A 72089-nucleotide genomic window follows, 5' to 3' on the forward strand; every position below is an offset into this window, starting at 1 on the left:
GTTTATAACCCGCTTGAAATTTCGAAAAATTGTCGACCAAAACATTAAACATTAGGTCTATAACCGGTACGCTTTGTTTTAACAGACTTAACTATTCATCTATACACACTTTAATTTCATTTAAAGCTAGCACTTGCGCTCTACTAAGTGATAGACTGGCTGATAAGTTTATTTCGTATTCCAAATATTTTTGAGTAAACGGCATTAAATTCCATGAAAATCTTCCTCCCGAACAAGAAACTTCAAAATTGTGTTCAAAAGTACAATCGGAATAAGGTTCGGCGGTCGGAATTGGTAGATAAATCTTTTTTATTGTTGTTGAGTTTAGATTTTCAATGACTGAAGACCATTCTTTTGTAAGGGCCTCCCATGTTTCCAAGGAATGTCCGTACTTTGGGCTCCATTAGAAATGTAAATTCCCGGCTCTTTGTTAAATATTGATACGGTCACTACCAGTCTGGGGGCGATTGTAACGTCAGAGAAACTAAAATAAAATACGTGTTAAATAAAATTAAAGTTTAAAAAAGTTTTAACGTACCCTTTTTAAAGGACATTGTATGAATAATCCACTTTTTGTTATCGAATCAATTCAACTATAAAATTTTGTCCTTGTATAAAACGTGCAGGAATTTTTTAATAGCTCGCGGCCTAGCTTCCTCGGCAAAAAACTTTCTCTTTCAGCGAAACTCTCTCTCTCTCTCGACGTCGCGCTTTTTGGGGAACCTCGCTTCTTCGGCGAAACACTCTCTCTCTGCGCTTTCGGGGAATCTCGGTGAAACGCTCTCTCTCCACGGCGGTGTGGCGCGCGTTTTTCTCTCACGCCGAGATAACCAGCTGGTGAAACTCCGCCTGAATGAGGGAGGCGTGTAAATTTATACCAAACGCTTTTGGGCCAAGTCCACATTTAAAATTTAGTGATACGTAACAATAAGTTTACCTCTTTTGATCAGTGTGTTGCTTTATTTTAATACAACCTATTATACATTTTTTTATACATTATTTGTACAATTTTTTATACAATTTTTATACAATTTTTTATACAATTTTTATACAATTTTTTACAAAACGTGTTATAAGATAATTTTTAACTCGGAACCTAGAAATGGAAAATGGTATTAGAATTGTAATTATATTTCGGAACCTAATGATTTACCTCCTTCTACGACGATAGTGATTCCCGGAGCTGTAATTAATATTTATAATTAAAAATGAGAAACATGATAGTTTTGTTTTATAATTACCATTTCGAAGATCAAGCTCCCTAGGTTTGTTCGCTGGAGGTTCCGGGTTTTTCGGAGATGTGGCTGGTGGCGATTCGGTCGGGTCGTCCTGTTTCTCGGGATATATTTCTAGGGGATTACCCTCTATACTTTTTACATAAGCGGCCACTTGCCTCGCCTTTTCATAGGCGCACACATTTCTGTAAAATAAGAAATACTATATATTTTCCCCGACAAAAGATGGTGGTCATTGATTCATACCGCGTATGGTCGTTGTTAAAATGGTGAAATTCTCCCGGCTGTAGCTCTAATTCGGGGAAATTAGGACACTCGAATCTCGTGGCCACAATTATTCGATCTAAGTCGATAAAGTTTCCCAGGTACTCTTTGGTTTGCCTTTCTTTGACAATAACGTATTCGGCCAGTCGCGTTATATTTAAGATATGGCGATCGACGGCCTCGATATCGTATTGTCCCTGAGCCCTGGGAAGCTTATAGACATGGTTGCTAATCGCGTTCATTTTGCGGTTTGTATCCCCCGAATAATTTTGAGCAGCCGGTGTTCGAAAAACAATGAGGTCTTCGCGACCATCTGAAGTTTTGTATCCAATCTGTAAGATTTATATGGAACTTTAAATATAAAATAATCAACTAGGCTAATACCCAAGGCACCAACATAGGCCGAAGTCATCAAACGACTTTTGAAGCCATTAATTTAGGTGGCCGGGTTACACGCCCTGCCAAAAGCTCCCTACACTAACTATTACAATAAATACTATATTAATAACTATATAAAACTTTAAAAAATTACCTCTTTTACTAAAAATCGTTTTGATGACGTATATTTATTTTAAGGCCAAATCATGGCAAAAAGAATGTGTACGGCTACAAACGATTCCCCAGAAGAAATAACTAAATATTTGTAACAATAAAAAAACACCTATAGATACTTACATTTTTGTTACTCCGGGAAGGCTCACTAGGGTCAGGATTCCTAGATTCGGGCGACTTAAGGATATATATACTACCTAAAACCCCCTAGGGGGACGCGTTGGAAACTCTAGCAGCTGTTTCTATTTCGTTGCAAACCGTTTTGGTTTAATTTTCGTAACGGGTTTTAAGAATAATGTGCAGGTGGTTAATTTTATTAAGCCAACGTAACTGAAAGTGTAAATGTAACTACTCTGACATTTTATAACCCCTAGCGGGACGCGTTGGAAACTCTAGCAGCTGTTTCTATTTCGTTGCAAACCGTTTTGGTTTAATTTTCGTAACGGGTTTTAAGAATAATGTGCAGGTGGTTAATTTTATTAAGCTAACGTAACTAAAAGTGTAAATGTAACATTCGACCACTTGTTTAAAAATGAAAAAGATGGCGGCGTTATCCAATGATCCTAGCAATTACCAAACTCGGGATCACACTTTGATATAAAAATGGATATTTTACTATCGCCGTCGCTCTGAATGTACCTAATTCGTCGCCTTTAAGTACCCAGTATTTCCAAAAGCATTTCGTGACTCCATTGGAAAATCCATTTCGAGATTTAGTTTCAGTTTTTTCAATTCTGTAGGCTTCCTTCAGCTTTCAACTTTTTTTCAACAGATCACGTGATATAAACTACGTCACAAGTCGTGAAATATATTTTCATAGATGCGTTGTTGTTTTCATAAGCCAGCCGCTATGGGAAAGATAAAGATGTCACCGCTTAGGGTACCAAATAAATGCTGGATATGTGAGGAACGATGCCATGCCGTGAGAGGTTTCAAACAACATTTAATGACTCATTTATCTTGTAATAAAATAAAAGAAGAATCGGATCTGGCGTGTGATTGTGAGGCGAGTGAATCTCTCCATTATACCGAGCAAGAGGAAATGTCAAATGATAAAATTATCGATTATCTTAACGAACTTATTGTGGCATGTAAAAAGCGCGATGAAAGAATTGAATCATTCGAGTCAACAAAAACTACATCTAACGTGGTTTTTCCCGCCGAATTCAAATTGACGACGGAAAAGCAAATGGATGCTCTGATTTATTTTCCAGAATATTGTAAAACTAATCAAATTCCTAATATTAAAACCGTTGTAAAGAAATTGTGAATAAACGTTCTTTCTATTGAATTCATTGTTATTTTTAATAACATTTTAAGGGGACCGTATAAAGTACTTTTTAATTAAAGTAAACTAACAATGATTTTTTAGAACACTTACAGTTTAACACTTAAAATTTAATGTAAAGGCGGTATTAAAAAACTCGGATACATATTTTTTTACATTGATACTTTATTATAATATTTTTCGTTACACTTTGAAATTAAAAATATGTTTACGACTTTTGTAATATTGTTACATTTCCAACTTGGCATCCTCGAATAAATGGACACAATGGAATTGAACGACAATGAACTATTAACGGTATGTCTTCATCTTTCCATTCCTCAACCACTAGTCCGCAAAAAGAACATTTGACACTCGAGTCGTTCTTGAGCGAATAAAATCCCCAGGCGGCCAACTCTTCGGTTCCATATTAAACCCAGTTTTTAAAACTTAATAATCTTTCTTGTTCCGAAAACATTTTTAAAGACTCGTAAGAATGCTCCTTTCGTATCGTAGGAAGGACAATTTCAAGTTCTATTCTCGCTGCTATATATTCCGCTTGAAGTTTTCGTCTTTTTTTTCAATATATTTATACTCTTTAATAGTTCCGTACACGGTTCGTTATTTTCCTTATCACTTATTATCCAACTGTCGTCCAATTTTGTTCCGTAAAATAAGATATGTAATTAATGCTTCGTAGGGTTCACCCTAAACTCGTTACCGAAAACACCTGCTAGTAAGTTATTTTCGCCCGTTATTTATTTCATATGACGCTATAAAATACGTTTAACCATTATTATTACCAAATTAATACGCGGGAGATTATAACAGAAAAACAAGTTATAGCTTTGGTCCGAGTTTTAACGACAACGTATTTGTTCGGCTTAGCTTTTTACTGCATTATTAACCGAAATATCAACATTAAACTAACATACAGGAACATTCGTTGGTCAAGTATTTAAACATTGCTTACATTAATAATGCAGTCGTTACAATCAGGGTAGTGTGTGCTGCCACTAAGTTCTTAATTTACCCCTGGTGGTGAAACTATAATGCTCTTTAATACCCTCGGTCAACGAATTAAGTAACGTTCGTTATTTGTTACGTTTATAAGAGTTCAATTTACCCCTAGTGGTGAGAAATGGCAATACTATAATGTCCTTTAATAAACAACGAACGTTTATAAGAGTTCAATTTACCCCTGGTAGTGAGAAATGGCAATGCCACTCTAAAATCTAAATAGAATCTGTAAATATTACTATAAGCCCATGTCTGCTACCCATTTAATAAAACTATTAGTCATTTTAAAGGTTCACAAATTGATTGAGCGTTCTTTCACGTAGTGGCTCCTCCCATAATTTCGCTACCACTTACGAAAATTAACGGACCGTACATCTTAAAGTCTATTAAACCTCTACGTAAATATTCCTCGTGCCGCTTGGTAAACACGGAATAATATACAGCTAGTTAACGATAGATTAGAGGATCTTTTTACGTTTATTCAATATTAAAGATTTTTACGACATTTATAACGGCTCAATACAAGTATAGTTCTTAATACTATAATTTATATACACGATATTATTGATAAACTAACGCAAAATTAAAAAGAATCGCAGACATGTTCGACTGGTTATATGTTGTCGTAAATGTTTTATGCAATGTACACGTTTAACACGAATAACCGTTTAAAAGTTCATATAGGGGCGACTTGTTTAAGTAACGGTTTTAGGTAACCCGAATCCATAGATACCAGCGTGTTTAACTTTTTATAATCAATCTTTATGGACATATCCTTTAGCGACGAAAATTCAGAGCTGCAAACGTTGTTAATTATACCTAAGATACCACAGTATTAATTCAAACCGTCATTGATATATTAAAATGATGAACGGTTATTGAAATATCCATTACAAAGTCAAGTGATTTACTCTACAAAGTTTACTATTATTTAAATTTCATGAGCGCGAACCGACCTTGTTATGTAAATATTTCTTATAGTGTCAATGTATAAATGCATTATATTTACTAGGATTTATAAGCGGTAATATTAAATTTTATGCGTAAAACTGATATTTTGAGGAAAATGTATACGATGTGCGCAAAGACTGTGAAACATTTATAAGGCCAGAGCTGCAAACGTTGTTAATAATCCCAAGCTTATTCTTAATATAGGGACAACTTGTTTCAAACTGCGAGGTTAACGAATTTAACATTGAACTTAGTTTTCTAAGGCTTATTAAAAATATTATTCACGATGACCACGCTCGACAAGTAATACAAATTTTACCCCGTTATGTAAGATGCCATTAACGCATTGACTACGTTAAAAACTTGAAATATCCAAGATGGCCACTAAAAACTTTAACTCCCTAGTTAATTTCTTCACCCCAAAAATACCCTTGAATACACTGTGTAAGACAAAACGAATTATGTGCTTAAAGACAATGTTAGATTAATAACCTATAAAATCTTTAAAAGGGACCCCTATTAGGGGTGACTTATATTTGAAAACATATACCCGAATCCATATATACCAGCCTAGTGGCGAAAAATGGCAGCATTGCATGATTATTATAATTTAATTTATGGAAGACCCCTTTCATTAACCATAAATCAGATGATCACGTGACGCGGCTTTTTTATCGAACCAAATAGGGAAAACTTGTTACACACGCCGAAACGCGAGTTATTGAAATGTCTTTTGGCCACGCTTGATATGTAATTCACCCTTTTCAACACATGTTTACGTGAGATGACCCCAAACACGCTTCCTAACGGACGACAGGATATACTATCTTTACTGTCATTAACGTATTGACTATGTTAAAAACTTGAAATATCCAAGATGGCCACTAATAAACAAAACTCCCTAGTTAATTTCTTCACCCCAAAAATAACCTTGAATACACAATTTCCAATTTATAAATTTTAGGCTTATTATTTACGATTGCTAGGCATGGACATTTTGACTTTAGGAACAGAGTTCAAACAACAGGCTCCAAGGCCAATAATTTGGAGAAACTTTTTGGCGGGGCCTCGTACCCTGTTTAACCCCCCCGACCTCCCATAAATCTTTCTATCATATACCTTATTTAAATTGATTAATACAATATATATATACGGCCCAAAAACAAAATACTAGTTCAAAATTATAGTTTTTACCTTGTAAAATGGCATTGATGAGTCCGTTACTGTTCGTTGAGCTTTACCAATCGCCGTTAGTAATGGCGTACATCCTAGAACGTTAAAATAATTTAAAAAATGTTCATTTATAAGCCTAAAAGTTTACCTGGAAAGTATGCGGACAATATAATTCCTAGAAATCTAAAAAAATGTTAAAAGTTACGTGGTTAGATACTTAGCACAATTTAGTTCCCATTAGCAATAACTAGAGTGCCCGAAATCCTATTATATATAAAAATTTTAGTAATTTATAAAGTGTTATTAATACTGGTATATAATAAACAAATGAGACTGATATTTAAGTTATATATTTTAAAAAGTTTTTGTTCGAAAATATATTTTTATGCTAATCTTGCAACGTAATACATAGATGGCGCTAGTGCGCTTGGAAAGGAGAGATTTCGGTAATTTTTCGGGACGCGAGTTGCTTAAAATTATCGGTTAGGTTAAATGTTATATTATATTAATTATACTGTGTTATTAATATTAGTATAAATAAGCCTAAAAGTTTACCTGGAAAGTATGCGGCTAATATAATTCCTAGAAATCTAAAAAAATGTTAAAAGTTACGCGGTTAGATACTTAGCACAATTTAGTTCCCATTAGCAATAACTAGAGTGCCCGAAATCCTATTTAAAACGTTCAAAACTTTAAACATTATCTTAACAATACTCCTGGCTTAACTTTCTTTTGGAGAATGGCTATTTCGACCGCGTTGCTTAAGATGCTTAAGATGCTGGGTGAAGATGCTGGGTGAAGAAAGTGGCGCCATCTAACTTAAATATTATATATAAAAAATTTAGTAATTTATAAAGTGTTATTAATACTGGTATATAATAAACAAATGAGACTGATATTTATGTTATATATTTTAAAAAGTTTTTGTTCGAAAATATATTTTTATGCTAATCTTGCAACGTAATACATAAATGGCGCTAGTGCGCTTGGAAAGGAGAGATTTCGGTAATTTTTCGGGACGCGAGTTGCTTAAAATTATCGGTTAGGTTAAATGTTATATTATATTAATTATACTGTGTTATTAATATTAGTATATATTAAACAAATTAGACTGATATTTATTTTATATATTTTAAACAGCCCGAAAATATATTTTTATGGTAGTGATTTAGTACAAAAGATGACGCTAGTGCGCTTGGAAAGTAGGGATTTTCGTGGAGGCGGGGTAAATTCGAAATGTCAATATAAAATGTTAAGTTATTTATCGTAAACTTTATTGTTATGCTTTGTATAATAGGAATAATGGCCATCTGGTATAATGAATTCAATACGAGTTCTATGGGAGTCAAAAGAGTTTCAGCAACTAAGTATTTGGACACTGATAATCCTGGACTATGGACATCTGAAGAAGTCTTAAATTTCGAATTAGAGGATGAAGGTCAAAAAGAGTTTCGGAATCTAAATATTTGGACACTGCTGATCCTGGACTCTGGACATCTGAAGAAGTCTTATATTTAGAGATATATGGTTCGGTGTTGGTCAAACCGAAAATGTTCAATAATTGTACATTAATACACCTTTTCAAAGAGTTTAACCACGCGGCGCTTTGGAATAATGGCCATCTGGTATATTAAGCTCAATAGGCATTCATAACTGATTATAGAGTTTGTGGTGACTAGACATAAAAAAAAGGTCTATGGTTTCTCTTTATAATTCTGAAGTTGTGAACAAAAATTTATATTCATGTCAGACATTAATAAACCTAAAGAGTTTAACCACATGTTAATCGATGCTTACAATTTCCCGCGCTTTTCTAATCGAAACACATGTTAAATTCGCGCCAAAACTTTAACAGTTCAACCATATAGCTACCAGGTCAATTACCCCTAACGGTTAATTATAAAGGTACAAACATGTAATAGACCTATAGAGTACAAACTATACCCGTTTCCCAGCCAAAATCATGTCAAACATAAGTGTATATTAATAAACCTAAAGAGTTTAACCACTTGTTGATTTTTATACGCGCGACGCTTACACTTTCCCGCCAAAAATTAATATTCAAACATATAAAAAACAAGTGTAACTACTTGTTGATCCTAAACACATGTTACTATACTATCCATATAACAGGTCAATGACCCCTAACGGTAATCCACCTAGTTAAACAATACCACGCTCATTAATATTCACACTTTTGACCTTGAACAGGTTGATTGCCAGGTCGACTAACTAGGCTAATTAATTAACACCTGTTAATCTCATTAATTATTCAGGTCACGCGCGCGTGACACGCGCCCGAGGGGGGGGCGGAATCTCGATTCCCCGCTTCATTCCCCCCGTCACGCAGCTGTGGACGCGTGGGGGAAAGCACGGTGCGCCCCCCACGCGTATCCAGAAAGACGGGGGTAAACTACTTAAAACCTTATTAGTCGGATCTTTTCCTAACTTCTTATAATCTTCTAGATGGTGCCTCTCTCTAAAAAATAGTTTGACAAAAAAAAGAGATAAGAATTTATGTACGATCAGCTTTACTGTGACAAAGGTTGAAATAATTTTTGTATAAAATGACGGAGGACTCACCAGGACGGTTTAGTCCCTGAAGATGTTTTGCTAAGCAGAACGGAACTAGTTGGACTCATTGTAAATATCATCATTGTTTTTATTAAATATGCAAATCTAACGAAGTTTTTATCCTTTCATAAATTATCAATCGCATATTGTACGTACAAACAAACTCAGCCATAGTTTAAAGTAACTAATCTTTCGATTTCAGGACAATACCACGATTTGTATGTTCAATCGGACGTCCTTCTATTGGCGGACATTTACGAGAGCTACCGAACCATGTGCATGGAGTATTATAAGTTAGACTCAGCACACGCGTATACAGGTCCCGGTTTCGCTTGGGAGAGTGCGTTATGTAAGACGAAAGTCGAGTTAGATCTTTTAACTGACCCGCACATGCACCATTTCATTGAAAAGGGAATTAGGGGCGGCGTGTCTATGATAGCTCATAGATTAGCGCAAGCAAATAATAAATATTTGCCAGAGACGTATGACCCCTTGAAAACAATTACATATTTGGGTATTTTTTTAATATTTTAATTTAAATATATTTATTTTTAATTAAAGACTGTAATAACCTTTATGGTACAGTAATGTGAGACAATTTACCCATGAGCGGATTCAAGTGGGTGCATCTGTGTCCAGACTTCACGGATGAAATCATCCTTTCCCATCCCGACGACGATCCGGTGGGCTTCATTCTGGAAGTGGATTTGGATTACCCGAAACACCTTCACGATGATCACAACTGCTACCCGTTATCCCCCGACTCTCGAGAAACGTATTATTACAACCTCCGAATTGTCCACGTATTCTAAGAACCAGTTGGGGGAGTTGGGTGTGAAGGAGAAAGATAGTTTTCCGAAACTAGTTCCTTCCCTTTACAAGAAAGAGAGATACGTGATACATTATAGGAATTTGAAATATTACGTTTCAAAGTGGCTGACAATAAGCAGAGTTCATCGGATCATGTCATTCAATCAGGGACCGTGGCTTAAACCCTTTATAGAGTTTAACACTGAGAAAAGGAAGTTGGCAACCACCTCCTATGAACGGGAATATTTTAAGTTACAAAATAACAGCGTCTTCGGTAACTAACTTAAAATTCATCTAATTTACTAAATAAATATTATATTTTACTGTTTTTCTGTTTAGGTAAAACTATGGAGAATTTGCGGAATAGGATACAGTTTCATTCGGTCCAGACTCCGGAACGTGCCATAAAGAAAGCGAGCTCACCAGCGTTCGAACGTTTCACCATCTTCAAGAACGATCTGGTAGTCATTCATTGCCTGAAAAAAACGCTAACTCTTAATAGGCCAATATACACCGGTTTCGCCATCCTGGACCTTTCGAAACTGTTAATGTACCGTTTCCATTACGACGTCGTAAAACCGCAGTACGGAGACGCCGCTAAACTCGTCTTCTCCGACACGGATTCCCTGATATATCACATCGAGACGGACGACCTCTACGAGGACATATCCGCGAAAAGCGACCTGTACGATTTTCCGGTTATACCCGAAACCATGCGCTGTATAGCGAAGCGAACAAAAAGGTGCTTGACAAGTTCAAAAACGAACTTGACGGTATCCTCGTTCAGGAATTTTGCGGTCTGAGACCCAAAATGTATTCGCTGCTTTCCGCCAAATTGGATAAAAAGACGGCTAAAGGAATTTGTCGTCGGGTTGTAACGAAGAAAGTTCGTCACGAACAATACAAAGAATGCCTCCTAAAACGTAAGCTGGCTGTCGAATCGATGAAAAGGATCGTGAGTAATAAACACGAACTTTTCACGGTGAGACAGTCAAAGCTTTGCCTCAACCCATGCAACGATAAGAGATTTATCATCGTAGTGGTTTTCCCAAACACGTTTCGAAATGGCCGACGTAACTTCAACGGGTTTGCACTTGATCGATCGGTGATAGCTATTGTTATACGCCTCGATCATTTCTTTTAAAACATCGATATATTTAAAAGTATTATTTTCCGTAAAGTACCGATAGATCCGGGTCTTTAATGTGCGGTTGAAACGTTCGATTACCGTCGCTTTCAGCTCCGAGTCGGGGGCGAAAAATCCGATTCCTCTTCGTTTTAACTCTCCTTGTATCTCGTTGCAAAACAAACTCATTCCCGTGGTCACTTTGGAAGCATTTTGGGGAACGTCCCGATTCCAAAATAGTTTTAAAAGCTTTTAGCATGGTTGGACCTTTCTTGTCTTTAGTAGCGACCACGAACGCGTACTTGCTAAAAACGTCGATGCAACATAGTAAGTAACGAAACCCTTTATTATGACGAGTGAGACTTTTCAAATCAGCCAAGTCTATCTGCCACTGTTCGTCGATTCCGTAAACTATAGTCTTATTTCTTTAAAAGCGTTCCAGAGCTTTCTTTTGAAGAGTATACGTATCTTCAGATTGTAAGAAATCCCTTATCTCTTTCAGGGTGACCTTCAGACCTTTTTCTTTCGCCGCTCGATATAACCCGTTAACGCTACCGTACGAGCCCGGGTCCGACACTTTATTATAAATGTATTTTAGTTTATTCATTGTACGAACAATTTATTGAACTTTGGTAATACCATAAAACGAAATCACCGACTTCTATAAGTATAATTATGAACACGATTAAAACTGCGGTTAAGATCTTTGGCGATTTTAAGAATGACTCGATTAATATCGCAATTACCCCCATAGAGATAACTTCAACCACCAGCGTCCGTCCACTTAAATTTCCCGGAAAGTTCTATCCATTTGTACAAGCTCAAACACTCATTTATCATATAGGCTGGTACGGCGGAGACAATTTCGGCGCTCCAATTATGTGGCTTAGACGGTTTTTTCACCTTTTTCTTGGCTTTTTTATGATTACTCTCGAAAGCACGTGCTTATATCGATTCAGTTTTTCAGTATTGTTTAAATTGGAATCCTCGATTATGGTTTTAAGTTTATCGTCTTTTTCTAATTCTAGGGTAGTGTCCACTTTTAAATCACTATTTGCATTAAGTCTTTGGTACGTATCCTCGAAAACTAATAAAAAAAAATTGCCATTGTTTTTATTTAATTGCTTTACTAATGGCAGCACCGGCTACGGAACTAATAATCGAGAGTAAGGGTCCAAGTAATATCGGGAGAAAGATACCCTTTTTAATTAGAATTTTTCTTCTTTTTGAAAGCGGAATATTCTGGGCAGCCCGGCGTATCGAATTTCGGTGTTTCTTCAATCGCTTCTTCTGATCGTCTGTGAGGGAAACATTGCCCCGCCAGATATTTATACAACACTCAACTAACGTTTTTGTCGCATCCTTGTTCGCGAATTTAATGGTGGCATTCCGTTGGCAAGCGTTACAAGATCTCAAATATTTCAAAAAGTCTTAAGTGCTCGTGCACTCTCTTCGGCGGAGCCATGTAGCTAACCGGAAGGCCTTCACTAGGGTACAGTTATTCTTGTCTCGATGATAAATACAACCTCTTGTTACTAGACGGGGACAGCCCGAGTCTTCGGCGTTAACAACCTCGGTTTCCAAAAACTTAGATAAAATTATAGATTTTTCCAAACCTTTGGTCACAAAATTGCTTTTTGTTTAATTTCGAGAGCAATTTCTCGCGCCAATTCAAACGTATGATCTCCTTCCTTCCAGCGTAAGTCGCAACTGTTCCTCGTTAACCATCGACACTGCCTTTTATCCTCGTACACTCTTAAAACAAAGGGTGTTTTAATGGTATATTAAGGGTGTAATATCTGTAAAAAAACACTCTTTAATGTTAATTTAAACGATCTAAAGGGATTTTTATTGTCCCAAATTAAAAACTTGAAAAGGTGTATAAAGGATGTTATATTACCCCGTAAATTGAGTGGTTTAACACCTCGTAAGGGTGTAGCTCCCTTAAGGCAGTAGTTTAGTACCCTAAAAGGAGTATTGTAGCACCCTGAAGGTAGTCGTTTGGTACCCTAAAAGGAGTAGTCTTGTACCCTGAAGGGAATAGGTTTATACCACAAACTGTATAAAAAAGTAACCAAAACGGAGGACCTAAGCATCCCAAACAGTGTAAATAAACACCCTAGCAGGAAAACTGCTTTTTAATGTGTAGAATAACATCCTTTATAAACCTGTTAAGGTGTTAAATATGGGACAAGAAAATACACCTTTTGTTTTAAGAGTGTACGATAAGTCCGAGAATGAGCACGGCGCTTTGATGATCCAGGCATTAAAGTCGCCTGTCTCCTCCATGAGAAAACATATCTCCTTTACGATCCACTCCCCTCGAACTCTGAAAAAGTTTGATTCGGCAATCGCTATCATTTTGGTATAAACACGGCGGCTTGCTCTCCTGGTAATATGCCAGTACGTAGTCTTCTATCTATCGTGGTGGAGGCCTTGAGATCCACGAAAAGGTATCCGAAACTCGAGGGGCTAACCAATCTTAGAAAGTCTGTACACCGGATTACGCTTAGATTAGCACTGACAAAGGCATCCATTAGTACAGTCAAAGGTACGGCTCTGTACACCGATTACGCGGAGTGACCAGCCCCTCGCCGAAACTGGTAGCTGTAGCTTGTCTGAAAGCGTCTACAACGTATTTGCTGTTGACTGGTGATATCTGTTTCGCTAAATGAAAAATCGCGGACTGGTCTCTCGGCGTTTTAAAGATTACCAGATAGTGAGCGTTGAGATTCAAGGTTCGAATTTCCTTCCCTGGATAATAGAGGTTCTGCATTAAAATCAACACCGATGTATTTCTGTGGTGAGATCCTCGAATAAACAGGTTCGTAACATCCTTATTATTGGCGATTTCGCGCAACAAATCATCTAATATTACAAAGTTTCTAGTATTGACATTTAAATTGTCCACGTCCAATAATCAGTCGTGAAGTTCAACACTTGGCGTATGACTAAATATGGACTTAAATAATTTATCTTGGTATTCCGTATAACACCAAATTATACGCTCGGGTGGGGGATTAATGCGCATTGCTTTGTGTTCGATTAATTTGCCCACAAAAACGCTATTACCACATCCTGTTATTCCCGCCACTAAGCCATTAAAAGGGTGTTGTAAACTTAAATCCATATTGAGAAATGAGTCAAGTGATAAACAACCACAGTATTTTATAGGGGTAAAACTTAATTTTTTACTTAGTGTTTACGGAGCTCCGAGAAAATATGGCTCTTTTTGGATTTCAGCGGCTTTTATACCGTGAATATATCGACCTTTAATACTTTCAGTTGCAGTTTGACCTTACGACGTATTAGTTTTTTCACCACTCAACGCGTACCTTTCACAATGTTTACTGGGAAATACCAGTAACGTGTCCACCATTGCTTAAGTTATCTGTCTTCTAAGTATAAACACTATCTTATATCAGCCTCGTATAGGTAAGCTACAAAACGTTTGGGCTCCAATGAGCTACAACGGCTCCAAGTGTTCTTCAAATGGCAAAATAATACTACTTATAACTATTCTGTTTTACACGCGCTGCGCCGGGTACGGTTCAAAACACTAATCTACAGAGCTGGAATTTTAAGAAAAACAAATAAAGGATGTGAAAAATTTTCCATATATTTTTTACCCTTATCATAAGATTTTGTTAATACAGTGTAGACTGATTTAAAATTATGTTACAATACTAATCATTTATTCAATACGCTAAATCGTTTTGTTAGTTTTAAACTTTTTAAATAAATAATTATAATATTTCAAACCAATATATAAGATATAAATTTGTGCCCCTCTTCTTTCTTTCTCCCTCTCTATAGCGGCTAGGTAAACAAGTTGGCAAGCCAAAATATACCTCTCCTCGGAAGAATGGTCCCTAGTGGTATTAATTTCTCGACACGACCCCCAAAGATATCTCCGCAATTCAGAGTTATTTACGAAAAACGTATTCTCGGTTCAAACCCTGCCCGGTATAAAATTTTAATTTAAATAATTGTGACGAAACAATCGAGTTTAATTTATTCAGAATATTATAAATGAAGTAGTTACAACAGCGAGTTAGACTTACTAAAACAATGCACAATTGAATTTAACCCTTTTTACAGTACATGTTTATCAGTTGAATATAATACTAAGCAAATTTTAATGAAAGAAATATCTACAGATGGTATTTGTATTTTTCTCGCTTACGAAATACTTGCCGCATCTTTAACGCTCATTTTATTTCAACGCTCGTAGACTTCCAGTTGACGTTGTGACACATACCGCATGAAAAAGACCAATGCCGTCCAATTTCCAATATCATATAATGACTCGCACACCCAGGAAATCATTGACTGCGTTAGAAATCGTAGATATCCAAATATCCACACCAAATATATTTACAAGAAGCAAAAACCTTACCATCAACAAAGCACAGAGAGCCACTTGACTAACCGCCAGCTCTTACAGCAATTAACGTTAAATTATCTCCTTTGAATTAACACAACTATATATAGGTCGTTAATAATACCCGTAAACAAATAACAAAAAAACTAACAAAGTGGACCACCCACAGGGTCTACCCTTTAACCCTCTTATCTCGGCTGACTGCGCTAAAACAAGATTTAACCTTTAAAAAAACCAGATTAGGCCTTCATAAATTCATTAATAAAAAAAGACTTTAAGACACGCATCGTAAGCATAATAGGTAATAATTTCAGTGAACCTAAGGAGCTATCGGAGGTTCTGTGGTAGAGCGCTCGACTGACAAGCCGAATGGTCTGGGTTCGAAACCTGGGTGGCGCATTTGTTTTTAATCAATAGAGAAACGCTAAATTAGAATTTCTTCGATGCAATAATTTCAATTTCAAATCTATTTCAATTAAACCAAAATTTCGTACTCTATTAAATACGCTTCCGATAAAGCTGAAGGTCTAATTTTCAATAAGGCGTAACAAGTGTCGGTGGTTCTGTGGTAGAACGTCCGCCTGTCAAGCAGGAGGTCTCGGGTTCAAATCCCGCCCGATGCGATCGCAAATTGATACTAAGACGAATACCGTGTACAACTGGTGGAAACCCTGCCATTGGACGTTGAGAGGTAGCATTAAACTAAGCACTCGGTCCGTCCCAAAGTCATTAAGAAGAAGTTGGAGAGAAAACGCCCATATAAACACAACAGACTCAACATGCACAACCATCAGAACACAAACACAACAAATTCAACACTCACAACCTACGCATAAATATTACAAAAACGTAAAACACCAAACCGTCACGACGGTGAGCGAAAAAACACCATCCAAACCAAACCGCAAATGAATCCGTTAACGCTCACCGTCACACGATGGTTTTGCCAACCCTTCGAGAAACTGTGAACGCAGAGATCTCGAGAAACTGCGTACGCAGTGATTACACTTTGCACCGAAAATGCGAACGCGTTCGCAGGCCTGACAGACAGACCCACAGACAGACACGGTGGTTGTATAACCCCTCCTAGGGGACTTTGTCCCCTCGGAGAGGTAAAAATGGGCGATGGTGTCATTATGGAAAATATACACAGTCCAAGGCGGGCGATTTGAAAAAAGATTTGTAAAATTCTAATATTTAAAATGACTGTACTCAGGACATTGATAGGAAACTTAGGATTATTATAAATCAAGCGGTGAAATCAAAAGAAATTACGGAAAAGGAGAGATTTAGATTCTATAATGACAATGTTCAGACCCCTCATATTTATGGAAAACCCAAAATTCATAAGCCGAATAACCCACTACGAACTATAGTAGCTTCATATGGAAACCCAACGTACAACACGGGAAAAATTTTATGTAATATAATTTCCCCTTTAATTGGAAACAATATTTCTTGTTTAAAAAACTCTGAAGATTGTATTAAAAAACTAAAATCCCATTGCCCTGTCTTATCCCAGAATGACGTCTTAGGGAGTTTTGATATAACCGATATGTATGGTAGTATCCCTATAAATGAAGCCCTTAAATTATTGGAATCTAAATTGAGAAATGACCCTAATTTATTACAAAGATCTCCTCTTAAAATCAATACAATTCTTAAGCTTTCGGAATTATGTTTAAATAGTACTTATTTTGACTTTAATTCCCAAATTTATAAACAAAAAGACGGCCTAGCAATGGGGAATCCATTATCACCGGTTATAGCAAATCTCTTCGTGGAAAATCTAGAGGATACCATTTTTGGGTCGGACATGGACAAAAATCATTTGGCTTGCTGGCTTCGTTTTATGGAAGAGAGAAGGGTTTCTATCTGGTGATTGAGAATGAAATTCTCAATCACCAAATAGACACAAAGCTGTAGCTTGGCTCCCGCCGTTCATCCGCGCCTCTCCCGTTCCTCCCCCACCCGCGCCTCTCTCTCAATCACCAGAATTTCTAATCACCAGAATTTCTAATCACCAGAATTTCTATTCACCAGATTCTCCCGTTCACGGGTTGCTTTCCCCCCAACCCCCATTCACTGGATACTTTATCTCTCGTTCACCAGCTCCTTTCCCCCATTGCTTTCACCCCTTCTAATCACCAGTTGCTTTCCCCCATCCCCATTCTCCAGAATTTGTTTTCCTCGCGCGGATATCTGGAGATTAGATTTTTTACCCGTTTGCTTATCGCTTCTGAACCCCTTAATTTCTAATCTCTAGGTAATAAAAACAAGTTATTTACATTTAATTTTTTTATTTTAGAACTTTGGTTTACATGTTAGTAGGTACTATCAGATATTCCATTAGATGGTTATCTTGTGCATTACACAATGAAAACAAATTAAAGTAGCTAAGTTTACAGGTTAATTGATTATCTACGAGTAAATTAGTAAAATCTTGTAGTACTTCTGAGGGTGATTTAAAACACCCAAAATAAGATTTTACTTGATGGTACGAATTAAATTGATCTGGGTACAAAAATAAACCCTCGAAAGGTTTTCCATATAATAATTCGTGAATTTTTTTAAGGTTTTTAACAATAGCTAAGTACATGCATTCGATAACATTTTTATGTTCGTTTAAAAGATTTATTTGAAACCGAATAAAATCAATTTTTTTTTGGAACTCACCGATTTCGCGAGCTCCCAGATCCAGAACATGACCGTAGGCAGAGTTCAATTTGATGTTGTTGATCGTGGCGACGACGGATACGTTGTTGTCGTGATAGTCGATGATGTTGTGGGTTAGAGACGATGCTCCGGTTTGCGTAGCGGCGGCGAAAAGCTCTCCCCAAAGAGAGAGTAGATTGGTGAAAGCTTCGGAGGTCAGGAACAGAATATTTTCGTTCGATTTTTTGAAGAAGAGAACTTGTAATTTTGATCCGTCGAAACCAAAAGAAATGTAGACTGATCCTCCTAACGTGATTTTTATGTTGATACGTCTTTCTTTGCCCCGGCGTTTGGATACGGTATGCGTCTCGGCTATAGAAAATGAAAATGTTAAGCCTTTGTCTATTGAAATAGTAATAGTATTAATAAAATAATGCTTACCAATAGATCGTTTTTCCATGTTTACGGTAGATGTCGAGAGCAAAGCGGATGCACTTCTTTTCAGTTCAGCGTCTCAGAGAGAAATGACGCATGGGTGATTAATCAGTTCCTATCTTGTTGAGATTAATTCATCACGTGATCTAAACTTCAAATAACCTTCAAATAACCTTCAAATTCTATCGGCTGTCACTCTGAGATAACAGTTCTAGACACTCGAAATTAAACCGTCCCGTGCTCGAAACTGCCTCTAATTATTCCCATTGACGTCACATATTAATCCACTTGGAAGAAGAAAAAAACCCATTGTAGTTTCCTCTCGAGAGGTTGTGATGCAATCATATCCTAGAAAACAATACAATTAATAGAAATTAACATAAAATTAGTATACTTTTAATACCATTTTGAGAACTACAGTGAAAAAAGTTACAATTTTACGGTAGAAACGTTTTCAAAATACCACAAAATAAACTCAAATAAGAAAATTGTAATTAAAATAATCACTACGGCTATAATTTTAGAAGGTTGTTTCAGGACGGTGATTATGGCAGATGTTTGTACTTCAGTGTCCATATCGGAAATGAAGTTAAATGGAATATTTAGCGTAAATAAGTATAAATTTTAGCATAACCCTAATATTTTCTCGAGAACTGAACAAGTTCTTTGGGAATAAGAGATAAGCTTACTATCTTCCCCTAGGCCCTATATAAGGGGGGTGTCTGAACTGGGGGAACGTCACTCTATTGTTGTTCTTTGTGCGTCTAGTACCAGGATTTTTGAAGCTCTCTCTCTCTCTACGTAAGTTTATTTTGATTTTTTTATCGTAATTTTTTGTATAAGGTTTAAGTAAATTGGCATTAAAATGAAAGGTGTACAATACCCAGAAATTAATTTAGTTGATACCCCGGAAATGATTATAATCGACTCCCCTGAATTGATTGATATAACTGATAACGAGCTCCCGGAAGTACCCATAGTAACTTTACCCGATTCTCCAGAAATGGAAATAATAGATTTAACTGATACCCAAGACCCTACCCTTTCCTTAACTACAGTAACTGATTCGCAATTGGAACGTTTAAAAGAAATGACAATGGTACGAGATTATCTTAGAGAATATCAACTAACCCATCAAATCTGTTCGCCCCCTATCGTTAATTTACCTTCACCCCTTTTAAGACCTAGTTCTATTCCACCTGACGAAGTACGTTTTTCGCCCTCGTATACGCCTATGGATGCTCCCTCACCCTTTCTAGAATCAGATGACACATGCCACTCTTTATCTTTGGAAGATAATTTTATCATGTCGTCCCCCAGTACGGACAGCATTCAGCGCTTAGCTGAGAACGTACAAGTTGCCCGACGGGACGCGGAGGAACTTGCAGCCGCAGCCGCAAGGGCAGCCGAAATGTTCGAGGAAGCTAAAGCGTTGTTAGCTGCTCGTACGGCTAGTAGTAGTAGCAGGCCCCCTCATAATATTTCCTCTCAGCGTAATAATGACCCTATAGCGGTCGCTGGCCCCTCACGAGCTCCGCAGTATTCACCTCCATCGTCTCAGACTGCTGAGAAAAACGCGAACCCCGAGAACGCAAATTTGGCTGCCCCCACTTCGTCTCCTCCTCAAGTTGGAGGTGGGCTGGTTGACGCACCAATAACGCCTCCATCCTTTCTTAATTTACCAGGTTCTGTTAAAATATTGAATAATAATATCCAAAATTTTCAAAATTTTGGACTAATGGGACGGACTTTAAATGTCCGGTTAGAAAATAATATAGAAAATGGTATTTATATATTGATGGAAACCCTATTAGAGGACTGTTTGAAATCAGATATGGTTTCGGTTTCATTAGTGAACGTCACTAACCACGGCTTTCAAATTAACGTCAGTTTCCGGCGTCGGGACCAATTAGACTTGCAATGGTTGATGATGTATATCGAAGAAAAAAGCTATAGATCCGAGAACGATGGTAGTTTTTTTGAAGGAATAGTTACGGTTACGTTTAATCGAGTCAGATTACCGCAAGGCGGAATTAGATCAGTTGGGTTAGGGATTTCCCTTGAAAAAGAGTTTTCTTTTTATAAAAAATGCACCATAACGATAAATAACCCTGATAAAATTTGTTTAGCACGAGCTCTTGTAGTAGCCATAGCTCATAGAGAATACATGGAAAATAAAAATGATGGAGAACTTAAAAGAAAATATACTACTATAAGACAGTGTAGAGGAAAAAATATTGAAATGCTATTACAGACCCGCGAAGCTAGGACCCTTTTGGCTTATTCTGCATTAACAGACGAAGAATGCGCGGGTCCGGACGCTTTAACTCGGTTCCAAGAAATATTGCCCGAATACAGTATTATCGTTTTTCGATTACGCGATCCCGTACCCTTAGTTATTTTCGGCGACGTCAAAGAAGAGAGGGAACTAGAAGGGCCTCTCCGCAAACGTCTTTATCTTCTAAATATTGACACACATTTCAACGTAATTACTAACCCTAAACCCCTTTTCGCGTTTAATTACTTTTGCGAAAAATGTTTAGTAGGTTTTAATCATCTCAGTGAGCATAAATGCATTCTTTTCTGTCACGCTTGTTGTAGAAAACAAGATTGCAGGAAGGAGGTAGATAAAATAACTTGCCAAACATGTTTAAGAGTTTTCCCTAATCAAAATTGTTACGAGTACCATTTATCAGGACCCGAGCCCTTATGTAATAAAATTTACGTTTGTAATCTTTGCGGAAAATTTATCAGTATGTTTAAGCGTAAGGCAGTACACGTTTGTGGAGAGACCTATTGTCTTTCGTGTAGTGAGTTTAACCCCGCAGGTCATCTATGTTACATGCAACCTTTAAAGACCGTCCGTAAAGATTCTGCCGATAAAACTACTCGTTCTCGAATAAATAGCAATAATAAACGGGTCCACGACTCCGACAATGAAGAATCACCACTGACCAAGAGAAGTACTCCAAAAACGGAAGTCTTTGTTTTTTATGACTTGGAATGTAAACAAACAAATCGTACTGACGCCAATGCTTTGATTCACGAACCAATTTTATGCGTTTCGCAAAAAGCGTGTAAATTCTGTTTCGAAGAAAAAGATAGTCAGTACGCATGCGCTAAATGCGGTAGTGGTCCTCGGGAGAAAATATTTCTCTCAAAAGACCCCGTCGGCGACTTTCTAGAGTATCTTCGTACGCTTAACAGAGTGGCTGATAAGATAATATGTATTGCCCATAACGCTAAAGGTTACGACGCGCAATTTATAGTACGTAAAATGGTCGATTTAAAGTGGACCCCTAAAGTCTTGACAGACGGGACCAAATTCATGAATGTACAGTATAAAAAATTAAAATTCTTAGATTCCTTAAATTTTATGCCCTTTGCCCTTTCTCAATTCGTTTCCACATTTGGTTAAGATAATAATTTAAATAAGGGACATTTCCCGCATTTACTGTTTAATACCGTAGACCATGAATTTGATCCAGCCCGTTCGAACGAAACCAATTACGTACTACATAATGACATGCCTCCGATGGAGGCGTACGACCCTAATCGTTTAAGCGGTAAGGCCTACGATGAATTTATCCAGTGGTATAACGATTCCCGGTCCGAAGCTTGCGGAAATTCGGACCCCAACTTTAATTATTTTGATTATAAAAGAGATTTAATCCGGTACTGTCGCCAGGACGTAAACATTCTTTTGCAAGGCTGTTTATCATATCGTTCTATTTTCATGGATAAATTCAAAATAGACCCGTTCTTAACTGCGATAACGATTGCGGGAGTATGCAGTTTTATCTTTAGGAAACACTTTTTACAGCCCGATACGATTGGTGTAGTGCCCCCTTTCGGCTATCGTATGAACTGCAACCAGAGTTTTGGAGCGATCGAATGGCTTGAATGGATGTCTCACTTACGAGGGAAGGAAATTCAGTCTGCTTTTAATGGATTTGAACCTAGAATTCTTAACATTAACGTGGACGGACTTCTCGATAACGAAGTCTTTCAATATCACGGTTGTTATTATCACGGGTGTAAAACGTGTTTTCCTATCAATAGAAACTTAGCGTTATACGGCGACCACACTCAGACCCATAATTCGCGATACGCGTCAACCATTGCTACCACTAACCGTTTGAAACAATTGGGATACACTGTCCATGAAAAATGGGAATGTACCTTCAAAGCTGAGCGGAGTACTAACTCCGTCATCGACGCATATCTTTCTACCGAAAATTTAAAATTTAAAATTAAAGAACCAATCCGCCCCCGCGAAGCCTTTTTCGGAGGACGTACGTCAGCCTTGAAATTACATCACAAGTGTAAAGAGGGGGAGGAAATTAAATACATTGATATTTGTTCACTCTATCCGTGGTGTAACAAGTATTGCAAGTTACCAGTGGGACACCCTAAAATACATGTAAAAGCTCCTTTCCCGGACATTTCTACCGTAAACGGATTAATAAAAGCCACAATGTTACCGCCTCAATCTCTCTACCATCCCGTTTTACCCCAAAGAATAGGATCGAAACTAGTGTTTGCCAACTGCCAAAAATGTAGTGAGTCTCGAAACCAGCAGGATTGTCCCCACGAAGACTCAGAACGACAAATAACTGGTACTTGGGTTGCAGATGAGGTACAGTTGGCAATCGAAATGGGTTACAAGGTCATTTCTATTCACGAAATTTGGGAATACGAGGTAGTAAAATACGACCCGATATCGAAAGAGGGCGGTCTTTTCTCCGAGTACGTCAACGCGTTTCTTAAACTCAAACAGGAATCCAGCGGCTTACCCGCGGGAATAGAGACCGATGAAGAGATTAAGAAATACGTTGACGAATATTACGAAAAGGAAGGAGTAAAACTTGATCCTACCAATATTAAAAAGAGCCCTGGACTTCGTACCATCGCGAAGCTTTGTCTTAACTCTTTTTGGGGTCGTTTTGGTTTAAACCCTCGCAAAGACCAATCGGCTATTATTAGCGATCCCAAAAAGTTTTTCGATTTATTCTTAGACCCCGACATAGAAGTTAAATCGGTTATTCCATTAAGTCAAACGCATTGCGTGATCAAGTGGGCGTTTTTGAAAGATATTGATCTTGTTTACCCAAACACGAACGTAGTAATTGCAGCCTATACGACCGCAATGGCTAGGATCAAGTTATACTCTTATTTAAGGAGATTAGGCCAGCTTACGTATTATTATGATACGGACAGTTGCATTTATCTAAAAGAACGAGATGGAATAGAGATTGAGACTGGAAATTATCTCGGAGACATGACCAATGAGTTGGCAAAGTACGGAAAAGGCTCGTACATCTAAGAATTGGCAACAGGTGGCGCAAAAAATTACGCCTTTAAAGTACTGAACCCTACGACCGGTAAAGTCTCCTACGAAATGAAAGTCAAAGGGTTCCGTATAAATCAAGGCATTAAAGATTTGGTTAATATGGACACGCTTAAAAGATTGATAGGTGTCGACGGAGAAACGAACGAGCCAGTAACCGTACCACAGCCGAGGCAGATTTTGCGTCTACCCGATCATACGGTCGTTTCCGTTGACCGTACTAAAATCTATAGACCCGTCGTAGACAAGGTACGGTTACTGGACGACTTCACTACGGTACCCTACGGCTATAAAGCGAATCTAATTGCTAATTCTCGCTAAAAATTAGTCTCTCCACTCTAAAGTGAATATAGGTTTCAGTCTTACGACTCTAAAGTAAATATAGTCTTGCGACTCTAATGTGAATATCAAACCTATACGGGGTAAGGGATGAAATAGGTTATTCGATTATATTTTTCCTCCGCTGAAGAGTCCCATAAATTTAACCGAATTTTAATTTACATTTTCATTTGTACGCTAGTACTCGAAGAGAGATAACCATGCAATTTATTCATCCGTTTAATTGCGTAACGGCAGGCCCGAGTCAGAGTAGCAAAAGCTATTTAATTGAATCTATAATTAATCACGAAGAGGAAATGTTTGTTCCGGGTTTCAAAGAAATACATTGGTATTACGGAGAATGGCAAGCTCTATACGATAAAATGAAGCACAGGGTAGTTTTTAAAGAAGGATTGCCTGTTTTATCTGATTATGACGGAAAAGATCCTATATTATTAGTTATCGACGACCAGATGAGCGAGAGTAAAGGTCAAATTGGTGATTTATTCGTGAAAGGCACCCATCACCGTTCTCTAAGCGTTATTTTTATTACACAGAACTTATTCCATCAATCAAAAGATAGCAGATCCATATCCCTGAATTCGCATTACATAATTTTATTGAAAAGTCCCCGAGACCGTCAGCAAGTGGCTTATCTCGCTAGACAAATGTTCCCTGATAAGTGGCGTTTTGTAGTTGACGCTTACGAAGACGCGACTTCGAGACCTCACGGTTACCTAGTATTCAATTTAACTCAAACTTGTCCCGAAGATCAAAGAGTCTTGACTAATATTTTACCGGGAGAAACGTGCTACGGTTATCTCCCTAAATAAATAAATAGAACTTACATTTCGTAACTTCAATCAGTTATTAATCATGTCTCGTAGAGTACGTATCGAGAGAGACGCTCTCCGATATCTCGGTAGTTGCAAACCCGTTCAAAGAAAAGCCATTTTAGCTAAAGCCGACAAATCCCTCATAGACGCTATCAGTGAATGTATTCATAACACTTTAATTGGTAACGTAAAACTATCAAATACCCAAAAAACCAGGTTATCTCGTCATAAAAATACCATTCGAAAACTAGCTAGTAAGCGGGTAGCTTGGAAAAGTAAAAAGAAATTGTTAGTTCAGTCTGGGGGCGGATTTTTCTCGTTTCTTCTACCCGTCGTTTCAACCCTTCTTGGTTCTATATTCGGTAGTAAACAATGAAACACGCCAGAAAAATGATTCTCGTCCCTAGCGGCGTTTTAAAGCCAGACCCGTTCCCGCACCCCCTCGCTCTGACAGTCTCTGAATTAGACGTTAAGATGGACCAAATATTAAATATGAAAGATTTAGACGACGCCTCGAAATGGATTTTATACGAATAAGCTTTAATGACACACGGAAATCTACGTAGGCAAGCCTCGGCTCCTAAAGAAATCGAAATTGCCCCCGCATTCGACTCGCTAAGTAGGGACTGGATAGACGATTTGCCTTTGATATATTACCAAAAAGCGCAAAGCATGGTGGATCAGTTGGAAACTGTACCCGAAAGAATACGGTGGGATGAAAACGGGGAGCTCGTAATAAACGGTCGACCTATTAAAGGTTCCAATATTAGCGAAATTACCAAAGCGTATTTAAATCCTAAAACCCACCCAAAACCTATCGGATATTTCGCGTTTATTTCCAATTTAACCCAATTTAACTCTTCACCTGCAATCCAAGGCTTTCCCTCCCCGCTAGCTCCGAGAACCCGACAACGACGTTCTCCCGTTAAGCGCGAGTATCCGGTTCCTCAAAGTGGGCGTGCGCGCAGGACAGATAAGCCCCGCCCCACTCGTAGCCTTAACCGAGATCACTCCTCCTCCACGTCTGACTCTTCTCTTCACTCTTATAAACAAACAAGGAGTCGCGCGCAAAAGTCTAAAGTATGGGCGAAGCTATTTTAGAAAAAATATATTTTAACCCGAAGCATCCGGCTTCTTTCGGAGGCGCTGAAAGGTTATTCCAGTCCGTAAAGTCTCACGGCTTAAGTAACGAAACTGTAGAAAAATGGTTAAGAGGAATCGACGCTTTTACGATGCATAGGCCGAAATATAAAAAGTTTCAACGAAATAAAATAGTAATTAGTAATATAAGGGAACAATACCAGGCTGATATTAACGATATGCGCTCGTTAGAGGCAGATAATGACGGATACAAATACATTTTAACAATTATAGACTGTTTTAGTAGAAAAGCGTGGGGGTTACCTCTTAAAACTAAATCGGGGAAAGAGGTTTTGAAAAATATAAAAATTGTTTTTAAAGACGGAATTCCAGATAAATTTCAATCGGACAAGGGCACGGAATTTAGGAATAAAGAAGTACAAGGATATTTCAAAAAGAATAAAGTTAAATTTTTTAGTACCGAAAATGACGAAATAAAAGCCTCTATCGTAGAAAGGTTTAATAGAACGTTAAAAACAAAAATGTATAGATATTTTACCCATCACTCCACAAATAGATATTTGGAAGTCTTACAGGACTTGGTCGAAGCGTACAATTCCTCTTATCATAGCTCAATTAAAATGGCCCCTAATGACGTTTCGGAAAATAACGTATTACGTGTGTACAATAATATCTACTCTAAATATTATGCCGAGAAACTGAAAATGAAACCGCAATTCCAAGTAGGGGATTTGGTTAGAATAAATACAACTAAAATGATATTTCAAAAGGGTTTCGAAGCTAATTATACCGAAGAAATATTTAAAGTCGTAGCTATAGTTAAAAGACATCCTCCCGTTTATAAAATAAAAGACCTATCAGAAATCGATATAAAAGGGACGTTCTATTCGAGAGAGCTTCAAAAGGTCAGTGCGCCTCGTTCGTTCAAGTTAAACAAGATTTTACGTCAGAGAACTAAAAACGGAGTAAAACAATTGTACGTTAGTTGGCTAGGATATCCTCCATCGTTTAATAGTTGGGTTAATCAAGATGACGTCTGGGATTTACATAACTCTTCCTAGTAATACTAGAGATAAGAATAAGAATAATTCAGAAAATACTCTAGCCTCGTATTCTACAACGTTGGCCAAACCCATTAGTTTACGCGGAGATTGGGAAATTGCTCTGGTAGAAATTATTTATCCTTTATCTTTTTATAACGTAAGTGAGCCAATGGGATGTGGAATAGAAATTAAGGAATTACTATCGAAACCTCCAGCCCACATAGTAGATTACAAATATACCTACGACTTCCGCGAGATACCTCAGGGCTACTACAAAAATCCTCATGAACTTTTGGCCGTACTTAATGAAAGTATTAAAAGTTTGAACCTTGATTTAAAGGAAAGCGCTAATTCAGAGTTCGATAATGATTCATTAGGAAAATTTTAATATAGTTTAGAAAGTGGACACGTACAATACACTTCCTATAGTAAACATTATTATCAACTCGAGTTAACGCCAAAGTTGAGGAAAATTTTAGGATTTAGAGATAATGTTACTGATATTTCACCTAAAGTAGCATTCAGATCAGATTCCCCTATGCAATTAAACTTATTCATCCCCGATCTTATGTTCGTGTATTCCGATTTGGTAGGAAATGAAATGGTTGGGGATACATTAGCCCCCCTTTTGCGAACAATTGTTGTAGACCAAAACGCCCCCAATGGATCAACCGTTTCAAAAACTTTCGATTCTCCGCATTACCTTAAACTGAGTAGAAATTATTTTGACTGTATCGACATTAATATAAGAACTAGTTTAGGTGAATTCGTGCCATTTCAGTTTGGTTCAGTCACGTGTAAAGTACATTTACGACGAGCTCAGTAAAAAAAAAGAATGGCTTATCAGTACGTTGATAGAAATTGTCCCTACATGCAATATTATTTAAATCAGGCGGGGGGCGGAGTAGATTTACCTTATTTCTCTGGGTTTGCGGGACAAAAAGGACACGGAATTGGTAGCTTTTTTTCTGGGCTAGCTAGGTTTGTATTCCCATTCCTAAAACAGTCTGCCAAATACGTGGGAAAAAGGGCTCTTTCTACAGGAAAGAAAGTACTCGGAGACGTCTTGCAAGGTCAGGACTTAAAAACGTCAGCCAATAAACGAATGACAGAAACTGTGGACGAAATGGCAGCGCAAGAAGGTTCGGGTCGTCGCAAGAGAAGAAAAACTACTAAGAAACCATTGAAGAAAAAGAAAAAGAGTTCAGTTAAACGCCGCAAGTTCACGCGTACGGTTCGCGATATTTTTGCTCTCTAAAAAAAAATGGAAGTACTTAAAAGCGAATTAAATATTTTCAACGAACTACCAACTCAACTCAGCGTTGAAAAAGGTCAAACGGTATGGTGTAAGCCAATTTCATCTATCGACAGCAGTTCTATCATCGAATTCGTGGTACCGGGTACGGGAGACTCTTACACAGATTTGGCAATGACAATGATATATTGTAAAGTAAAAATCGTCAAAACCAACGGTGACAACTTGGATGCAGGGTCTAACGTTTCGCTCGTGAACAATTCTCTGCATTCGCTATTCAAACAATGCGAAGTGAAACTCAATGATACGACGGTTTCACCATCAGCCTCAAATTACCCCTGTAGGGCCTATATCGAAACCTTGCTCAACTTTGGGTACGATGCAAAAAACACTCACCTTGCGACATCTGGATGGTACGATGACACGGCTGGAAGTATGGATCTGATAACAAACGCCGGATTCATAAAACGTCAGGTTCTAGCTGCTGAATCAAAAGAAATTGAACTTTACGGGAACATTTTTTGTGACATTTTTAATTTCAACAAATATTTAATTAATGGCGTACAACTTAAGGTTTCACTCACTAGAAATAGCGATAATTTTACCCTTTTTAGCGACACTGTCGACGCGTATAAAGTCGAATTTATAGACGCTGCTCTAATTGTACGTAAAGTTAAAATTATGCCTAAAATTTTATTAGCCCATCAGCAAGGATTATTACGTAGCAATGCCAAATACCCCTTTACTCGTACTGAAATTAAAGTTAAAACATTAGCTAGTTCTATTCAGAACGATAGTTTTGACAATATATTCTTAGGTCCGATGCCCAACAGAGTCATTATTGGTTTAGCCACCAACAAAGCGTATAAGGGCTCCGTTAAGTCTAATCCTTATAATTTTGAAAATTTCGACCTAAATTATCTGGCTCTATACGTTGATAACGAACAAATCCCTTCGAAAGCGTTGACCCCTAATTTTAATAGTAAACAATTTACGCTGGCCTATCATTCGCTATTCTCGGGATCTGGGATACTCTACCAAGACGAGGGAAATCACATTGCGCTGGCTCACTTTCCTCTAGGCTTTGCCCTATATGCTTTTGATTTAACCCCCGACAATTCGGCCAGTGACGTCACGTTTTGGAACGCCGTAAAGAGAGGGCAACTACGTTTAGATTTAGGATTTGGTACCCCTTTAAAAGATTCTACGGTCGTTATCGTGTACGCTGAATTTCAATCTTGTTTACAGATAGATAAAAATAGGAACATTATTCGAGACTATTAAAATGACTACGACAAACGTGGACTTATCTCAGGCACTGTATAAAACACCGAACTTTTTAGGCGTGTTTTCTTCAGATAATTTAAACCCATGGTGAAATATCCGCAATCGCTTATCATTAATTTTGATAAAAGGGGCGAAACAGGTTCTCATTGGATTTGCGTCTACGTCGATGGCCGAAAACGGGGATTCTATTTTGATTCAATAGGGCTTCCCCCATTTTTACCCACAATCAGAAAATATTTAAATTCAATGTGTAAGACGTGGACATTTAGCAAAAGACGATTGCAAGGACTAACTAGTAACGTTTGCGGCGAATATTGCGTAATGTATATTTTGCATAGAACTAAAGGACAGAGTACAAAAACGTACTACCAAAAGTTTTCCAAAAATTGGGAAAAAAACGACAGCAAGATATTTTTATCTTTCGCAAATCATGCTAGAAAAATCATCACATCGAATTTAGCGAATCCATTAGCTAGAGAGAGAGGTATGGTGACTGACTGGAAAAAATCCGGTTCCAGAGGATAAAACAATATATTCCCACGCTATCTGGTATCTTTTAGAGATATGACCCGACCTCTCTCGAAAACATGCGCGCACTTCTATGAGTGCCAAACCATTTACTTTCGAATAAAATAAACCATCCAAAAACAAAAAAATTAAAATAGAATCAGAAAGTATTGGTAAACTAGTTAGGACAACGTGGGTGGTTTACGCAATCTAGCATGAAAACAAAACATTGGTAGAAATATATTATTGCATTATTCCTGTACGTTCTATTTAAAGTACTTTCTAAAAGTCATTGAAATCTGTTACCGTCTTGAACCATTGAAATATGTTTTCTACCCGTCATTAACAAAATATCTTTAGTACACGCAAAATAAAATTGGTGAAAAAAACATTGCCTTAGATAATTTAACAGGGATTTAGTTAGCTTTGGGTCTTGTAATGATAAAAAAAGATTGAAATTTGACTCTGCCATTTTATTTAATAATATAAACTCATGTACGCGAAAAAAACAATTGTAAACAATTTTTCCTATGTAACTTTTTTCACTCTTAATAAATACTTTAAAAAACGTAACAAAAAAAAGACTCTTTATTGAAAATCGCTTACCCTTTTTTTCCAGAATTTCGTTAAGTCAACCAGTCCAATGCAAGAACGTACTACAATGCGGACTCTTATCTGTAAATTTGTTAGACTTTGCACGAACCTAAACCATCTTCTCGTGACGTACGCTAAGAGGAAGATGGTGGAAATTCCCAGTCTCACGAAATTAATTATCTACGAACACTATTTAACCAATGGAAAAATTTACAGACTTTACCCACTTATTTACACACTGAATAGATTCCACACTCAATCACTAACTTAGATTTCATCACGGAAAAGAAGGAGATAGGATATAGGGGCTAGGAATTGGTGGGGATGGAAAATGGTATAAAAAGGGAGTAAATCAATTAGAACAAATTATTCCAACCTTTTTCTTTGCTTGGAGCAAAAACTAAATTGAAATCAAAAATGAGGTAAATATTATTTTAAGATTTAAATAACTTTTAGAACAAAAATTTTAGATTTTAATTTTCTTCATGTAGAATTGAAGAATTGAAGGGAATTGTAATGCAAAGCGCGAGCGATGATACAATTAAATTTGAGATTAGAATAAGGTAATAAATTAAATTTCACGAATTATTTATACTGTACTAAAATTAAAATTTTATGTATTGTTCTGTTAGCTTTGAGGTTGGAGAGCCCAGGAAGCTTCTTCAAGTCTGGGAACATCAATTATATTGGGACGATGAGGGCGAAATACATTCCAGTAGGATACTACTCATCGTCCCAATTATTTTATAATAAAAAAATTAACATTTATCACGATTCTTTTATTTTCCTATCCAACAATAATCATTTCAGTATATATCAAACATTACAATAACAAGGATTATATGCAATTGCAATTGCTAAAATAGTGTATTCTACCGAGTTAATAGTCTCTAAGATTTCCTCCTGGGGGTTCCCCCCGAAACAGGATTAATTTTTATCAAAGTTGTATCAGAAGTAAATTAGTGCGAAGTAAGCGCAATGTATTTTCAGCTATTCTAATTTGCCTAATTTAACACGTGACGAATTTTTTTCGCTAACCGATGAGCAGTAACCTCTATTTTTGGTTACATTTTACATTCTCCCGTGACGTCAATTGGTTTCAGCCAATGAGAAATCAGGATTTACTTGAAGTTTCGAGTGTTATTTGATCTCTAGATATACGACTCAGCGTTCTTTTAGTTCCTGGACCTCATCGAGAAGAGACACGTAGATTTTCGCGCTCCGTACCCCGCCTTCTCGACTCTATTTACTGGCAAAGGCTTAAGGATTTCCGTAAAAGTAAGTGACTTTATTATTTTACTGTAGAGGGAAATTAGGCCTTGTTTAAATTGAAGTAAATAGACTTAGATTCTAGTCAAATAGTCTTAGAGTCTAACCAAAATAAATAGAAAAAACATTTATTGAAATTTAGGCTTAACCAATTAGGCTTAAGAATGTTGACAATAGCTTATAGAAACTATCAGTTTACAGTATGGACATCGAAGCGTATCGACTTGAAACTTTTCGTCACTGGAGAAACCCCCACGTTACTAAGGAACAACTAGCGAAGGCTGGATTCTACTATATTCAGCGGGGCGATGAAGTACGATGTTACAAGTGCCATGGCGTATTAGAAGGATGGGAATCAGGAGACGTACCAGAATGGGAACATGCTAGATTCTTTCCACACTGTCCGTCGAGGGATAATTCACCATCGGAAAAAAAGTACCTTTCGCAAGAATGGGAGATCCCGGCACCACCAAGGGCAGCGGCACTGGAGGATGACGATTTCATATCTATTCCGGTCAGACGTGGTGAGGTAGAACTTTTATTAAAATTATTTATACAATCCGCACTTGCAGAAGGTAGTTCGTTTCAGCCCATTAAATGAAATTGTACATATTCCTTACGAAGATCGAGTTAATTTTTTTTATATTGATAAAATGCGATTTAAAAGCGTTATTTATAATGTCGGTCTAATATTAGAACCTGTTTTACGCAATCATGTAATTAAAAGTAAAATAAAATTGGAAATTAATTAAATTGAAAATAACTTGTTATTATTGCCTAGAGATTAGAAATTAAGGAGTTCAGAAGCGATAAGCAAACGGGTAAAAAATCTAATCTCCAGATATCCGCGCGAGGAAAACAAATTCTGGAGAATGGGGATGGGGGAAAGCAACTGGTGATTAGAAGGGGTGAAAGCAATGGGGGAAAGGAGCTGGTGAACGAGAGATAAAGTATCCAGTGAATGGGGGTTGGGGGGAAAGCAACCCGTGAACGGGAGAATCTGGTGAATAGAAATTCTGGTGATTAGAAATTCTGGTGATTAGAAATTCTGGTGATTGAGAGAGAGGCGCGGGTGGGGGAGGAACGGGAGAGGCGCGGGTGAACGGCGGGAGCCAAGCTACAGCTTTGTGTCTATTTGGTGATTGAGAATGAAATTCTCAATCACCAGATAGACACCCTTCTCTCTTATGGATGATATATTTTTTGTATGGAAGGGAGACTTGGATTCATTAACGACTTTTCACAATGATTTAAATAATTTACATAACTCTATTCACTTCACTCTTGAACTAGAAGTTAACCACGAAATTCCTTTTTTAGACCTATTTATTAAAAATGTTAATGGTAAACTAACCTTTTCATTATTCCAAAAGCCTACTCATTCAAAAACCTTTTTAAACTTTAATTCAAACCACCCCAACCATGTAAAAACATCAGTCGTAAAAGGTTTAAAACACCATATTGAATCCATATCTGATAACCCAATTGCGGATAAATTAAAAATTAAAAATCAGTTAATTGAATCAGATTATCCAAAAACACTTATAGAAACCATATTTGACAGAAACTTAATCAGCATGCCTTCTGATATGAAAAGTAAACCTAAAGAGGAGGTTTTAGTTTTACCCTATATACCTAAAACCACAGAGAAACTTAAACTTATTTTGAAAAATTATAAAATAAACTTAGTATCAAAAACCACTAATATACTAAAAAATCAAATTTCTCATTTAAAACCTAAAATAGAAGATTCCGCCATTCGAGGCGTTATTTATGAAATCCCTTGCTCATGTGGAAAAACGTATATTGGTGAAACAAAACGTTCCATTTTAGACAGGATACGTGAACATAAATCCTGCGTGGCTAAGGGCGATATGAATAACGGAATTTCAAAACATATTTGGTCTACGTTAAACCACTCTATTAAATGGGATGATTACAAAATTTTAAAACGGGAAACCAATTGGTACAAAAGAAAATTCTATGAAGGATTGTATATTCGTAAACTAGGTAATTTAAATTTAGATAAAGGATGTCAAGAAGTAACTAATTGGGGTAATATTGTGATTTAAAATTTTATTTTATTTTATATTTATATTTTAATAATTCACACTGACTTACATATACTTTGGATTTATCGGTTACATTGATTCTATTACACACGTAAATTGTTAAAATCAGTAAAACTTTTGTTTATTTTTAAACACGCTGACCTTCTGCTCGCGTGATATTAGAACTTGAATATGGCGCGTGGTAAAATTTTAAATCAAATTAAAACTAACGAACGACTGAAGAAGAGTCTCGGCTCGAAACGTCTTGTATAAAATAAGTTTTATCTTCTAATACCATGCCGTTTTCTCTGAATTAAACATAATTTCTACTAATATTCACCATGGTAAATAATAAGTTTAATATATATCTAATATTTAAGTTACTTGAATTTTTAAATAGTAAATTCCTTAATAAATTTTCGCCATTAATTTATTTTAAATGATGACTATAGATATAGTTTTATTGTTTGAAGCAAAACTGCTTTTTTCATTTTCTTCGTTTTGGTTTGAATTATAAAATTTTGTCCGATTTAGACCAAAGAATTAGCCATTAAAGAAAACTGAATTTAATTAAACGAAGGTTTTGCATAGGGGTTTTTTTATATTATATAATAAATTTCACTTAGCTTTATGTTAAGTTAATATAAATTTCAGCTATAATTGACCAGTATACATAATATATTTTGAAACTAATTTGATTGCGTATTTTTTAGCTTTCTTTAAACAAACAAATTAGATACTTTTACTTTTGGATCCGGCATGGCTTGGAATAATTTTTCGTATTATTTTAGGTTTCTTTGCCTTGTTCTATTAAACGGAAGAAGAGAAGATAATAGTGGTCAATCTGATGTAATCAGACTTATTAAAAATGGTAAGTTTTTATAATAATAGTTACGAGTGTTTCCTATAGCTTAACCATTTCCGTTTCTGAAAAACTATTTCGAGAAATGGAGAACCTGAAAGCTCAAAATAATGCCACCGCTCGCATAGTTAATGGACTTTTTGTGCAAAAAACTCCTACATACACGAAGTTTCACGTGGACAACTTGAACTTGCCCGTTGTTAATTTACAAGCTTAAAGGGAATAAAACCTCAGGTATTTGGTGTGGAACACCAACGTTTGCAGCTCTGGCCGATCTTGCCTTTGGCTTTAGAAATGTTTGGCGCCACTATACAGGGAAGTTTGGAAAATTGAAGGGGTCTTCGATAAAGGTTGCTTTGCAGGTTATATTCCCTTTAAGAAAAACCAAATCATCTTACATTTGTAAAATTTCATACGTTTATATATTTGATCGGGGCCATATTAATTTTTTTTTAGATTTCATTCTTGGGTGGCCTAGGTGGAAAACGTGTAATAGATGTCACCCGAAGAATTCTCTTGCATGTGCTGAGTGATGTCTTCGCCCAGGCTTTAACTGGGTGAGGAAGAATAAACGTTCTTTTAAATTTCTAAAATAAAAGATGTAGTGGCTGGTGGGTTATTATTTACACAGTATATATGAAAATTATCATTTAAAAATTATCTAATTAGTAATTTAATTATACAATTTTATAAAGGTGCCGTACGAGAAAGCCACCTGTGCCAGACAACGCCAGAAAAAGAGATAGAGGATGCCATAAAAGAGTGGTTAAAACAAGCAAACGGTAGAATGAAGCAAAAGGAAAAAGCCAAAAAAAAGGAAGTCAGATAAGCTATTAAATTCATTACAGGAATCGTCCGATCAGGATTTACAATACAAAAAATTGTACTTTTTAAATATAATAAATGATTTTAATTTAAAATGCTCAGTAGCAAAAATATAAGTAACGAAGAGCAAGTAAATTTATTTACTATATACGAAATTCGATAAAATTAGGTTAAAACCATAAATGGCATAATTTTATTTAAATTATTAATTAATTATTAATCGTAACAAGAAGCTACTTTCATTCTGAAAAACTTACAAATATATCGTATAATACGAAGTACCCTTTTTTATCTAGCCTACGGCTTTCGGTAACCGACGAGACCACAAACATAGAAATAAGTTTTTTTCTCTCAGAGAAGCGCGTAGATATCTGTCTTTACGTTGTCTACCTTCAGTCATCTAGTTAAATGTTTTTATTCTTTTAAATTTGTGTATGGCCAAAAATTTACTTAGTTTCACCGAGCTAATATAAAAATACACTAAAATAGTATATCCGCAGTTTTCGCGGATTAAAGATACAATTTAAAAATTGACGTAAAATTTGTAGAACTCAAAATATATTTTAAATTTCATATTTTAAGGGGATGGAACTTCTGAATTACATCGTTTTGGGGGAAAAAGTATAAATACCCCCTACAGTGATTGATATTACAATTTCCAACGTCTAAAAATTCGGTTTATAAAAATTCGTTCGCGTTGCAAAGGCGGTTAGCTTCGATTAATACTTATTGAAGTAAGATGCCCGGCCGTTAAAGTGAGCGACAACGTTTACGAGTAATTGAGCTGAGAGAGCGAGGGGAAAATTGGACCATAATTGCCAATGTCGTTGGTTGTTCCGTAAGGGTTGCGCAGAGAACTTATCAAAGGTTCCGTACCCATGGCACTGTAAAGGTAATTTATTTTGTATTTAATTTAATCATTACCATAACTAAAAAATATAATGGAGTGGGCGACCTCGTTTAACCAATTACCGAGTGAATAGGACTCTAGCCAGTAGGGATGCAACGGATAACCGGAACCGTGAAGAACCGAGTAAATTCTAGGAACCGGAACCGAAACCGAAACCGGAACCGATAATATAAATATTTGATAACCGTATCCGGAACCGGAACCGATATTTGTAAAAAAATGATAACCGAAACCGGGACCGGAACCGAGTTTTACATTGTTTTAAACGGTTTTTAAACGGTTCTACAACTTTATTTACCAACATTTAGCGCATGTTGAAATTTAGTAATTAAACTTCCTAATTTACTATTAGTTTTTAATATAAGCTCATCTTTATCCTATCTCAGATAACTCTATGTGGGTTTTTACGTAACTGTCAACTGACACCCACTTACGTATTCTCAATTAATATGGGCTCGTCCTCCAAATATTTGCTTTAAAAACTGGCATAATCCGGAAATCCGCGATAGTTTTAGTTTTATATTCTTCAGTCGGAAAACTTGACACAATTTCACAAATGTAGCAAAAGGCCACATAAAATATTTATCGTCTACTGCTACTAGTGTTCCTTCCGAACAATTTTTTAGTGGGGCAATGTACAATCGTAATTTTTGATCCCTTCGCAACCAACTTAGAAGAGAAACAGCAGAAAAGCCAGTGGCGTAAATAACGCCCCGGCAGACTACGCAATGCGGGGGGGGGGCTTCCATCGAGGAGCCCCCAAATTACCTATGGGACTGTGTACAGTCCAACCGCGCGAGGACTCGTTTAGTTTTTTCTCCTGTCAGCTCAAGTTAATGTTTTTCTTGCTTCAAATATTTTTCATGTTTCAACAGGCGCTCCCAAAACTTTATAAATACAACCACAATAACCGTCACATAAATATCCAAACAACGCACATAATGAAAGTAGCATACCGAAGTTTGAAAAGTATCGAGACACGTGTTTTATTCGCTAGCGAAACGGGTATAGGTGGCGCTGCCGTCGCTACCCCTGCAGCTTGGTTTTCCAGCGTATAGTGGTGATCAAAATCAAAACAAATCCAAGAAATATGGCGGTTCACATTAACGCTAGAGGTGGGAGAAGTTGTGCGGTCCCTTTTTGCAATAATACTGCGCTTAAAAAACGTAAAACTGAAGAAAATAGTGAAGAACCAAAGCCAGGATTATCATTTAATAAATTCCCAAGTTGTAAGAAACTTTTAAATGTATGGTTAACAAAGATAAAGTCGGGGAAAAGGCCTAGTAAGTGGGCTCAGATTTGTAGCGCCCATTTTACAGATGATGACTTCTTGGAAAGAAATGGTGAGATGCAAATAATATTAATTTTTTTTAAATAAATTAATCGAAAAACTCATCAATAGATGGTAGATCTGTAAGAAGACGTTTGAAATGTAACGCCATTCCCTCCTAAAAATTGCCATGTAAGCCAATTAAAGAATCAACCGAAGTTAGATTAAAAGAACGAGCTCAACGTTACGTAAAGCGTTCTAAAGGTATTCTTATTTTATGGTAAACTTTTGTGAAATAATAAATAGAATAATAACACAAATTTAATTTTAAATCAAGCAGTTCTATGTTCAACATCACCAATAACAGATTCCATTGCTCCAAAAGTTGTTGAAAGCGCAAGTGAACCAGCTCCGGATGATAATGTTTTGTCATTATCAAACTTAGCTATGCTATCTGAAGTAACAACTGAAGCTCAAGGAAAGGACCAATCTCACAAACCATCTAGAGTAATGAATGCGTCTATTGGTGTTCAAGTTTCTTTGGACCATGGAAAGTATTTTGCTGGGTCAAGAGTTGGAATTTCAAGCAATGGAATGAAAAATGCTGATCTCTTACTGGCATTGGGAAAGAACTATTTGAAAGCCTTTCAAGTGAGGTTTTAGGGCTTGAAAACCAGAGCAAGCTCTCTAATTTTCTAATGCCTGTAAAAGATAGGGTGTTGTTAACCCTAATGAAGCTTAAGTCAAATTTGACATTTGACGCTTTGGCTTCATTATTTGTCATTTCGAATCGAACAGTTTCAACATATTTCAAAAGAACCCTTTGTGCCCTTGCTGAAGTTTTTAAGAAATTTATCTTTTGGCCGGATATGGAAAATATCAGAAGTAACTTTCCTAAATGTTTTAAAGAGTTTAATAATACTCGCATTGTGTTGGACTGCTCAGAAGTACCTATGATGAAGCCCAACACATTTCACGACTGAGTGGCAACCTACAGCCATTATAAAGGAACTCACACAATAAAAATTCTCATTGGAATTTCACCTTCTGGCATGATCACGCTCGTTAGCGACCCCTGGGGTGGAAAAGTAAGTGACAAGGAAGTCACCATTGAGAGTGGGGTCATAAATCTTTGTGAACAATTTATTGATGGAATTATGGTTGACAAAGGTATGCATAAAAGTGTAATATGTTAAAAAAATATTTTAAAACTCATTCAACTTAAATTTAGGCTTCCTTATTGAAGATGAATGTTCGGCCAATGGCATAGCTCTACACATCAATCCATTTTTGAGAAAAATAACAGTTTAGTAAGGAAGAAAGTGTAAAAAATCAAAAAATTGCATCCGCTCGTGTTCACGTGGAGATAACCATTCAAAGAATCAAATTATTTAAAATTTTAAATGATAAATTTGACCTTGATTTAGTTCCCTACTGTGACGAAATTCTGAAGGTCATATGTGGATTAGTAAATTTACTAAAACCAATTCTAGCAGATGATAAATTTGATGACTAAGTTTAAATCTTATTTAATGACGATGATGATTATTTTATTAATTTTTATCAAATAAGTTTATAAATCTTTTATTATAAATAAGACTTCAAGTAAAAATTCATTTATAACATTAATTGATCAAATTCATATATAATACTAATTGGCACAGTACAAAATAGGAACTTTTTTGTTTTAAAAATCACTTACTCTTGACTAGTAATGGTAAATATAATTTGAAATAGAAATTGCACAATTTGACTATGTTTTGTTTCAAATAATCTTCGTCTCTTTGAATATCAATTAAAAGATAGCCCTTGGGAGAATACAAGAAAAATGAGCATGTTTTTATGTGTAACACAAAGGCCAAGCTGAATTTGTGCATAGTAGCCTCTACAATCGTTAGTTGGTAACTAAATTCCGTCTTTTCCAATTTTCAAGGAGTTAAATTTGTTTTGAGCGACAGCATCTTCAATTGATATTTTCTTCTTAATCTCGAGTAATTTTATCTCTACATTTTCCATGTATAATCCATCTGGACTAAAAGCTAGAAATTGATTATTTAAGTTAATTAAGAGGCCATATTCCAATACTTGTACTTTTTTAAGCCACGAAAAATTGGCCCGGGCAACTTCCTCCATTTTGATCCCATTTTGATCCTTTTGGGCTTTCTCTAAACATCCGTTCTCCTTCTTCTAAGGCTCTTGGCTTTTCCCCAATGTATTTCCAAATTTGAACCATGGTGAGATTCACTATTATGGAATAAATAAAGGTTAAAATATGATAATATAATAGAATACCAATTAAATGTTAGCATACCTTTTTGAGACAATATTGCTCCAAGGCCTACTCTCACAATGTTTTAAGTAAATCCAAAAGGACTTCAAATCTTAATGACAGTATATAATTAGAACCAAACATTATGTCTTTAAACTTGACATTCAATCCTACTTACCAAGAAAACACTAATTCGCTGTTAAAACGTATATAATACCATCTCATCAGTAGCACACCACTATTTACTGAATGCTGATCACCACTATACAGTTACACGCAGTGTGGATAGGGGGCGCTGCCGGAGTTTTCGTTAGCGAATAGCAGATCGTTAAACCTTGTAAATTAATGACTAAGTTGTGTTTCTGAATTTAAAGTTTTTAAGGTAAGGCTAATTCATTTGCATAATATAATCGCTGGCCTGGGTAGTTTGTGTCTAGAAAATCTCAAGTTTCAACTTATGCATTTGCTTACATTTCACAAATGACAATGCTTATTGAATGAAATAATATGGACTCCATTTAGAACGATATACTCAACTGAAATCAAAACGAGTCTTAGAAATCCTGTCTTTATATTTTTCAATGAAATGAGGCCGGGGCGTAGGGACCAGGTGGGCAATGCCCCTCCCTAGAGTTTTGCTGGGAGGGGCAATTAATATTATTAAACCTTCTACTTGGGGGTCTGAACTCCAGGCTTCTTCTTAATCGTTTCACTTCGGGCTTAAGGCCATTTTTAAGCGTTTTATATATTTAACATGCAAGTACGTGTGAAATCTAATTGTAGAAGGCGATACATGTTAGCCCTATCTCTGGATGGCGATAATCGCGACTCGGCCCTAATAATTATAAGGGACCCCAAAAACAGTTTCGCGGGAAGGCACCGAACCCATAGCTACGTCGCTGAGAAAGCTACTATTTTTAAAATATAATTTATCAAAAACAAATTTTATATTCTAAATAAATAAATGTGGTGGATATTATTTCTCTTTAACTTCATTTGAATTGCTTGTGTATTTAACTTTAATTAATACTAAACACACTGGAACCGTATAGGAACCGTTTAGGAACCGGAACCGATCGGTTCTAAATTTTGAGAACCGGAACCGAAGCCGGAACCGATAAATTAAAATTTTAAGAACCGGAACCGTAACCGGAACCGAGATAGTCCAAAAAAGTGGAACCGTTGCATCCCTACTAGCCAGAGACGCCACTCTCAATAAGCACCTGTCATTAAGAAAGCTGAAAAGGCGATGGGAGATGAATTTTGGGCTAAGAATGTCTACAAACACCGTTTGGAGAAGACTCAAGGTTGCGGGCTTAAGGTGATACCGCTCTTTGTGTAAGCCAGTTCTTACCAGGCGACATCGACGTATACGCTTAGCCATGTGTAGGGACCTTCTCAGATTACCAAGGGAATATTTATCTCGTTTTATTCTCTTTTCGGATGAAAAGGTCACTAAATTTCAATTGGCTTTATTTCTGAATATTCATGATGTTTTTTCTTAGACTTTTCAAAGTTCTTCGTCGTCTCCGACAGTTTGGGTGACGAGAAGGAAACGAGAAAGATCGGCACCCGAGATGATCTACCGAATTAAGACCAGTGGCCGTTTCTCGGTTAATGTGTGGAGTTGTATTGGCGATGGGCAGGCAGGAATAATGCACCGTGTCCAAGGTAGACTGAATGCTCAACGTTACATAGAGATTCTAGACACCGCAATGGTCCCTTCTGCTGCAGCGATTTACGGGATTGAGAACGGTGGCAGGTTGGTAGATTCGTGTTAATAACGCTTAAATGTTCCATCTAAAATTTTTCTAATTTTACTTTTAGATTTATTTTTATGCACGACAACTTCCTTGTCATAAAGCAAGGGTTGTTACCCAGCACGTAGAAGAATTGGATTGGGCGGCCATTTCTCCGGATTTATATCCGATAGAGTATTATTGGGATTTATTGGCCAGACTTATTGAAAAACGAATCCCAGAATCACAAGAGGACCTGGCGAATATGATTCAGCAAGCCACCAACCTGGTTCCCGCGAACTTCCATTAGGAAACTCACCAACTCATTCCGTCGACGATTATTAGAGTGTGTTCGCGGGAGAGGAGATGCAACTCCATATTAAGTGTTTTTAAAATTATAAATCTTTTTGAGCCTCAACCCTCTAGTTATAGAGATTGAGGCTGTTATATTTACACAAAGGCACTCAATAAAATTAATTGATACGTTGCTCTATTGGTAAAACTTACTTCTATCAAACTACACCAAAGCAGCGCCGTTGACATTAATCTTAAAAGGTTTTTTTTAGTCCCCACATGCGTAAGTTACTTCTATATCCACGCAAAACGGTGATTTCACTACAACATCAAAGCAACGCCGTTATTATTAATCGTGGGAATTTCTCGACCCCCAAATCTAAAGTTACTTCTAAGTTACGTATTTTTTTATAGGACAATCTTTTTTGAATATCACAAAAGAAAGTTACTATACCTAATTCGCCAAATAACGAAATACTTAAAATTGATAAGCGTTAAAACAATCCCAATTATAGAGAACTCATTATGGTGAAACTTCGAATATAAAACTCGTGATTGCACTTCTATATTCAATCCGGCACACAAGTGGGGGTGAGGCTCCTATATGGCCTGGGCTATCTTGTTTAAACACCTTCTGGTTCAAGCTGATTTTATCTATGTCACCAAAACTGAAATCTACATATTTAAGGCGAAATCCTTCAAATGTTTAGAACTGAAAACAATCACTAGACGGTAACAGCGTTTCAAATTTGAATTTAGTTTTTCTTAGCGTCGCGCTCTACAGAATAATACAGTATTGAGTAGAAATTTTGCAACTATAAGTTATGAAATTTTTTGTTGCTTCAAAACTTACTATATCTCGGCCCACAAGGACGGAAATTAACAATTAACGTTGCTACATGTTTAGAAATGTAAAATGTCATACATTAGACAAAATCCAAATACTCTGAAACCTGGCCTAATATCTACTTATAAAAATTAAACAAACCGCACCGTTATCTCTTACCTTCATTCAAACGCCTATAAATATGATGACAAAATAAACCGGTTTCGCGGGGTTTTCCCTGAATATAATTTGGTCATAGGGAGAGTTTTCCAAGTGCCCAAATGCGGAGTCAACCTAGTATTCCTTACGTGTATTGAAAATAAACAACATAAAATCGATTAACTACTGAAAATAATTGTATTATCGTCAAGAAAATATTTTGTTTTTTTTTAATTAGGCTAGTGTTCGTACGGGGACAAAATAAAGTCGGGGTCGGGGTCGGGGTGGGTCTAACCCCGCGAAAAACAAGTCGGGGTCGGGGTCAGGAATGGAAAATTCTTTGAGTTTATTATGAATAGAAAAATTATAAAAATAACCCAATTTTACTGAGCCTAGAGTTCTATAGCTTAGGCAATTGTTTAAGTAAGTTGTTTCATAAATTCACAAGTTATTTACAAACGTTGTAACTCCTTAGCTGAGACTGAGAGAGCCCGAAACAACGGAAATTATGAAAGTGAAACTAAAATTTAAAAAAGCTACTCAAGTCGGAGTTAAGCGTCGAGCGAGAACTACTTCAGCGGCATCAGCCGAAGGTCATTCGGATCATTCTATTGTCGCCCACGAAAAAAGGGAGAGAAGGAACCTATATATTTTATATATTTTTAGGATTTTAGCGGGGTGGTTGGCGCGAAAATTTAAAATTACACTACAAAAACATAACCCCGAAAAATGGAAAACCCCGACTTAGTTTGCGACAGTCGGGGTCGGGGTCGGGGTCCCCGTACGAACACTAAATTAGGCTTATTTTACATCTTTATTTTCTCTAATTTCTACTATCAGTTTCTGATAGGGGTTGTAAAAAATATAAACGGTTTTTACATTAAACCGCCAAAGGCTAACGCGTAGCTGCTCGGTCTTCACACACGTCACGGATATGATGATTTGAGTATTGATCGACGCGGTTTATACTTGTTAAGAACCTCTTTAGAAGGGTAGCGGTAGTAAAACGTTCTTGACCACCTTGATAAATTGCACCGTAGGAACGACTAAACCAGGTGTATATAATTATAGCGGATACAAATGACACTCTTATTTAATTTGTTGTTAGGTTGCTTTTGTCATTAACAATTTCCAGGGTAGGATACGTTATTTCTATTTATTTCTAAAATTTTCACCATTTAGATTTATTTCATAAATCAAATATCGTTGCCTGAAATCTAAATACCCGTAATTATCTACAGAAATTAAAAAAAAATACTTGAATTTTCCTTTTAATCGCGCAAGATACCAATTACATTTATATTTTATCCTTTTTAGGTTTATCTTTTACCTTTATAGTTTCTAATATTTATAAGCTATAGTAGAATAATCAGTTCCTGACGTTTATGGCATGTAACAATTATATGTTAAGCCAGATTTGTGATTATGTCGCGCTTTTAACACCTTAGCTTAACAATGTGCCGGCGTTACTCAATTTGCTATTAGTTTAAACCCAATTGTCGTAAAATCTTTGCACGGCTGTAACTTTTTAACTATTGGGTGAAAATGATTTATTCCGACACTTTTCCTATTCAAATTGACCCTAAAAAACAGGAAAATCAGGTTTAAAACTAGCATAACCGACCTCTTAAGTTTTTGCATATTTTTCGATTTAGCGTTTTTAGGCGATAATTGGTCAAACAATAGATTTTAGCCAAAGTAGAAATATGTCGATGGTAGGGCTCATCCGACCCTTTCCTAGCTCGTAAAGAAATTAAATTATCCCCACTTTAATTTTAAAAATACAACGCGTCAAGACTTTTCGAACAGAGTGTACATAAATATTGAAAAATAGACATGCAGAAATACGTGCAAAAAAAACGTTCTGGGGGTATCAGTTGGGTTTTGTCACGGCAACTAAAAGTTGAGGATAATTTGCCGCGATGGTACGCGGGGGATAAGCATACATTTATAAATAATACGCGTTCTGTAGGACAAAATAAAGTAATAATGGAATCTTACGGGGCAGAGGTGTAGAAATAGCAATTAACATTCCAACCAACAAATTTTATCAGTCCCTTTTAATCACAGTCCATCCGGTGGCGCCATTATATTACCGCTTCCCAACCTCGTTTATTACGACGGGGCAGTTCACAGCAATTAGTAAAAGAAAGATGATGTCGGACAGTGATTAGGATACTCAATGAAACGTTATTGAAATGTTTTTATTGATATATTATAAAATAACAAAAAAATGCAAAATAAAAGAAAAATTAGAAACAGGATTTCTTACATGAATCGGGGGTATCCTCGGGATACCTGACCGAAATATACTAGGGATATTTAAAACTATACTGGTGTGGAGAAGGTGAAAATCGGTTAAGGTACAGTTATGGTGTAGGGGTTTGGTTTTTATACTGTCAAGAATAATGGGGTATTGTTCGGGATTCGCGAAACGGGGGTTTTATCGCTCTCGGACAGGAAATTAGCAAAACATTCTAACTTGGTATTAGAGGGACCATTGGGGATTTAAAATGATTTTTAGGGGTTCTAGACTCAATATTTAACTTGTCGAGGATTGGCGTAGTTTTTCGCCTCAGGGAATAGTGAGGAGGGTTTTAAGGAGATTTTCAACGTTACGGTTTCACTGTCAGGGAATGTGGTCTTCTTTTTGCTGGCTCTTTCTCTTTGTGTTTCGAATATCGGGTTATTGCAAAGCGACGTGGACGACTTCATTTCTCGATAAAGAAGGGGACGCGGTTCCCAGGAATGTCCTTAGTCAGTGGGATGATGCTTCGACGGCAGGTGGATTTGGAGGGATGCCTTTAGTTTTTCCATAACGGGGCAAATTTTCCGTTATTTAGGGATGAATTTGAAAATTAAACGCGATTGGCATTTCGTCTCTTTTGGGTAAACCGTTAATTTGGTGCATTATGCCTCTTTTATTTTACTACGTTCTTGGGACATCGAGGATTGGGTTGGGGGTTGATCTTTCCGACTGTTTCCTTGGGTATCTCCTAGTTCCGATTCTGTTCAAACTCTCTTGTTTCCGATGCGCTCTCTGGATTTGTTCCTCTTCCGCCTGGGGGGTGGAAGTCGGGTGTCGGAAGTGTATACTTGGTAGTGGATTTTACTTTTAGTTATACTTTCTCTGGGGTTTGGAAGGCGCCGCTACTTTCCATTGGAGGGGTCTCTGTTTCTACCCATTTGGACGATTTTATCGTTTTTGTCCTTGGCAACGAATGTTGGAAGAATTTTTCCAGAGCCGAATTTGACCTTTCACACTGCAAGGCAGGGGTTAGGTCGGCCATCCCATAGTTTGCGTGGAAAAAGGGGGGAATGTCGGACGCTTGTTCTTGTTTAGAACTCTCGCCTCATGGTGCAATCTGACCTTCTGGGTGGATTTTCTATTAGTTGGGTATCTTTGATTAGATTTGATTTATATTATAGGAAATTACCAAATATATGATTGTGGGCGACACAAAACGAAAAACACAATCTTATTTCTAAATTAACATTCACAAACAATATTCACGACTGTGAATTTATAGGTTTATATATTTAAATTGCATATTTAGATATATATTCTTGGTTTTTAACTAGTTTTACTTTTTAATTTTATGGTAGGCTTACTTATTCTTATTAACTTCTGTAGTTACGAGAAATCGATTTTCTTCAATTTTACCCGTTATGCGGGGGGAATAGATTTTATTGAACATTTCAACAAAAATTAAAGATATGAAGGAAACGAAAAAAAACAACAAAACTTTCTTCTTCCCTTTAAAAGGGATTTACAATAAAAATGATTTTTTAAAAAATAATGAAAATCAGGGGGGGGGGGGGGGGGAGAAACCGCCTAAATGAGAAATCACCCCCATTTGGCCGGCTACTTGTATGGCCAAATGATTTGGGATTTATACGTACATAATAAGCATTTTTGTCTTTGGGGTGCCACCTGTCCAAATTCCAAATGATTTGGACAGACTCGATCCAAATGACAATTACAGAATAGCCTCCCTGGGTACGTACAGTAACTAATCATTGGAGCCAACGCTGAGCGGATAAAAGTTAATGATCGACTTTTCGAACTTCCGGTTGTGACGTAATGATTGTCAGCGCTTACGAATCGAAGTCATCGGCTCAGAAGCCCGATGAATTCTGTAAAGCGCGCGGTGTTTCTTAATATAGAGCTTCTGCCACGATTTTGTAAATTATCCCGATTTTGGTGGATGGCGTCTTCGGAGCAAAATGATGTTGTAGCGGCGAAATTAACTGACAGCGATGAGAAGAGTTACTCAGTTTGTTTATTAATGACTGATTTCGAAATTTTTTAATTTATAATGATTTTTAAATTGGTTTTCCTATTAAATAGTAAATTAATGTTAAGCCTTTGTTTAATTTCTTCCATTTCTTCCGCCATTTTAAAGACAAAGAAGAATCGCGATTCACCGAGGCCGTTCAACAGCTTTTGTCGTAGCGATTGTAAGCGCTGAAATTTCTAAAGACATGGGTAGTTCAGCGCTTGTTTTAAAAATGAGTAACCGAACGTACCCAGGCCTATATCACTTATTTGTTTCAAACGTGACTAACGCGATTAATATATGTATTTTAAAAGTTATGCTCAGGTGATTCCTTTATTTTCCAAAAGTGATTTTAACGTTATTCTTTTTTCTCTCTAAAAAGTGATTTAACGTGATTAAATTCCATAAAGTTAAATTAACGTGATTCGTGTATTTTTAAAAGTGATTTGATGTGACTCATTTTATTCAAAATCGTGATTATTATGTGATTTATTTTATCCAATAACGTGATTATAACATGATTAATTTATTTTATCATCAGTAACAAAAACAAGAGTTAAGGCTTGTTCCCTCGGTACAAGAAGGCTTCTTTCCAAGGTATGAACATCCATCTACACATTGCGTTTGCGCGTCGCACTCGCAGGTACAGTACGGAGTCGCGTCATACTGGTCGTAGCGGCACCTGGACGCTTTTCCGGCTACGCACGCCCGATCATCGCACAGTTTGTCTTCTCCTTTCTTGCACGCTGCCAAAATAATTAAATTTTACGGCTATAAGTAACCACGAATATGCACACCGAATTACGGCTCACATTTTACCGCCTAAATATGGAAGTATTCCGGAGCTGATATGATTTCGTTGGGGTAAACTAGCGTGCTGCTAGGGCACGAGGGGGATTGGCAGTAACGATAAAAATCGTCTCTCCTAAACTATTAATAAATTCATTCTTAACCTAACTATGTCAAATGTAAAACTTACTGCATAGGGATACGTACACGTATTTATGTATAATTTATATTTGATCCAGGTAATTGTTTTAGAAAATCGATATATATTATTAAAAATATGTATATTTAATATATACCAGGTGTTACGGTTACGTAGGTCAATAATTGAAAGGGGTGTTCTATGGGCCCCAATGAATGTCTCATGAACATGGGTCCTTCGTTTCGGAGGTATGGGCGCCCAAAACCTATCAAAAATATATTTAGCATTAGAAATTGGGAATATTTTGTATTTGTGGAAGTTCTCATTTCGCTCAATAGATGGCGGCAGCCGAGTCTTACAAAAATAAATAAAAATTGGTAGAGCCACATGGAAATGAAAACTATGCCAGTTTCAAGTGTTTGGTTAAAGATTTCTATGCCATTCTTAATTATTCTGACCAGAAGCGTGCAAACTTTCCATTTCATTCAGAAATGTAAAATTGATTGATCCACCATAAATATGAACCAGGAGAGGCGAGTGGGGGCATGCCCGTACCAAATATTTGGCTGGAGTAGCAAATAATTTAATTATCCCTTCAGCCTTTTGGTCGGTTCAAAACTACAAATTGACTTAAAAAATTATTAGAGGCTAAATAGATATAATATTAACTAAAGGTCCTTAATTTTAAGAAAACATTGGTTTCGTATGATAATAAACAAGAAACCAACTGGAATCGTTCTTTTTTCTGTGTTAAAGATCATCTTAAACCCATTTATTAAATTTTGAAATACGAAAGATACTTCCGTTATTGGTTTTCTTTAAAGAGATCCACTGACCGCAAGGGGATTGCCCCACAGTAACCACAGGCTTTAAACTGCTTGCCCCCTCCCAACTTCTCAAACGCTCTTACACCACTGGTCTCTTACCTTGTCAATAAATAGGTGAGTGTGAGGACAAAAGGATTGGTGCATACGCAAATAGGCATATGAAGATATACATGCTTACGGGATCCAAATGGAATTCGAGAACCTTCAGGATGAAGAACTTTATGAGTGTCTCCATTTCGAAGAGCGAACGTTAGAAACGTGACAGCAACGATGAGAAAGACGACGTTCGAAGTCATTCCTTTTAATCTGGAGACTTACAACTGATAGTTTCCAATAAAAGTACCTTTTCAATGCGATGACTTGTATAACGGAATTTTAAAATTTTGAATCCAAATTCAACGTGGCAATTGTTTAAATTATTGAAAACCGTTTTAATAAATTAAATGTTTTTCATTCTTTTGTCGACGAGTTTTATACAGCCTATAATCGGAAATGAAATGTTATCAAATAAAAAAAATTAAAGAAAGAACATTATTTAAAAAATTCCCATTGTTCCTATAAGCCTTTCCCATAATTTTTGGTAAAGCATTAGTGCCAATTCTAGGTACGATGCTGAGCCATTATTAACCTAACAACAGTTGCTATAATCCAGTAATTAATACTAGTGATTGACGAGACATTGTAATGTTCGTGAAACGCAGCTTTTGATTGTATCTCCACGTCTGCCTTGTTTGCAATTTAGCGGGCCCCTTTTTACTCGTAAATGTATCTTAGGAGGCGATTCTCCAATCAGAAGACATTAGGTTTTCGTTCTTATCTTAAGTCTATAATTTTGCTTCATAAGTGTTCAAATTAGTCCAATTTAACGATGGATATAATTGATGTACTAAAATAAAAAGACACTTCGCGATAAAATGCTCATAGAAATATTTTTCAATATCAATACGTATAATAATAATTATCAGCTAGGCTAATACCCAAGCCACCACTACAGGACTAAGGGGTTTTGTTGAATAACCGAATGTGCCTTATCAAGATTTTGAATAATCAACAATTTTTTTTTACTAGAAAAACAATAAACTTCTAAATTACCATTCAATTTCCCTTTTGCGTTATAGAACCTTCCAGAAGAAAAGGGCCTGCAATTAAACGTTTCTCTATTTTCTACCAACTTCTGATTTGTGTCATCTCCTACAATTTATTGATGGGTTTAATTAGTTTCTAAAGAGTATAATAAAAACGGATGAGTTTCTTTTAATTACCTGGAAAATGGTCAGGCCTTTTTATTTCATGTGGAAAATAAATATTGGAGCTTTAATAAACTCACGCCTTTACGATCTACGCCATCCTCTAGCTCGTAACACTTGCGTTAAAACTTCTACTATATAATTGTTATAGATTGGAAGACCTAATTGATAGGTGGCGCAAAATACCATGTTGACCGCGAAAATTTAAATACCATGTTATATTTTTAGTCGGGCGAAATACCATCCTGACCGCGAATATCCTTAAATTTATCCCACCCTTGGCCGTGAAAAAGTGGGGGCCAGAGACACCTTAAATATCAATCCTGTCCCTTTTTTTCTCTTTCCTCCCTGTGCCCGGCCACTTGCTTTACTATTTAAACTCCGGTAAAGCCATGTTGCCTCTTGCAAAAAAAAAACTTTTTTGTTTCACGACTTCATAACTAACTGAAAAATTAGTCTTTTTTTATCGAACCAACTTTATTTGCACGTATTTAAGTAAGCTCTATACATGTAACTTTCTCGTTGAATTTGTCTCCCATCACCTACCGTTCAGATAATATCTCACGAGTTTTGATATTTTATTTCCGAAATTTTGGATTTAAAACAAATTTCCAATCACCAAAATACTTTGATATAAACGCCTGGTCAGAGCAATTTGGGACCAACTGCATTATACCAAAACCCTACATTTAATATAGTCACCAAACACCCGATATTTTCCCAATCACTCTGTCAAGTTGTAATTTTGTAAATCATTTTCAGATTTCAATAGAGCTTGTAGGGCCTATAGAATGAAAAACATTAAATGACTTTTCTAACCGCTTGTTAAAAACCAATTTAAGTGACGAATCCAAAACGTCGGTATATAAAAAACCGTATATATTTTTTGTAGGGGCCAGGTTACGACGTTGCCTTTCCATCGACCATCAACAATCGTAAACCGTGTTATTTATTTTCATAACATAGCACAAAATCGCAGGATTCGAGATCAGTGAAAAGTCCATGCGCTCAGGGAGTACCTTTGAGGGGGGGGGGTACTCCCTCCCCCAAAGCTTTGAAGAGTTGGCAAGTCATGATAACTTGAAAATGTTTTCAGGGCTCGAGGGGGGGGGTTCAAGTCATGATAACTTGAAACTGTTTTCAGGGCTCGAGGGGGGGTGCAAGTCATGATAACTTGAAAATGTTTTCAGGGCTCGAGGGGGGATGCAAGTCATGATAACTTGAAAATGTTTTCAGGGCTCGAGGGGGGGGTGCAAGTCATGATAACTTGAAAATGTTTTCAGGGCTCGAGGGGGGGGTGCAAGTCATGATAACTTGAAAATGTTTTCAGGGCTCGAGGGGGGGTCCAAGTCATGATAACTTGAAAATGTTTTCAGGGCTCGAGGGGGGGTCCAAGTCATGATAACTTGAAAATGTTTTCAGGGCTCGAGGGGGGGTGCAAGTCATGATAACTTGAAAATGTTTTCAGGGCTCGAGGGGGGGTCCAAGTCATGATAACTTGAAAATGTTTTCAGGGCTCGAGGGGGGGTGCAAGTCATGATAACTTGAAAATGTTTTCAGGGCTCGAGGGGGGGTGCAAGTCATGATAACTTGAAAATGTTTTCAGGGCTCGAGGGGGGGTGCAAGTCATGATAACTTGAAAATGTTTTCAGGGCTCGAGGGGGGGTCCAAGTCATGATAACTTGAAAATGTTTTCAGGGCTCGAGGGGGGGTGCAAGTCATGATAACTTGAAAATGTTTTCAGGGCTCGAGGGGGGGTGCAAGTCATGATAACTTGAAAATGTTTTCAGGGCTCGAGGGGGGGTGCAAGTCATGATAACTTGAAACTGTTTTCAGGGCTCGAGGGGGGGTGCAAGTCATGATAACTTGAAACTGTTTTCAGGGCTCGAGGGGGGGTGCAAGTCATGATAACTTGAAAATGATTTCAGGGCTCGAGGGGGGGGGTACAAGTCATGATAACTTGAAAATGTTTTCAGGGCTCGAGGGGGGGGGTCCAAGTCATGATAACTTGAAAATGTTTTCAGGGCTCGAGGGGGGGTGCAAGTCATGATAACTTGAAAATGTTTTCAGGGCTCGAGGGGGGGGTGCAAGTCATAACTTGAAAATGTTTTCAGGGCTCGAGGGGGGGTGCAAGTCATGATAACTTGAAAATGTTTTCAGGGCTCGAGGGGGGGGTGCAAGTCATGATAACTTGAAAATGTTTTCAGGGCTCGAGGGGGGGTGCAAGTCATGATAACTTGAAACTGTTTTCAGGGCTCGAGGGGGGGTGCAAGTCATGATAACTTGAAAATGTTTTCAGGGCTCGAGGGGGGGTGCAAGTCATGATAACTTGAAAATGTTTTCAGGGATCGAGGGGGGTGCAAGTCATGATAACTTGAAAATGTTTTCAGGGCTCGAGGGGGGTGCAAGTCATGATAACTTGAAAATGTTTTCAGGGCTCGAGGGGGGGTGCAAGTCATGATAACTTGAAAATGTTTTCAGGGCTCGAGGGGGGGTGCAAGTCATGATAACTTGAAAATGTTTTCAGGGCTCGAGGGGGGGTGCAAGTCATGATAACTTGAAAATGTTTTCAGGGCTCGAGGGGGGGGGTGCAAGTCATGATAACTTGAAAATGTTTTCAGGGCTCGAGGGGGGGGGTGCAAGTCATGATAACTTGAAAATGTTTTCAGGGCTCGAGGGGGGATGCAATTCATGATAACTTGAAAATGTTTTCAGGGCTCGAGGGGGGGGTGCAAGTCATGATAACTTGAAAATGTTTTCACTGCTCGAGGGGGGGGGGGGCAATTTCACTTACCTTCCCGACTCAAAAGTACTCTCTACGGTACGCCCCTGCACGCGCTTCGGAGAGCGTGGAATGTGAATTAGAAATTAGAATTCGATGGGTGAGGGGCATGCTCCCCCAAAAAAGGTCTGGCGACGCCACTGCAAAATCGGAGGAACTTTCCTTGTTCACACATCATGACTACTGTTGGACCTAACATCTCAATGATAATGCGGGCGAGTTATATAACGTAGTAAGGAATAACTATAAACGAAGACGTTTCTCTAAAAATTAAGGTTTACCTGGCCCTTTGCAAGTTAGCTCCCCAATGGTTAAAGGGTTTTTCACCCGAGATCTTTAGTTTTCCTTTCACATAAACATTTGCTGAAGTTAACGGTAATAGTAAGTGTAGGGGTCTGACGGTTAGCACGCGTGCCATGAAGGTTAATAGGCCTTAGGTGTAGCAAGTTGATTTAGGCCTGCAGCTGGTGACTTGGAACTTAAGCCTACCGGGGTATATTATTCGACTAGAGCGTGTAAGCTGTATAAATGCTTGCCTGTTTTAATCGAAGTGCTCTTTCGAGCATCATGTACGTGGAATTCCAACGCGTCTTAACATCTAATATCAAGCTGACATCTCCTAATCCAAATGAACCAATCAACTGTCTAAAAGCCTCTTCTTTTACATTTGAAAAGCGTATCTTTACAATAGCTGCCCTTATCTGTAAACAATAGGATTTTAAAACCTTCATATATAATCCAAGACAATTACTTTAAATGTTATTGATTTGAGCTAAGTAGTTCAAACAACTAAGTTGTTAAAAGTGAAAAATAATTAGTTTATGTACAATTGCATTTTATTAATAATGTAAGACTGTGGTTAAGTATTTCAAAATTGTCAACAAAGTTAAGTACTATAAGACTGTGTTAAATGTGTATTTGAAAAAAAGACTAAGCATACTAAAGTACTTAACCTTAGCTACTGTGTTACCAATCTCCGAGTCAGATTTTAACACTTCAAAATCTTCAGGTCCATATTCGTCATCGTTACTTGGCTTCGGTCTAGATTTAAGGTGTTCTAGTATTGCCGATACTGAAATATGAATGACGTGTGCAAAGCAACGAATTCGATTTGGTGATCTATATCGAAGACCTAATACTTCACTTCTTTTGTTGAGCTCTTTCGAAAAGGTCTCGTTGTTAGAGGCATTATCCATCGTGAATGCTAACACCTGCGAATAATCCAATACAGTCGACAGTATGACTTAAAAATTACCCAGAAACTCTCGCGGAATTATTAATTACAAAATAAACCTAGTAATTATCACAAAGTAGTGAATGTATAAAACTCGAAAACGAAATGTGCATTAATTAAAAACTATAATTAAAATTAAATTTTCGACGCGCTATCTATGGTCGATAAACCTTTTCAAAATAATAATAATAATAATATTAATATTTAATAATATGGTTATTATAATATGGTTAAAATAATAATAATAATAATAATATTTTAATTTAAAAAAGGTTTTTAGAGCACTTTTTATACATCTGTGTTCAGTTTAAAAGTAACTATTAAAAAACTTATTAATAAAGCATAGAACTTTTGGATTCAGAGTATAAATTGACTTCAAATAGAATAACATACCTTGGTTATTTGTCTATCTTTTACTAAATCCAAAAATTTGTCACAAATATTGACTCCTGTGTGCCTTAAAGGAAAGTGCACAAAGCCAAGGAGTGTGCTTCGTAATTGCCATTGCTCAGATATCCAATGAGCAGTTACGCCCATAAAAGGGAAACGATTTGGTGAAGTCCAGCCATCCAGTGTAAATGATATTTCACTAGAAATGTTCTACACGAAAGAAATTAAATAATTACTAAAAACTAAACTAGTTAGTAGCTGTAAACTATCAGTGTATATAATTTCAAAACGATTATTTAAAAGTTTTTTTGCATTGCTTATTAGATAACAAGAAGCCCATGTCCCGAAGTATACCTCACCGAGTACGCGAAAAACCATTTGCCACAATATTTTGTAAAATTGAGGTATTATAAAGACGACCATCTTACGAGTCACACAGGGGGCGTTTGGGCGTGAGAAAAAATGGCGAACCACGACCACCTCTTCTTAAAAAATTGGACTTAAGTATGGTATCAAACGATAGATCGAGAGGTCGGACGTTTGGCAAAATCCCATACAAAATTTGGGGAAATAAATCCACAATATTCTCACCCAAATTCCAAATCCCGTATGCTAAATGACAAATGTCCGATCCATTGCGATAGATCTCATCTTTCGGAATCTGATGATACTCGTTGTTACGAACTTATCACAATAAAATATGACGTGATCCGTTGGGGGTATTTTATTGTTATGCCCGCCAGAAAACAGGAATGTAAGGAAAATGAAACTCCTTAAATTACTTTGGCAATTATCGCCTAAACTAATAGATTTGGGTACCATCCCATTCCGAAGGACGATATCTATTGTTTGATACTAAACACGATGGGGTGTACAATTGTTTTCTTTTTAAAAAAGAGTGGTCAACTATTTTTCTCACACCCGAACGCCCCCTATGTGATTCATAATACGGTCGTTTTCCTAAATAACTCAATTTTAGAAATTCTGGCTAAGGGTTTTTTCACGTACTCGAGGAAATGCGCTCTTGCACTACATATATTGTCAGTTAAGAATGCGCATTGACGGTTTCCCATTTTCAAACCATTGATGAGACACCCTAACCAAATTATTTGACTTATCTTACAATTTTCGCGCATTCCACGTCTGAACTATGATCTTATGACATAAAATTCCCAGAATCTACATACTTTTTTAGAATTACTCCATTTAAATACCATCTTTCGGTAACCAACGATTTGAAAATTTCGATGGAGGTAACTTCTAAAATTCCATATATAGGTTCTAATGAGTTGAATATGTCGCTAGAATATGGATCATAAAGGACTTCGTTTAAGAGATCTGGGCTACTGAAAAATACCCCAAACACCGTGACACCGTGACACAGATTATATACTGATGGACAATATTCTTCCTTGAACCAATTTTTTTGAATAAAATCATAAGCAAGTTATATCGGTAAAGCGATAAAAAAACACCCATTTAGATGTAAGACAAATTGTGCCCAGTAAAGTTAAAATTTGACTTTGGTCAGATATTCGTCAAAATGGTTTAACAATAAACTACCACTCCTGTCTCTTGCATTGCCGGCGCTAGGATTTTCGGTCCCCGGGCAAGCGTTCTCAGTTCCCTGCCCGCTTAATTTTTTTTTACTTGCACTGTCTAAACTTGCCGGTGGATTACCTTCGGGGGGAGCGGACCCAGGGTACGTTCGCCTCGCTAACCATCCTAACACCGGCCCTGGGAGCCTGTATTTATAAGGCAATTATACATTGTACCAAGCCTTCAAGTCTTGTACTCAAGCTTTGAGGTGGTTGGGAAAAATAATACAGACGTTTAAATAATTTGAATGGAATTTTCAAACGAGTACATGAATTATTTCTACGACGCAGTGCCGTAGCCAGATACTTGTCAGGAGGGGGTAACCCTCCCCTTGTATACGCCACTGCATTTTTTATTCTATTATTTATAGTTCATAATAATTCAAAACATTTCGATGAATATCTAACAAAAGCCTAATTCTAAATGAATTTAGAATACAAGTACTTATATTGACTGGTAGACTAGTCTTACTTCTAAAAGTCATTTCTACGCTACCGTCTGGCGCAGTAGCGTAGCTGAGAACTCAGAGGCCACCCGCAAAAACCACAATGGGGCCCCCTTTTTAATTTTTTTTATTATGAACGGGGCCCTTGAAGTTCAGGGCCCCCTGCGCCGCGGGCCCTGTGGACCATCAGCTACGCCACTGCTCTGGCGCAGGGCTGGCGCAAGGATTTTCGGGCCTCAGGTAATTTTACTCCAAAATTCGGTTTTTTGGAAATATCAGAAAATTTTAGTTAGGCACCCGTTCCAGCGGGCCCCTTTCAGAGGCCCGGGCCCAGGTACTTTTGCCCCACTTCCCCCCCCCTAACGCCGGCCCTGCTCTGGCGCATAAAAACTTGCAGAGGTTAACGGTAATAGTAGGTGTAGGGAGCTGTTGGTTAGCTCGCGTGGCATGAAGGGCTGGCCACCACCCTCCTACGCTGTATAACCCGGCCACTGGTTAAAAGGCCTTTAAGTCGCAAATTTACTTAGGCCTGTAGTGGTGACTTGGGTATTAGCTTAGCTGATTATTATTATTATTATTATTATTATTATTGATTTTAAGGACACCCTCGAATGGCAAAATTGTTATTAAAGACGTTGAAATTCTTAGATATACCTTGAATCATGATTATTAGAACCACCTAAGTTCGAGTGGTTTGCTCTCATTCCGATGTCTGCTATTTGTGAGACTTTGGGATAGGTGCTCGTAAAATTTGGGTAAAGAAGCGAAATGCAATATTAGGTTTAACAAATTGATTTTTAAAAGCTCAGCCAACATATCCACCCCTCCCTATTTGAAGTTTATGGGTTTGATTTGGTAAAATTTAGTCTTGTTCATCTCCCTTCCACCCGAAAACGACCCTCTTCGGTACGCCCTTGTTTAAGAAATGTGAAATGAATGCTTTTCCTACCTTGAAAATATTGGAAACTTTTTCTCTTTCCATGCACTGCGCATAATTTAAGTATATCAGTTTTTATGGTTTTAGCACTGAGCTTTAAGCTTGCAGCAACTGCGGTATTATTTGGATTAATCGAGCATAGAAGATTTTGGAACATGGGATCTTCGGCTACGTCGAATGATTTGTCTTTAATAATAATCCAATGATATAAATTCATTTTAGCATTATCCAACGCAATAGGATCCGGCTAGAAAAGTATGGTATACTTGGATCAAACTAATAAAGTATTAAAGAGATCAAGCTAAAAATCTCTACCCGACTTTCCTATAATAATTTTAACTGAACTAATAATTGCAAGTAAGAAAGTTTCCTCCCTCATTCCGCCATCCTTTTGTCTTCCCCTAAATTTAAAGGTGGACGTCGGAATGACTGGTCACCAAAAAAGGGCCGTAAAAAGGTCCACTGAACTTATCATCCACTTGTGCCTGTGTACCTTTCTCGCGTTACAATGATTCAAATAAACAACTTACTGTAGATAATGTAGGAGTGTCGAGATACTGAGGATGCTTTTTTTTCAATATGATATTTGAGGTTTCCGGTACTGATAGCCGAGTTTTGCCCTTGTGAATATGACGTGCTTAGTTATAAAAAAAGGTTAAAATAATATCTCAAAATCAGGCTAACGGTGTACGATTTACTTACTCCTCACAGTAACGACACTGGGCCACATCATCAGACTGTCTATGTAAAACTGTGTAATGTCTCCAGACGTCACTTCGGGGCACAAACCGTTTCTCTTTGCGCGAACTGCCTTCACCGTCTCCCATGACTACTATGTTACCGGCTACTTACGTTTTCTCAAAAAAGCTATGACTACCCACGTTAGCCATTCGGATAACGAGTAAAGATATAATATGCAAATAAAACCCCACTTCTAACAAATCTACAATTTATATCAGAATAAAAAATATCATTTTAGAAACGTATAAATTATACTATTTAGTTCTTTATCTGAAAAAATAAGTCTACTTTATTTATCAGATAATTTGTTTAATGAACAATTTATTTATAAACAGGCTGGTTGATATCTAATATTCGTTAATGTTTTATCGATTTCTATCTGTCAATAAATGGACTTTGTTTATTCGCAAATGCGATAATCAATCATTTATCAGAAATATTAATAAATAAAAGGGGTGTTTATTTAAACGGATAAAGTTATACGCTACGTTTCAAATTTCGAATATATTTATTCACGGATAAGAAACGTCTATTTTATCCAAATGGATATAATATATTCAAATTAAATAGACTTTATCCAATAGACAAAAGTTATACGAATTCCGAGCTCTACCTCTATCCCTCTTCGTACAACAGCCGAACGGTACAAAGGACCGAAACATTTCAGACGCCCTAAGCATTTCGCAGTTGCAGGTTAGGGTTGGGTTGGGTCAGGCCTTGTTTTAAAAGCCCTTCCCTTTTGAAAATTGGCCCGGTCCGACCCGATCCATTTAATTTTAAAATAAAAAAACCTGACCCGACCCGGCGCAACCCGAAATTTTCTGAAATTAAATTTAGCTGAACCGACCCGAAGCGGTTTTGGGCCGGGTCGGGCATAAAAAACCCGATTCAATCGGAGGCCCGACTCGTCTCTACTTTCTCGGGGCCAATTGAAGAGATGGGGTTTATTTCAAGTTACGCAATAGTGAGTATGCCTCTGACTGGCACATTATGTCCAGCCCAAACGGAAGGCTGATTTCGTGAAGTGTATAGAATAAATTCATGTGCCTACCTAGAAACTACCATGATTGTCGTGGTTTGTATAAAATGGCCATGACCATATTTAGAGGCGAAACAAAATCTGTAAATAAATGTGATTCTCAAAACTATGCTTTCTACCAATAACTTCGAAATAAGACTAGAAAAAAACGATAACATAGTTTATTTAAACGTGCAATTATACAAAAGGAAAGAATAACAAGACAAAAATAATTAAGATAATTACTCGTTATTTTTACCTCTTTTACTAACAAAAGCGACATAAGACCCAAAAGTGTGCTTCTGTGGTGAGATTAGTTTTCAGAAGGATTTTCAGGAGGCGGAAAAGTATGGATGACACACTTTTGCGTCTTAAGTGGCTATTATCATTTACAAATGTGTTGTCCAAATGTTGGCTCATTTCGAGTAGACCTTAGCAAGTAATTCACAATTCCGGTGCACTTTCGATAAGTGCTGTTGATCGATTAATATGAAATGTTAAAAATCTGGAGTGCTTATATAATTTTACGAATATATTGGATATAAATTGACGATTCATTGGCAATAACAATAGCCTTTACGGTCTTTGAGGACGCATTTGGGTTTCTGTTCTGATGGGCACGTGGTGGCGCAGTCTTTTGTTTCGTTGCAAAAACATTTACAAGAAAACACTCTAGTTCCTCCTTGATCCCTCTTGCAATTCGCTCGGTGTACTGTACAATTCGACGGATCGCATAAATCTCGCTCTGGTTTGGTACATACTATCAAACACATCAAACAGATAAATATTATATCCGAATGTTTTTAATTTCTATATCGGGATAATAACTATGTGAACACGAGCATCATGATCGAAAGAGGGGATTTAAAAACGTCAGTGTTATAAAAACTTGTCGAGGTTAACATTTATTAAGTGTAGGGAGCTGTTGGCTCGCGTGGCATGAACGTCTTGCCACCACCCTCCTACGCATTGTAAGTCGCTAGTTGACTTGGGCCTAAGGTGGTGCCTTGGGTATTAGCCTAGCTGATTTTTATTATTATAATTATTATTTTTGTTATTAAAATTATTATTACGTCGGTTTTAAAGAACCAATGAGATACCGAGCAGAGCTGATTTGTGTTTATTAGGGAGGAGCTTACTATTCGAGCAAGCCGGGGATAAAGAGAAGTGCTAAATAACGTATTAAAATATTCATTCTCCAGAAGTAGAAATAAATACATTATTGATGACATAAGTCTACAAATATATTTTATAAGTATGTCAGTTAGTCGAATTAATTTCTGGGAACTACATGACCGGATTTCCGTGTACTTAGATGTGGTATAACTTTCACTTATTTTAATATCTCCCAAATAACTCCTACCGAGTCACTGGGTAATGCAATTTACTAAAGCCTAGTTCCCACTTAGCGAAAAAAAACAATTGACGCTCGCGAAAACAATTTGCGATTTTTTTCAAATCCGCCGCTAAAGTCGCGTCTCCGCGGTATCTAGCGAATGTTCTATTTTTTGACGTCCACACCTTGGCGATAAAAAGCTTCAGCCAATCAGAAAACGCGTTCCCTCGATCTATTCCGCTCCCGTCCATCACTTATTAAGCCTAGGTCTTATGAAAAGCAGCTCAGCCAACTTGACCAAGATACTGAAGTAAAGGTAATTATCTCACGGATAGTATCGTTTATTTATTGAAATTAACTACAGGAACATCCATTTGGTTCATTTTGAACTGATGTTTTATGTTAGACCTAAAACATAACCCGCACGAATTCTTTTCAGCGTTTTTAAATTTTCGCGCTAAAGTGACAACTGCTTCCCCAGCGACCGAAAAAACGCGTCTTTTTTCGTTGTGCGAAAATTTTATTCGTCTCGAAAATTCGCCAAGTGGGAACTAGCCTTTAGTATATTGCGTCGAATGACGTAGAATTTATGTCATACCAAAATATATAACCAATCTCGCCGGATAAAAAATCACTTAACCAATCTGGAATTGAACTCGAATTTGAAAAATTAAAGTTTCCAATTGAACCCTACCCTATCATGATAAATCCGGTAGATTGGCGATTGGACGAATGAATATCATATTATGCACCTTTCAATTATTAATAAAAGTATGATTAATGAAATTAAAAACGACTTCGTTATATTTGCATATTTAATAAAATATTTATGATATTTACAATGAAAGTCCGACTAGTTTCGTCGTGCCTAGCATGACATCTTCAGGTACGGGAAACAGAATGGGTATGCAACCAAATACTTTACTTCCTCTAAGCAGACGGCACCTGACCTCTAGGTCGTTCGCGCCATTAGCGCCTAGAGTTGTTTCTTAGATCCGTGTTCTAAACGTATTCGCGACCGAAAGCTATCACTTCGCCCTCTTTTGTTGGCTTTAGCATACGATTTTAACCTGTGGCTGCTAGTAGCGTAAGCAATTTTAAAGGATCGCACTAACGCGTATTAATGGGTTATGACGGACGAAACAGAAGCTATGAAAAGTTCATAAATATTGTAATTTCTAAAATAATTTTACACTGTTTACACGCTTTATTTCTGGCATAATTTTTATAGGTGTTTTTTAAAAGCGAATTTTCAAAAAAGGTTTTGTTGAAATGCAAGCCAACAGCGATTACGAATATTTGAAATTTACTATTTGTGTTTCCTCCATTTTAACACAAAGCAATTACGATACCCAAATTATAATTTTTTTTACAAATTTGACAATAGCACAAGCTAGTTCAAAGCGTGACACCCGAGAGGCTAGTCACTCCGCGTAATCAGTATACAAGCCCGTATCTTTGACTGTATACTAATGAGATTACGCGTATTGTTGTAGGCTGTACCTTTATCAGTGTTGAGTACACGTAATTTGTGTATAGGCCATCAGACAGTGGGTAGCCCCTCGATAACACCACAGCTATACTCCTTGCGCTCGCAAATTCGTATTGGAAAATTAACTGCTGAAAAGAAAAAAATCGACCTTACTTTCACCGATGGCCTTTTTTTTCACTTGTTCCCCTTCACCAACGCATAGTAGACAGACGATCGCGATTGCGCAAAAGTTGATTTTGGAACACATCCTTATTTTTAGCTGGAAATCTGAAAATTATTTTAAAGCAAACAGATTTAGTAAACTATTCCAAATAACCGAGAAAAAAGAAGCCAACTGGCTAATGGAAACATATCAGCGTTGCAAACGTTAACCAATCTCGCTGTAGAGCCACAGGGCTGGCAGTCAAATGTTTCGTAACTGAAAAAAACATGGCAGTGTTTCCAGAGGCAGGAATAGGACATATTGCGGCGTAGGACAAATGATATCCAAGGGTCCTAGAAAAGCTACGCTTACAATTAGGTTGGCGCATAAAGCCCATCTTCAAACGAGAAAATATAAAGACCCGAGAAGGAGAAAAAAGGGGTAAGACATCGATTTATTCGCCAAAAGAAACGTGCACTGGAAGTCAGACAACAAGTCATCGCGGTTCATTTTAAACGAGACGTCTTCAGAGCTCATCCGAATTTTTTCCGCTGAATAGGCGAAACTATAAAGTCCAGGGGGGCTGAAAAGATGGTAGTCACGTGACTTGGTAGATAATTGCAGTGCCATCTATCTGAATAAATACGAACTATTATTCATTTTGTTGGCCCAATGGCGGTTTATCTATATTATCTATTTATTAGTATTATTATTTAAAACATTTTGTAATAGAAAGGCGTAAGATAATTAGCTGTCTGCAGTATCTGGAAGGAATATTTTTTTCTTTAGCACCGCACGGCCAACTATGAACACGAGTTACCGAATCGAAGTTGGCTGTTAAATGGTAGTCACATGATTTTGTTTTCCCATTTTAACAAGTAGGTTAAGACCAAATTTCCTTCAAAGTTTCGCCTATTCAAAAAGGGATATGTCACTCTGGGGCTAAAGCCTTTTAGCAGCGGGTGGGATTTCTTTACTAGATATTTCTAGCACCGGTCACTTGACAGCGGAATTAACGGCAGTGTAAGTTTTCCGTCGCTAAATACGTTAGTTAAAACCTGTCTCTTTTTAGCCCAGAGAAAGAAATGTAACAGATTTTTCCTTGGGTATAGGGCCTGTACGCGAAAAGCCGCGTAAAGTTTAAATTTTACCCGTTATGATTTGATTTATAAAAGGTGCAGTGCATTTAGTACCATAAATATTTTTTTTTCATATTTTAACATTAATCTTGTGAGAATGGTCAATCTCTTCATCACCAGGGCTGGCACTTTTTGGAATTTTAAATTTTTCGATTTTATGGGAATTTATTAATTTTTATACAGTAACTGGCTCTTTTTCTAATTGAAGGAATATTTGTTCCTTTCTGTTAAAATACAATTCAAAATGAAATGAAATATCGGGTGGTTTATTTAAAATAAGATAACTTTCCAAATATTACATTGTAATTAAAACGCAGAAGGTGATCATCTCGGTCATTTAGGCATTAAACGATAAGAGTATGAAACACTATGATAGTAATTTGATTATAGATTAAAACATCTAATTAATTGAACTTGAAATGATCATATTTAGTTTTTAACAGTATATTAATTATAGATTTAATTATTTAGATTGCGCCTGTTTAAGCGAAATAAAATGCCTGACATTAAATGTGCCGTTAACGGATGTGCCAATTATTTAAATAAGACTAAAAATTTAATAACGTACCACTGATTCCCCAATGACAAAAGTATTATAAATGACTAGTTAACAAATGTAAAAATAATAGAATTGGGAATTTTAATTGCAGTAGGGTGTACTCAATGCATTGTAGTAAATAGGACGTTGAAATAGATTTTAAATCTGAGATGCTTAAAATCAATCCCAAATTTTTTAATGAAGAACCCAGTTCCATCATTAAACTTGCACGAAATAGAAGCTGCCAAATTAAATATTTCAAGCACCCATAAATCTTCAAGTATGTCGATATCAAAGGCTACAAGTCATGTGTCAAGTTAAAACAAACTCATTGACATTTCGGAATAAATAATAATAATATTATCTTTTTAAAATTGAACCCAGTGTTCGCCCTTAATGGGCAGAAATATGTCACCTGATATAGCTTCACGAAATATCTTGAGTAAAAAGACAGTTCCAAATAACCATGTAGAAACCAGTAATTCCATTTCGATAGTAAAAACGTCATCAAGAACTAAAATTTATTATGAATCTTCATCGGTAAATTTTTCTAAGGATTCTTCGGGGTTTCCAAGTTTAGTACTTTCACAGCATTCAACCCCTGACTCTTCACCCCAGCTTACTCAGTGCCAGATTTAACCCCAAAAACTTCACCGGAGATTTTAACCAAAGTTTCTTTAGGGCCAACTTTAACCCATGACTCTTTAGGTACATTCACAGCCAAAGATTTTCAAAAACATCCTTTGATTAATACTTTTATAAGGCCATAGCCCAATTTCCGTTGAAATAACCTTCAAATAAATCTGTGATAAATGTTTCAAATGCAACCCCTATGGTTGTCAAAAAATTTTAATTTATTTTTTATTTCTAGAATGCTTAAAGGGCCTGTAAAGGTTCTTTCCCGCTAAAATATGTAAGGGCGCTCTCCATCGAGCTTTAAGATAGCCTTGAACAAAGAGTCAACTATGGTCATTAATAAGGGCCGAACAAAATAGGAAGAGTTAAAAAAAAGGTGAGGAGATGCGACACTAGGCTAAGCAATGGATTTAAACTTATGGAAAAAAGAAATAGAATTAGAAGTTAAGAATTAAATTTAACTGCAGATAAAATTTTAAACAGAAAGGTTAAAAAGATCTTAATCGGTTAAGTAAGATAATATTAAGCTAAAATCGAGGGGTAGCTTACTCCTATGATTATTAGGGCACCTTCGTGTGATTAAATCATGATAAGATTAGATTAAATTTAAATCTCTAGCTTTGGTTGTACAAAGATTGAAATTTATTAAATCATCATTAAGTTTTAAATCATGATTATTAGAACACCCTGTAACCAAGTGATCTGCCCTTCGGCTTAAATCGAATTAGTTTCAATCAACTGCATGCAAATATTTTGGCACATGGCGAAATGAAAATTACCACCGTCAGGTAAAATCACTATTAGGAAGAAGAAAGTTAATGGAAGAAATGAAATATTGCAAATGCATTAACTGTAAGATATTTAAGTAAAAGAGCGTATAACTACTTTATAAAAAATTGCCATATCCCATTACCACACAGAGAATACTTTTGACGATATGCCTCTAAATCTAATTTCAGGTACTTTAAGATGTATTAAATTAAATGATCACGTGAAACTGGATCAGGTTTAGGCTCCCACAAGCAACTTCAACTTGTCATGACATGTGGTGTATTCTCAAACTGGAAATAACTCTTATATTGTCATAATAGAATGACATAAAGCTCGATTTACAGTAGAAGCTTGCGTAAATGACATGGGGGAATATGGGTTTACTTGGTTTACTAGCCCCGCAGACCCAAAATCTCACATAGGTTTTCACCGATGCGCCACATTTATTAAATTGGATTATTGATGCGGGTTTCAGTATAAAAGATAAAGTAATTACCATGGACACTTTAAAAACGACTTTTCTGAAAGACTCTTTGGAAATAATCCCCTTATATAAGCTGATAAAATTGCATTTTTAATGCGTTTGAAAGTGAATCTAAGTTAGTTTCTGGGTTTAATACGGCGCAGGGGGTTTTGCATTAATTTTAATTGCCGAGTAAGGTAATATTTTTTTTATAAGTTTATTAAATTGTAACTTTTTTTAAGATAGATTTTTTGCTTTATTTCGTTTTTTATTTAAAGTTATATTTTTCTTTATATGGGTGCAAAGTTCTTTTCCTCGTTACAATTATGATTAATTTATGATATTAGCTTGAAATACTATTTACCCTTAGTTTGGGTGTTTGTAGTTTAATGATTTAGTGAGGGTTCAAATTACTTAGACAGATGGATTGAGTTCAATATATAATTTAAATAGGGTTAAGGCCAGGAAATATGTTGTAATAAGAAGGTTAATAAGATAAAAATTTTAAGCTGAGAGGTTTTAAAATTTTAAGTTTAATAAATCATTAGGCTTGTACCTATGTTTTACTTTCAAGGCAAATTGCTTTACTTGAAAATGCGGTGGTGTCACTAAAGTGTTGGCTTGATTAAAGATTTCTAGATAATTTAAAATATGTGTGCCGATAAGTATAACTAGGAGAACAATTGATCAAGTAATTGTATATCCTTAACTATCCATAATTAAAAAGTAAAGGTGAAAAGGGATTTTGTATAACTTTCTTTTAAGGGCTATCGGGTAATTAGAGCATTTTTGCTGTAAAAATACTATGTGGATAAAAATTAAGGCAATTAAAATTAAAGGGAGTATAAAATGTTAAGTGAAAAATCGTTTAAGTTATTCGTTTTCAATTGAAAATCCCCCCGAAATTCAAATATCTAGGTTTTAACCAAAGTAAGGGATAGCTGAAAACAAATTTGTAATTACTGTTGACCAAAATGACATGTGTACTCGTGAGAGTGCGTAGCCCAAGAAGTCTGTTGCTATCAATAATAGAAGAATTACAACTATGGTTATTTATGTAGTTATGTTTTTGGAAGAGGCATAATAGATCCCACGAGCAACGTGTGTATAATACAGTTGAAGAATAATCTAGCGCCATTAGTACGAGAGAAACCAAAAAGTCATCCACAGTTGACATCCAGCATGATATGTGAGATAGAAGCAAAGGTTATTTAAGTGTTAGGAGTATAATGTATAGCTCAAAAGTTCCTGTGATGAGTTGAATTATTAAACATAGGATTAGAAGAAAGCCAAAACTCCATCAGTAAGAAATATTGGATGAGACTAGGGATTGCAATTGCTGGATCCCTCATCCAGCAATCCAGCTGGATCTAGCGCATTTTTCGGTCTTAAAAATATATAAATTGCTGGATCCGCGTGGGATCCAGCTGGATTGATGTCGGTCCAGAAAAAATTTAGCTGGATTGAAAACCCTGCTGGATTGCAATCCCATCATGGGACAGGTAAATTATTTAACGCGGAATATATATATATAAATATAACCACTTTTTTAAATAAAAAATATTGAAAAATGAATTAGAAATATTTAAAAACTATAACTTAACCTTCAATTGTGGTTATAAGTAATGAGAGCGAGTTATAAGCAATTATGGGATCCTAAATTGATTTTGCGCATAAAAATACGCCGCTATGTTAGGGTATAAAAGCGGGTAAATAAGTCTCCTATACCTCACAATGTAAAGGTACAGTCACGCGCAAAAACGTAATTTTTAAATCGGACAATTTGGGCATTTTAGAATTACTGAGGGCTAGATAAAAGTAATTTGAGGATTTTTTTAAACCACCGGTTACACCGGATTTAACCATATAATTGTTTTTTAAATTTAAAAAAGCCGGTTTTTTTGCCAACCCTGGTTGAAACCGTAAGCGAACGTATCAACGTAATGAACAGCTAACTAAACAAGCATAATACTATTTCTTAAATGCTACTAATTTAAAATTTCAAATTAAAGAAATAGATAAAATGTCTGAAATAATACAAAATTTGAAATACGAGAAAAATAAATATCAGTTTGTTAAATTTTCAAAATGGTTTTTTAACATCTAACAATTCTATGATTTACCTACAAAATATGGAATTAAATACATTTAATATAGCTGATCCAACGCCGCCGTTGCTGAGATTTTATCTCGCGCCGCCTAGTCATTTACTTTTCAGCCGATTAGTTTTGACCACGCCGACGAATATTTAGCGAGATTTTCTAGGTAAATTTTTTTCTTTCTAAAACATTTAAGAAATGTTTTCCAAATTTTCAAAAGAGAGGTTAAATCTTTGCCTTAACACGTCACCGCCGCCTAAAAAATTCAACGCTGCCGAAATGTTAAGAAAAATCAGCGCGGCGACGGGTGATTTTCGCGAAACAGGTTCCAATAGGTTTGTATACTCTGTGAATGTCCTCTACAATGAACTACTATTATCATAAAAGTTGGTGAATGATTATTTCAAAGACAACTCACTGCGTAAACTTGGGGAACAATCGTATCGTTATACTCTGGAGTGTGAATTGTGGAATTAGAAAAAAAATACCTGTATAATGAAACTGACATAATATTCCTTTTAACGTAATCTAACCAAAGCTAAATCTTAAGTAAATAAAGCCAGGTCTAGCCAACGATTGGCGATTTCATAGACGCCGATAAATGAAACAAAAATAAGATGACTTAAAGAATTCGGAAACCGTTGCTTCGTTAAGAAGCTTCAGTTTTACTTACCAATTTTCTAGTAAATGTCTTGCTTAATGTTGGTATGATTCTGTTTTCTTTGGTGCCCGGAGTCCCTCTGTATATAATGTTGAGAATTACTGGCTTAAATGGAGTTCGTTCTCTTTATTTAATTGTCAAGCTGAATGTAAGTATGACAAATCGTACCGGAAATAAATCTAGAATTTAGGTCGGATACAACGCATTATTACATTTAAATCCCCGTATTCTCGTTTATCGTAGTACCATAAGCCTGTTATTACTATCCGTAAGTGTAATAGTCAAAATAAATAAAGTGTGCTGCGACGTAGAATTTACATCATCCATGAAGATAAGCGATGCTAGTGAGATAAAAACTCACAAACCTATAAAAAAAAATTCACGGTTCACCTTGTTGAGGAGCCGGCTATATACCAAAACCAGTACAAATAGTAAAATCTTAAATACTTGAATGTATCTTTATAGACGTTACGTGGATAACCCTTAAAAGAAGTACATGCTTTTTAAACACTCCAAAATCACGTTCCCAAAATACACCAAAGCTCGACTCCCTGGAAGCATGAATTATTCCTAATGACTTGGTCATTCTCGAAATGGTTCGTAGTAAAAATATAATTAGCTGAAGAAAGGGAACTGACACACTTATGGGAAACTAAATTGTGAACGACTGGTTATACATGCTATATGCGAACATTATACGCAATGAAGTTTAATCTCCATTACAACAAGGGAATAAGAAGAAGAGTAATGTAACTTTTATATGTTATACTAGATGAAGAAGCCCCAGTTGTGAGCGCCTCCTGTGAGATGTCATTTCCAATTGCTTTTTATACGACATAAATAAAACTACATTATTTCTGGGTGATCCATCAAAGTAACTTTCACGGATAACAACACTAAAGTTGAACGACCTTTAAATAAAGTAGAAAGTTAAACACAGTTTGAGCGATCTGTAAAAAAGCGATTTGGCTTAAGAGTATCATTAAAAGACATCGAAGGATATATTTGTTAATAGTTAGAGAAAAATTATATGTCGAAACGATTTTGAGCGTTGCACCCAAACCCCGTTCTTCTCGAAGACTACGTTCTTTCCCACCCCCTCCATAAAAAAGCAAATGGACTCCATATAAATGGTATCCAATATTTACATTATTTCAAACATAAATTAAACGAAAATAAAAGTTAAGCCTTGGTAGACGCCGAGTCGAATTATATACGTTTAACCATAAGTAAAATAAGATAAGCATTTTTTTTACATTAGTGAACATAATTTTCGAACTGGTATCATGTAGACTACGACGATAGTTATCGCAAAATTGAACTTATAATAGCGTCATCTATCTTTAGTTTAGAAAAAAAATGTGCCTAAATATGACTGCAATATTGGAAAAACTTTGAAAAAATATGTTATTTAGACACAGACGATATATTGACCGCGTTATCGGTGATCAAACCGATGCCATATCATTATCGCCCCATCGCTATTTAAATTCCTTTGTGCGAAAGTTTGTAGCATTCAGCCATGGTCAGCACTAAAATACCACCTAGCGATAGCTAGAGTCATTATTCTAGAGTAAATAATTTATGTTTATATACCTGTTTTATTAAAATTTATGAAATCCACACTAAAGTAAACAGTTTAAACTTTTTCAAAAACTAAAAATGAAATATACTATGGAATTCCGAAACCGATGGAATTTTGTATCCATCAATATGGTCTGCTCCTGTGGTAAACGAGAGCACATCGGCAATCCAAAACAAACATCGGAAAAAATATTGTTTCAAAAATCGCCGAAACAGTTAGAAACTGATTCCGGAAGGAGCTTGTCTGCTTGGCGTTTCGATTTTAAAGCTACGTTCACACGTACCAGTCGTACCAGCGATTTCAATCCGTTTCGAACCGGGTCGATATTGTTTCAAATCGCTGAAAAACGATTTCAATCTGGTACGTGATTTGAAGAAGGTTCGCAAGACAACCGTTTTGACGGGTTTCGAAACTATAATTTTACCGTGTCTGAAGTTTGTTTTAGATTTTTTAAATAATTTTAGCTACGTTGACAATTTTTTTTAATAATCAGCTAGGCTAATACCCAAGGCACCCTCCTAGCCCTAAGTCATCAAGCGACTTTTAAAGCTATTATTTCTGGTGGCCGGTTTACAGTGCGCAGGAGGGTGCTGGCAAGCCACGTGAGCCAACAGCTCCCTACAATCACTTTTACCGTTAATTTCATCAAGTTTTTATGGCTTGAAAACGGTTTGAATCTATTCAAAATGCTTTATATTGTCGTTTTCTGCCTTTTCGCGTGAACTTAGCTTGGACTTTAAATCTTGACTATTTCACTTACTAAGTATATAATGTAGTTGGCTTAAATTTAGGAAAAAAATTCCGTTATTTACAGTATTTCTAACAGAAATTAGACGAACATAAAAGTTATATATTTTTGGCGCAAAATTGGTTTATCAACCTAACATGTAACCAAATAATAATAATAATTAGCTAGGCCCAATGGTTAAACCGATTCCTTGCGATTTTAATATCGCTTTGGTTTTATGTTTCGAAAATAAATGTTTTGATAGCGTCAACGCGACTCTTTAAAATTTTGCTGGTCGAACACGTGGAGTCCTAGCGAAATTTCAAGTAAACTAATCTTTACGAACTTACACCTGTAAAGAGTGCGTACGTCAATCGTGTTTGAAGATCAAATTCAAATACTTTTTAACCTCTTTATTCGTAAATGGGAGGTTTCTCAAAACGTGGCATCCATAGGCCTATTTCACCTTTTGATAACACGCTCTAGAAATGGTCGCTTGTTTTGCCAATTTTTAGAGCATTGTTTTCTATTGTCGAATATTCGGCCGAATTCAGAGAATTAAATTAACACTCACTGAGTCACCTTAATTTATCCCGGGAGTTCGTACGTTTTTACCCGGTCACGACAGTGTTATTTTATTTAAAGGGGCGCAGAATCTTTTGATTTTTCATACAAATAGGTTGGAAAAGGATGCGATATTTTTTTCGGTATCGTCATGACGACGTCGAATCCCTCCAGAGTTTTCCAAAAAATAATGCGGCTCTTTATTCAATTAGTCTCTTTTTGTTAAAATTCTATTGTTCGTATCGCTTTGTAATCATTGAGTGTTTTACTTGCTTTTATTTCCCCAGGTGGCGCTAT

General features: G+C 36.6%; 2 protein-coding genes and 4 long non-coding RNA genes across 7 annotated transcripts; 2 read left to right on the top strand and 4 right to left on the bottom strand.

The window, feature by feature from the left end:
* Positions 1-11871: 11871 nt before the first annotated feature.
* On the bottom strand, positions 11872-18517 carry LOC149943383 (uncharacterized). The gene is made up of 3 exons (XM_090176073.1): positions 18453-18517; positions 17889-18383; positions 11872-12059 (listed from the first exon to the last, which is right to left on the bottom strand). Exons 1-3 carry the CDS (start codon positions 18469-18471, stop codon positions 11872-11874), a joined length of 702 nt encoding a protein of 233 aa, XP_090032199.1. The 5' UTR covers positions 18472-18517.
* A 16352-nt stretch (positions 18518-34869) lies between these two features.
* LOC149943384 (uncharacterized) lies at positions 34870-35670 on the top strand. The gene is made up of 3 exons (XR_016481002.1): positions 34870-34928; positions 35376-35476; positions 35615-35670. It is a non-coding gene; the product is annotated as an uncharacterized LOC149943384 (long non-coding RNA).
* A 1973-nt stretch (positions 35671-37643) lies between these two features.
* Positions 37644-38507, top strand: LOC149943385 (uncharacterized). Of its 2 annotated transcripts, none has more exons than XR_016481033.1 (3): positions 37644-37997; positions 38057-38188; positions 38262-38507. It is a non-coding gene; the product is annotated as an uncharacterized LOC149943385 (long non-coding RNA). The 2 variants fall into 2 exon arrangements; XR_016481032.1 differs by having other exon boundaries at positions 38265-38507.
* Positions 38508-39792: 1285 nt separating this feature from the next.
* LOC149943386 (uncharacterized) lies at positions 39793-40479 on the bottom strand. Its single transcript, XR_016481040.1, has 4 exons — positions 40372-40479; positions 40236-40305; positions 40016-40168; positions 39793-39956 (listed from the first exon to the last, which is right to left on the bottom strand). It is a non-coding gene; the product is annotated as an uncharacterized LOC149943386 (long non-coding RNA).
* Positions 40480-47965: 7486 nt separating this feature from the next.
* On the bottom strand, positions 47966-49627 carry LOC149943387 (uncharacterized). The gene is made up of 2 exons (XM_090174861.1): positions 49425-49627; positions 47966-48237 (listed from the first exon to the last, which is right to left on the bottom strand). Exons 1-2 carry the CDS (start codon positions 49540-49542, stop codon positions 48029-48031), a joined length of 327 nt encoding a protein of 108 aa, XP_090030987.1. The 5' UTR covers positions 49543-49627; the 3' UTR covers positions 47966-48028.
* Positions 49628-60368: 10741 nt separating this feature from the next.
* Positions 60369-68962, bottom strand: LOC149943388 (uncharacterized). The gene is made up of 3 exons (XR_016481003.1): positions 68929-68962; positions 62621-62734; positions 60369-60399 (listed from the first exon to the last, which is right to left on the bottom strand). It is a non-coding gene; the product is annotated as an uncharacterized LOC149943388 (long non-coding RNA).
* Between the last annotated feature and the right edge of the window lie 3127 nt (positions 68963-72089).

The sequence above is a fragment of the Leiobunum rupestre genome, chromosome 5 (genome assembly GCF_980474605.1).
Source record: "Leiobunum rupestre chromosome 5, qqLeiRupe1.1.hap1, whole genome shotgun sequence".
In the NCBI taxonomy this organism is placed as follows: domain Eukaryota; kingdom Metazoa; phylum Arthropoda; class Arachnida; order Opiliones; family Sclerosomatidae; genus Leiobunum; species Leiobunum rupestre.

Coding starts and splice junctions, on each gene's coding strand:
- LOC149943383 (XM_090176073.1), bottom strand. Junction 12,060..17,888: donor ATATGGAAAACCTTTCGAGG/GTTTATTTTTGT, acceptor TTTTTTTATTAG/TTTTCGAGGATACGTACCAA.
- LOC149943387 (XM_090174861.1), bottom strand. CDS start 49,542: ATGACTTCGAACGTCGTCTTTCTCATCGTTGCTGTCACGTTTCTAACG. Junction 48,238..49,424: donor TCGAATTCCATTTGGATCCC/GTAAGCATGTAT, acceptor TTATTTTGGCAG/CGTGCAAGAAAGGAGAAGAC.